The sequence below is a fragment of the Mustela erminea genome, chromosome 7 (genome assembly GCF_009829155.1).
Source record: "Mustela erminea isolate mMusErm1 chromosome 7, mMusErm1.Pri, whole genome shotgun sequence".
NCBI lineage: Eukaryota > Metazoa > Chordata > Mammalia > Carnivora > Mustelidae > Mustela > Mustela erminea.
In genome coordinates, this window is record NC_045620.1 from 117,643,349 (window position 1) to 117,714,309 (window position 70,961).

The window sequence follows — 70,961 nt, forward strand, 5'->3', positions numbered from 1 at the left end:
ATCCTGGGCCCTAGGCACTGTGTTTGGTGACAAAGCTGCCCATGGCAAAGGGTTGTGTTGCTTGGGACTGAGTTCTTTTGAATTCTGCACCTTAGATGGCTTATTTGCCTCCCCCTAGTCACAACCCCAGACACAAGAGTATTTACCATCCCGAAGTTAAAACCTCTTTCAAGTGATTTTATCTCCTTCCCTTCTCTGAGCTTCAGTACCCTCATGTCTCAAACAGTTATAATCAAGTAAGAGATGTTCATTGCAATATAAATAGGAGAATCTACTAAAATCACCACGTGACCCAGCAATTCCGCTCCTATGTAACACCCACAAGAACTGAAAGCAGCCACCCAGATACTCCTTCACCTATGTTCACAGTGTCCCTTGGGGAAACAGAGAGAGACACAAAATTCGATGTACACACACTGTGGAATATTATTCATCCAGAAAATGGAGGGAAGTGCTGACACAGGCTGCAGGGATGAATCTGAAAACATCTGGCTAAGCGAAATAAACCAGACACAAAAGGACAAATGCTGGAGGATCCCACTCATATGAAATTATCTAGAACAGGCAGATCCATAGAGACTGAAAATGGTACGGAATTTCTGTTTGTGATGATGAAGTAGTTCTGGAAACAGATAGTAGGGATGGTTGCTCAGTACAACGAAAGTACTTAGAGCCATTGACTGAGACATTTAAAAATGATTAAGATGGCACATTTTATGTCTATTTTACCACAATAAAAGAATATATACCGAAGTGCTTCACACAGGGTAAAAAGTGTCACACAAAAGTAAGACATCGTTATATTATTGTTATTGATAATTACTACAGCGCCGTGGTTGAGGAGCGTTCCAAAGTTCACAGACAGACAGGCAGACATAAAACTGCTTTGTAAACACAACCTTCTCCAGCCCAGACCTGTTGCTCACCGCTCACTGTAGCCACAGATTTAATGCCCAAGTCAAAGAATGCATGGATGGTAGCCAAGATTCTAGAAGCCTTGGGTATGGCAGAGTGTACACTTTCACTCTTGAGACTTGCCATTCCCTGCCTTCCAATAGCATTTCCTTGGGGGGTGGGGGACATGGGCTTGGCTAAGAGTTCGAAGACAGTCTTGGTGTTGGCGGTGTGAGGAGTGACCCATGAGAGGTCAGGTTGCCCACAGGGCCCAGATGGTGTGTGCTTTGTGCTGAGCTTGGCCTGACCCTGTCTCCTCATTTGGAAAGAAGGTCTTGGTATCTGAGCTGAAAAAAGAGCTCTGGGGACATTCCAGAACTTCTCCAGAACCTGGGAGGGGGGCCCATGGGCCTCCGTGTGGGAGCTACTTCTCCTTCCATGAGCAAACCCTATTTGCCAAGATGAATCTTCCAAAACACACGAAAGGGGGTGAGGTGGGATGAGGGAGTTCAAGGACAGAAGAACACTTTGCAAAGAGATTCCCCACACAGTTTCTTCAGATAACAAGTCTATCCAGGGGCAGCTGGGTGGCTCAGTTGGTTTAGCATCTGCCTTCATTCAGCTCAGGTCATGATCCCAGGGTCCTGGGATCAAGCCCTGCATGGGGCTCCCTGCTCAGTAGGAAGCTGGCTTCTCCCTCTCCCTCTCCTATTTCCCCTGCTTGTGTTCTCTCTCTCTCTCTCTCCCTCCCACATAAATAAATAAAATCTTAAAACAAACAAATAAAACCCCACAAAAACCTAAGTCTATCCTATCCTGTACAATTTTGGTTCCCAGGATACCCTGCCTCTTAGGGAAGCCTGTGAATTCCCTGGAATTGGCAAGCAGTATGCTGATGTTTGTGGGGGAAAAGCTTAGAGGTCCCATCAGATTTCCAAAGAAGTGCATGAGCCCCCCAAAATGCTTTTAAAACCACTGTTCCTGTGAATCTAAGGACCAGTATTTGACCTACACCCAGTTTCCAGCAAACATACAGATGGCTTCCAACTGTGTGTTGGGCTGCATGCATCTGGCAGTAGAGAGACGATACTTTGGGAAGGGACACTGTACAATCCTCCTACCTTCTCAAGTGAAGCAATTGGTTTTCTAAACATGCAAGCTTTACATCTGGACATGAAGCCTGGCACCAGGTGACAGCACATCAACCTGTGGACTGTGGTCCCTCCTCCTTCCTTTCAGCTTCAATGAGACGCCCAAGTCACCAGTGAGCCCAGAGCACTGAGCCCATAGAAGAATGACCCCCACAAGCCTGACTGATCCCAGTCTGCTTTAAGCCCCACACAGAGCCCTAGACAATCTGCAGGGACTTCAGGCCAGCTGGCCTGGCCCCGTGCTTCCCTGCACGGAAGACAGCAAGAAGAAGGGTCATAACGCATGGGTAATTTAAAGGCTCTGAAGAGTGACTCAGACATTCCAATGGGGCTTTTCTTTTTCCTTTTTGTTGATGTGTGAAATGTAATTGTAGTCATTTTTTCCGATGAGTTGATAAATGGTGATTGTCCGTGTCAGCTTGCAAGTTAGGGCCATCGGGAACAACTCCAGATGCCAACGCTTTTCTCTCTCTCACCCCCAACACCTAAGATAAACTCCCCAAGGCCAAGGGCAGAGGCTTCTTGGTCCCAGAAATCGCATCAAAGGAACAGGTGCAAATGGTCCCAGGAGGTTGTCCGGGAAGGGGATCCCACGGAGGGGTGGGAAGCCTGTGAGGTCAGGCCGACCACGGCCCGTCCCACCCCCAACTCCTCTGTTCCCTGGCATGAAGGAAGAGCAGAGAAATGGCTCATTGCACCTCAGAGAGGTGCTCATCGAGAACGGGAAAGACCCATCATATGGGGTGAGCACCGTCTCGGGGCCAGGAGCCGAGGTAACTGCGCCCTTCTTTCCATGGGTAACATTTCATGTCGCCCTCATAACAGTAAGGACTATTTGAGCCTGAATGTGTACTTAGTGTCAGCGACGACACATACCCCATCTTTAGGGCAATTGCTCTGGTTCGTTATGGTCTTCTTCCAGTTCACCGAGGAGAAAACCTAAGCTCGACTTCAGTCCCATGGTCAGCTATGGTGTGGTGGGAGGATAGGGGTATTGAACCCGGTGTGACTTTGAAATTCCATCTGTCACCGCTACACAAGGCTGCCTCCCATCAGAGAGCTGTCCGTGCAGGACCCCACTGGGGCCACGGAGTAGAGCTTTCCATGGATTTCACAGGCTCACCAGCCATAGAGATCCAAGCTCCCGAAGAGAACTGCTCTGCGCATCAGCTCGTTCCTCACTAACAGACACGCCAGGGAAGGACAGTGGACAAGAAGAGCTGGGGCCGTGGGTCCTGCTGGGTATCATTGCTGTCCGCTGTAAAATCTGCCTTCCTCCAGGCAAGGGGACAGGAGGACAGACCCTTCGATCGGCATTGCGCTATAGCATAGCCCTCACCTCTGTGGGGAGACTCTCTTTGTTGGCAGGACTGTTGGGGGACCTCCCCACAACCTGCCACCCAGGACCCCAGAGCCTAAACCTAGCTAGTAGTATTGGGTAAAGGACAGAGAAACAGGGCAGGACTGGGTGGTTCTTTTGTGCACTGCTTAAGGACATTCTAGCCGGGCTGCACCTCTCACATTTGGGGAGAAGCCCCCCCATAGTGCGGGGCCATGGCGGTGGGGTCGGGCCAGGGTGGAGTAGTGACAGAGGTGAGAGAGCGAAGGGGTGTTTGGGAAGGAAGTTCTGGTGAAGGTCTGACTGGGCAGGGCAGAATCTGAGGACTCAGATGTGAACAAGAGATAGGAAGTGAGATTTTCAAAATGGACCTTTCTCTAGTTCAGTTTGTACTAGACACTGGGTAAGGTTTGCAACCCCTAAGATCAGTTTTCTTCAGACCCAAAAGTTTGGTAGTCACAATTTTAAAAGGAAGTGGTGAGAAAGGGATGGATGCCTTACCCCAAAGAGCCTTGGTGTCTCGGAATTAAAACAGCCACTAAGAGTATGGGACTCGGAGCTACTCTCTCCTTAAGGTGGGGGCTACCCCTCTTCGGAGTTGGTTTTGTTTTGAGTACGGGGAGGGAGTTTGGAGACACTTTAATATTAAATTCCTTGAAGTTAATCATCTTTTTCTTTCTGGCTGCTTTTAGGATTTCCTTCTTGTCTCAGTTGTTCTAGATGTTAATTTGTTGCATTTAGCTGTGTATCTCCATCTTTTGAGGGGGGCATTTCTGTGGCCTTCTCAAATCCATGGGATGTTGTAGCTAATCTCTTATGACAAATTCTCATCCATTTCTTTGTTAACTATTGTACCCATCTCATTTTTTTCCCATCTGCTTCCGAAGCCCCAACTGGATGTGTACTAGATATTCATCTCTGCTCTGTCTCTACTGGGTGTTTTCATATTTTTCACCTGTGTATCCCCAAAGTTCTTAAGGAAGATGTTTGGCACGTGAGAAATCATTGCAGCCTTTTCTGGTAAAGGTAGGAAACATAGTTATATGGCAGGGGGATAGGGGAGTAAGTCTTCTATTTAAAAGACAAACTGAAAAACGCATTGCTACAAAATAGATTTATATGCAGAAGAGCTAAGATGCAGAATGGCCCTCTGTCTTTGCTACTCAAGGCCTTTTTTCTGGACTGGTAGCCCTGGTCCTACTCAGCAGCTTGTTAGAAATGAAGAGGCTGGGGCACCTGGGTGGCTCAGTGGGTTAAAGCCTCTGCCTTCAGCTCGGGTCATGATCTCAGGATCCTGGGATTGAGCCCCACATCAGGCTCTCTGCTCGGCAGTGAGCCTGCTTCCCTTGCTCTCTCTCTGCTTGCCTCTTTGCCTACTTGTGATCTCTGTCTGTCAAATAAATACTAAATAAAATCTTAAAAAAAAAAAAAGAAGAAGAAGAAGAAGAAGAAGAAGAAGAAATGCAGAGGCTTAGAGCACTCCAGCCCTCTTGAATTAGAATCTGCCTTTTAACAAGAGCTCCAGAAAGTTCATACACACTGTAAAGTCTGAGAAGAGCTTCTTCCTCACAAACCTGCCTGAGAATATTAGCATTGCCTGAGGAATTTCTAAAAATACTGGCACCTGGGTGTTCATTCCCAGCGACACTGAGTTCATGGGTCTGGGGTGAGGCCTGGGCATCCAAAGGGTTTTGTGGGTTTTTTTTAAGCTCCCCTGGAGATTCTAACGTGCAGCGAGCACAGAGGCAGTCAGGTGGGACGGGTGTCTGGGCAGGGGGAGAAACGGAAGAAACAGAGGAGGCAGGCTCAGCCAGTGGGAGCCAGTCCTGGCTTTTTCCCAAAGGCGGCCATCGGGCTTACAGGAAGAAAGTTACCCTCAGATCCTGGGTCCTTACCCTCAGATCCTGGGTCCTTACCCTCGTTCTGCCTCCCCTCCACGGGCTGTGATCCTGAACCCAGTCACTGCCCATCAAATGAAGGGCTAAGTGAACCATCCCTCTTCGATTCCTGGTGTCCTTCCTGGAAAACAAGGTTACTTATTCCCTCTAGCCATAAGGCCTGGTATTTTCCCTACATGCTCTCTACCGCCCCACCCCTTGCTTCGTGGTCCTTCTGAAAGGGGGGCTCTCCCAACACTGGTCCCCTGAGCAGTTTCAATAGGGCAGGTGTGTCCCTAATGGGTACAGAGTGCAAGATTCCCTTGATGTGAAAGTGGCAGTGGTCAGAACAACAGTTACCCTTTGGAGTAAGGCACAGCAAAGGGACACTCAGAAGCCTTCTGGGGCATGCTAGCACTCTAGATCTAGACCTGGCGGCTGGTTTTGTGGGTGCATACCTCACTGAGCTATTCACCTGGGAATTGAGCACTTTATGTAAATTATACCCCAATTAAAAACAAAGAGCCAGTGGTGCTCGCAGCAGGCCCCAGGGGAATGAGACGTTCAAATCACTCGAGCAGCAGGAGCTGGGGGAGCACGGAGGGTGCTAAAGGAAAAATGGGGTGGAGGGGGAGAGAAGGGGAGCCAGAAACCCAGATAGACACACGCAGATTAAGGTGGTCAGAGAAGGTGTTTACAGGAAGAAGTCGACCCGAATTCCAGGCAGTTGAATTAGTCCTAGGAGGAAAGGGTGGGGTTTGGCTTCCAAGTAGGGTAACCAGTTTGCCCAGGACTCTTGCTTTGGGCACCAAAGGTTCTGTATTCTGGGAAACGTCTCAGGCCAAGGCAGTGGGACAGCTCAGCTTTCTGCTCCCAAGGCCTGGCGCTGGGCAGGGGTGGGGAGGAATGGAGTGGACCCAGGAAGTAATAGCCACCACCTTTGAGACCCTCCTGTTTCTCCAACAGCCTTCTGTCCAGTCTCCACCTTCACCGCGCCCATCAGGTTAGTGCACAGTTGTTGATTTGCTTATTGGTATTTTCTTGGCTCTGAGCCCCTGGGGGTATGGGCGAAGCTTCCTTGCCTTTGCACACTATTCTAGCTCTGCTCCGTGCCCCTGCACCAGTGCTGGGGGGTGGGCGCAGGTTTCTTGAACTTTTTGTGCCACAGAGCCTCCCGGCAGCCTGAAGACACCTCAGAAGAATGCTTTCCATGCACAGGATCGGATGGGGAGGGTCACACAGAACATCTATGACGCGGAGAGACTGCTGGCAAAAGATTTTTGTATGGGCATTTGCAATCAAATCACAAACGTCCTCCTCCACGAATGCTTTACCTACTGGAACCCAGCAGCGTGTGGGGTGCCAGAGTGCTCAGGACGATGAATGGCCGTTCGTGACCACGCAGCGACCGCACCGCGGAAGGGGGACTGCCTGCGATGTCCGCTGGTGGCTGTCCCAGGTGCCACCTAGCTTGCTGTGGCGGGCGGCCCCCACTCCCACCAGGAGGGAATGCTGAGTTTCACTTAGTAGTTCATGAAAATAGAGGGGTAATTTCTGGCCCATCCAAGTTCACCCATACGCGTGAATTCTACCCATGTACTGCAGGCGAAAAAGCACTGTGTAAGTGTAGGAAAGGCGGGTGCAAACTGTAGAGTGCAGGGCCCTGGGAGTGCTCTGAGCCCTTGAGGGACGTGGGTGCTTCTGGGATGGGCACAGGAGGCTGAGAAGCAGGCTCAAACCGGATTATTAGCCGACAAACCTTGAGGCCAGAAGCAAACAGGGGAGCCCAGTCTCTGTATCTCAGAGCTGGCTGCCGGTTCTCAGTAACAGGCTTCATGCTAATAAAAATAACATTTGGCGTGACCCTGGCCTCCTCCCTCCAATGCTGTGTGGGAGGAAAGATGGCTGGCAGAGTGCAGGCCCAGGGCAGCCGGGCAGCCGGGGCTCTGCAGCCTGGAGAGAGTTCTTTGGGGACCAGGGGGAGAAGCCTTGGGGTCAGCCCACCACCTGGCCAAGGGAGAGGCTTTGAGGGCCGCTTGGCAACCTCATCCCTGAGGCCTCCCTGAAGAGACCCCGTGGAAGACCAGCTTCAGGGAAGCCCCCCTAACAGAGACTCCCCCTGGGAGAGGTGGTACAGTCAGGCCTCCACGTCTTACCAGGAGGTGATTATTTTTTATATATCTCACCCTGTGCACGAGTACAGGAGACCAGAGACCCTGGGGGAGGGAGGGGTTTGCTGGCCCAGCCCAAGCGACCTCCAGCTGGAAAACTGCCTTCTAATTAGCAATCAGGAAATCAAGGCCTAGCACGGCGCCAAGCAGCGTGACCCCAGCCGTAGCCTGGTGACATCTCCACCCTCTAGACAGCATGCCCTGCGCTGCACATCAGGGCTGCAGACCCCACGGGTTATTTTTATCTAATGGTGCTATTGTTGGTCGTTGAGTAGCTGCTGCGGTGGGTTCCAGCAGCCGTGAGCTCGCAGGGACGGTTTCCTGCGTCGCTTCCTCTCGTAAGGTTCCCTCCCTCCACCAGGGCTCACAGGCAGGCCACCCCCAAGGGCTTCTGGAGCCTGGCCCTGGCCTTGGAGGCAGCCAAGGGCCTTCCCTGGCTCGTCCCCCCTCTCCCCACCACGAGAGTACCCCAGCCTCTCTCTCCCTGTGCAGAGAATGGGGGCAAAGCTAGTTCTTTTAGGTGACTCTCACACCAAGCAAGGCTCTAGGAGATAAAAGCACTGCTTTCTAGCAAGCCAGCTAGCTCTCCCACTGTTTAGACTGTGACTGACAGCAAGAAAAAGGTCTTTGTTTTTCCTAACCGGGGACACACATCATACCTCCGTAGGAATGAAAGGTTTCAAGGAAGAACCATCTTCCCGTGTCTGGGGAAAAAAAAACTCTGATTTTTTTTTTTTTTTTACCCCTCTGTTCTATTCTAGTTTTTCCTGTTTGAAGATTCTGGTTGCAACCCAACTAAATCAATTTCACAACCCAGTAAGGATTCATGATTCAGTTTGAAAAATATGGCACAAGATACCTCTTTCTGGAGCTGGTTCTCTTTTCTGAATGAAAGGCGCTGGGGGTTCTGGAGGTCCTCTGAACCAGGCACTGCCCTGGTTTGGAGTTCTGTTCATTTTGCAGAAAAGGAAGCTGAGACTCCCCAAGCCTGAGTGGCTTGCCCATGAATCAGCCCCGGGGGGGACATTGACAGCATGGAAGACGGCAAATGCTGCAAATCAGGGCTTCCCCCCGCCCCCGCCCTTGGAAAACCAGCCCTTAACACACTTACTGTGCACTGGTGCTTCCCACCCTGCTCTTTCTGGTTCCACAGTCAGTATATCTTGAAGCCTTCTGACCTCAGCTTCCTCATCTGTAAATAACATTAAAAAATGCCCACTTCATGGGAAAAATTCTATTCACTGAAGAAAGACAGTCTGGTAAGAGGGACAATGACTGGAAGGAAACAAAAATGCAAATAATTATTTGCCTCTGTGATGGGATTTGAAATGGGGTCCCAAACTCCACTATCTTGTGTTATTTCCATCACTGCTAAATGAAATTTGGGGGTTGGGGGAAACACACAAATACAAAAAACAAAAAACACTTTGCAAAACTATTGAGAATTAGAATAAAGGCAGCCTATAGCCCAGCTATGAGCGGTGTAAACGGAAGAGGGAATTCGTGTTTTTTCTAATTGGAAATAGCAAAGAAAGTATTGCAAATGGATTGCATTTCAAAGCAGGACTGTCTATGCAGACAGAAGAGAGAAAGGAGTATTTTGATAAATATTCTGATTCCTAGACTATACTGACAAATATATCCTACACTAATCACTAATTTTCAAAATTCTAGAATAAGGGCTTTACAGCTTCAAATTTATCCAGTCCCGTGCAATGGTTGCCCCCCTCCCCGTCTGACGGATTCCTCAGCCTGGTGACCCCCCGGAGTAGAGTCTGACTGGAACCTTCTCCCGTTCGTGGCCACCCTGCTCTCTGAGGCCACACAGGAGTCTGTATCCTCATCCTCGCCATATTTATAATAATAATGGCTGTATTCATTTCCATGGTGGCTGTCACAAATTACTACTAATTTTATGACTTACCACAAACTTAGTATTTTCTCGCGTTAGAAGTCAGAAGTCTGGAATGGGTGTTGCTCAGCTAAAATCAAGGTGCTGGCAGGGCTGTGTGCTTTCTGGAAGCTTCAGGGAGAATCTTTTCCTGGTCTTTCCCATTTTCCAGGGGCACCCACATTTCGTGGTTAGTTGACTTTCCTCCATCCTCAAAGCCAGCAGCATTTCACGGAGGAACCTCTCTCCGACTGGGGCACTCACGCTTCTGCTTCCCTGTTTTGTGATAAGGACCATCGCAATTCGATTGGGCTCAATTGGATAATCCAAGCCAGTCAGCTGATTAGCAGCCTTAATTCCACCTGCAACCTTAATTACCACTTTTACCATGAAACACAGCACATTCGCAGGTTCCTGAAATTAGGATGTGGGCATCTTTATTCTGCCTACCACAATGGTTAACATTTTGAGTGCTTCCTATGTACCTGGTAGAGTTCTAAGCATGTTACTTATAAAGATGTGTTTAAATCTCACCACAGCTCTGTGAAGTAGGAATTGATTTCATAGAGGAGGAAAGTGAGGCCCGGAGAGCAAAACCAAATTGCCCAAGGTCACACAGCTAGTAAGAGGCAGGGCTGAGCTACAGATTCAGGAATCCAATCTCCAAGCCCATTCTCTGAAGCCATAATCACATTTTAGTAACTGAAGGATAGATGTACAAATAAAATTCTACTTAGCTTAATCCTCACTTGATGATCTAGAAACCCCTACAGAATGTGACAGTGCCTCAGGTCAATTAATAATGACTGTAATTTGCCACTGATCAGACAACTTTGGATGAGGTGACCAGTGGATTTCCAGGAGCTAGGATGTCCTATAAGTCTGCTTCCTTCCCCAGTGGGCTTCTCACAATGGGCAATAGTGATTCTCCACTCTGCTCTGTGGTATCTGACCTCAGCTACTTCTCTTTCCCTCTATTCCAGCCATGCTAGCTTCACAGACATCCCTCAAAAAATCAAGTTAATTTCTACCACAGGACCTTTGCACTCACTATCACCCCCACCTGGAATCTCTCCCCAGTATACATAAAGCTCAACCATCACTTCAAATAGGTCTCTGACCAAGAATCACCTCTTTAAAAAGGAGCTAGAAAACAGGCCCATCTTAGTGGGTGGTGTCTCCCTCTTCCCTCTCCAATATTTTGGTGGAAAGAAGACAAGACATTAACATTCTCTTCTTTTTCCTGCTTTCTCTCCCTCATGGTGATGAACATGGAGTTGCATTTGCAGGAAAGGAGGGGTCTTCACCTTGAGGTTTTCCTTGACTGTATGTGTACAAATGATCCTGAGCAAATAGCAGGGGACAGAAGGCAGGGACTAGTTTCTTAACTGCCAGATCTTTAAAGGGAAGAGAGAAAAAATCTTGACTTACGGAGCACCTACTGAGTGCTCAAAATTTCCTAGTACTAGGAAAAGAATGCTGTGGTTGCTAGACATTAAGAAATTGGTCCAGATTACATGTGGAGGGACTGAGTAGGCCTTGAATGCAAGTCAGCCTGAATAACACATCAAGGTTACTCATCCTTTACAGAGAGAAGTGAACTGGGATAAAGCAGGGACAGCATTGAAGCAATTGGCCATAGGGGAGGAAAAATTTTTTTTTCTCTAAATGAGTAATTATTCTATTTAGAAACTCACATGGAGACAATGGGAAACAGAAGTGAAGACTTTGTTTCTATCCCCAGGAGATATTTGCATATGATACACAACTGTTTTAGCACCACATGTAGAAAAGACTTCTTTCTCCACTGAGTTGCCTTGGCACTTTTTGTCAAAATCAATGCACTATATTTGTGTCTATTTCTGGACTGTCTGGTCTGTTCCACAGATCAATTTGTCTGTCTTGATGCAAATACCAAACTGTTTTGATTACCGTAGCTTCATAATAGGTTTGACGATGAGATTTGGGTCCTCTAACTTTGTTCTTTTTCAAAGTTGTTGTTTTGGCTATTCTAAGTCTTTTGTGTTTCCATATGAATTTCGGAATCAGATTCTCAATTTCTGCAAAAAAAAAAAAAAAAAAAAGCTAGCTGGATTTTGACTGTTGAATTTATAGATCAATTTGGAGACAACTGCCATCTTAACAACAGCTAATCTTCAGATTCATGAACATGGTATACCTGTTTATGTAAGTTTAATTTTTCTCAACAGTGTTTTGTAGTTTTCACTGAATAGATTTCGCACATCTTTTGTCAGATTTATCCCTATACCTCATATTTTTTATGCTCATGTAAGTGATAATTTAAATTTCAATTTTTAATTGTCCATTGCTAGTATATAGAAGATAGCTGAGTTCTGTACATTGATCTTAGATCCTACAACCATGCTGAACTCATTTTGTCAGTTCTGGTAGGTTTTTTGGTTTTTTTGTTTGTTTGTCTTGGGGAAGGCTTTTTGGTGGATTTTTGGTGGGGTTTTGGTGGATTTATTTTCCTATATAGATGATGTTATCTGTGAATAAAGACCATTTTATGAAGGGTTATCTCTAAGAATGCTGTGTTCTAATAAACTCCATCCTCAAGCTGTTGGAAGGAAATAGAGGGACAATCCAGGATGAGAATGACACAAGGCTACAAGTTATTCTTAGGGCAGCAGATCTGTAAATCTGATGGTTTTATTTAGGCTAATGTTAAAATGGACTCATATTCTATTAATCCTGGGAGACATCCTCAGCACAGATCACTTGATTATCTATACTCACTAGTTATGAACCCAGATATGGGCTAAGTAAAGGCAAAAATATCCAGCCTTAGGTTGGAAAATGTCAGAAAACCCTTTCCACAAAGCACCATCTCTTTAACTCCCACCTTCATGAGGCCTCCTTCTTGAACTCTGGGCCTTCCATCTTGTCCCCTCCAATCCCATCTCCACAGAGATGGCATAAAAAAATGTAAATGATACCATTCTATGCCCTGCACCTAGAATAAAATCCAAACTCTTCACCCAGGCATTAGCAGCCCTCCTGCCACTCCTTCCCCACCCCCACTAGCTAAGCTCATCCCCAGCCTCTCTGCTATTAGTGTTCTCTCTGTGCACCTCACCCCCTTCTTCGGAGGTCCATCTTGGCCCTTCCAACAGATACTCTCAGGGCATTCTATTTTTCCTGTGTGGCCCTTACCATCCTTGTCATTTACACTAAAGCAACGCAGTGAGGGCTGGGACCACGGTTAATGGCGTTTATCTCAATCTGTGAATGATGCCTGACAAATCATAGGCACTCAGTAAATGTTCTGAGTGGCTACGAGAGCTCTTGTTAGCTGTATACAAGCCCATCCACTCCTCCCCAAGAGTCTTGGTGAATGACCTTTTAAGATATCATGGGTGTTTGTCTTCTCTAAGAAAGGTGACTTAAAACTGTGGCTGGGTGTTGAAAGCTCCCCATGATTCTAAAGAAAAAATAATAATAATTAGTGCTCAGCCCATATCCTAGCCCATTGAAATTCAAGTCTCTGGGGGTAGAATCCAGATAGCTGTACTTCTTAAAAAGCTTTCCTGGTGATTCTGATGTACATCTAGGGTTAAAAAGTGCTGGCACAGAAGGGAAGGCTGCTTTCATTCAGTCAAGTGACTAAAACCCATGGATGGACTCACCCCGGAAGGGCCAACAGGCAAGACACATCCAGAACCTCACCTGGATCTTCTCCTGACTCAGCCTCCCATGAACGAGGCATCTCAGGGCTGTGCTCTGCCACTTCCAGCAGAGGTGGAAGAAAGAAGGGAACTAGACCAGAATGGAAAGCATTTTCAAACTTTATTTACAACTGTCACAGTGACAAAAAGTAGTTTGGAAAAAAAAAAAAAAAATGCTAGTTTCTCCCTGAGCCTCAAAAAAGAACAGATAGAAGTTACAGGAGGTTCATCTTACAACAGGCATTTTTACTGAAATACTATTTTTTTTATATGATCAGTTAGAAATACACACAAGTTACTTAAAAAAAAAAAAAAAGAGGCCAGACAGGAGCTCAGCCACTTGTCCAGGAGTGGCTGGGTCCCACCCACAGGCTCGCTGCTGCAGGTCCTGACTCGAGCTGTCAGCCCCCGGCCTGCTCGGACTCCAAAGGGTCATACGAAGGTGTCTAGCGACCGACAAAATAACAAGTCACCCCCATAAACACACATATACACGAAGTAGATTTGTTATGCAGTTTACAAGCACGTTCCCATCACACGGCAAGACCAGGACAGATGAGAGGGACACAGAAACACAGGATTTTAAAAGGCAAGAGTCCATCCACGAAGGGAGGCAGGTGCAGGAGAAGAAATGCTGCTGTGAGGGCATAGGAAGGAGGGAGGAGTCTGCGCAGCCAGAACAGGACCAGCGGGAGCACGGGAGAGACACCCGGGCGGAGCAGGCTGCAGGCCTCTCCCAGCCCCAAGGAGCTGGAAGAAGTTATTGCCATCGGTGTGTGTAACACAAGCAGACAACACGGGTGGGAAGGGGGCGGGGAGGGGCGAGCGTCAGCTTCCCAGAACCAAATCCTGCCACGATGTCAATCACACACCCTCCTCCTGCCCCAGATCCCCCCAACCACACCAACCTTGAGGTATTAAATACAGCTCTATACACAAGTCCCAAACTGGGGTCAACCCAGACCTACGGGAGAGCTGCCAGCATGCCTCCGTGGGCCCAGTTCAGCCTCCGGGAGGCTCTGGAGCTCAGCTCTCAGCTGCACACTCGTGCTGAAAGCCAGAGAAGGTTCCAAGAGTGCGTCCTGCAACCGGCTGCTCCAGATGGTTTTTAACTATAAGAAGCTGTAAGTCCAAGGCTAGCTTTCTCGTGCAGCTGTGCCCTTGCAGGGGACAAGTAGGGGCGGAGAGGGATGAGGACCAATGCTCAGTGTTCCCTGACCATGCCGTCCATCTACCTACGTCCAGAGCACAAGGAGAAACCAGGGGGATCTCATGACCCCTTGTTTCACACTCAGTCCCCAGGCTGCTGCATGAGAGCCCTGTTACCCCCATCAGATAATTCCCAGATCTAGGACCTCCCTTAAAGCTCAGCTTCCCAACAAGAAACAGAAAGAGTCTCCACTTCTCTCCCCTCAGCTCCCACCAGAAAAAGGGACCGGGAGCCCATGCGGGGGTGGGCACCACCGCGGGGCAGGCTGGGAGTCGCCTCCGCCTGACTGCTCGGCCCAGGGGCTACAGAGATGGTGCTAAGGAGAAGGAGGGCCGGCCTGGTAGAGCCAGGGCTCTGTGCCTCTGCTCGGAACAGAGCAAGCCTGGGGGGGCAAGGGGGAGGGGTCTTCATGTCAGCGTCCACCTCGGTGTCCCCACCAGAGTGGGAAATGCTCCCGCTCCTCCTAAAGGGCTGGGGGAGGGCAAAAGAATAAATCAGGAGAGAGAAGCTCAAGAGTGCTGCCTCTTAAGAAACCTCCAGAACCTGCCACAGCTGGAGCAGAGGCTGGAGGAGGAGCAGGGAGTCCTCCTTTCCCACGCTTGCCTCCGGCCGGCTTTGCAGACGCCGGTTTCTGCGGCTCTTCTTTCCCAGCCTCCCGTGAACAGACCAACATAGCTGACATAAAAGCAAAGGCTGGTGGTGGGCAGAGCTGGAGAGAGTGAGGAACGCGTTGTTTTCGGATACCCCAGCAGCCGCTGGCGGGCAACTTCCCAGAGGCCCCCCTCTGCTCAAGGCTTCCTTTCAAACGGGTATTTTATCTTCCGTCTCCTGTCTCCCATGGGTTCTCTTAACCTGAATGTTTCTTACGGGCGATGCACAACTCCCTACCCCCCTCCCCAGCCCCCCAGGGCCCCCTGGAATCCCGCGCTGCCTCTAGCCTGCGCCGGTTCAGATACCCATCTCGAAGACGCACCACCTCCCACCCCGCACCCCCCCACCCCTGCTCTAAGCGGCTTCCTTTCTCAGAAGGCCTTGCAAATGGTCGCAGAGGGCTCCACTGCCCAGCACGTTTCAAAAGAAGAAAAGAAAAGAAAAGAAAACCAACTCGGTGATTTGCAGGTGCAAAACGGAAGCCATCATTTGACATTTTCAGAACGACTGTGGCTCACTCCCTTCTTCCATCACAATGGGAAAGAACACAGTTCAGGGACAGATGCCGTCTGGTGTGGCCCCCGAGGGAGTCGACAGGGACTCTATTGCTCCTTGTTGTCTTTCTCTGTCTCTTCACAGTTGTCCGGCTCATCCTCCTGGACCAAAAACTCCTCGGGGGGCCACCGGAGCTCCCCGCTCTCCACCTCGCCCTCCGTGGGCTCCACCACGATGGACGGCAGACGGTCCTTGAGCTTGCAGCAGCGGTCAAAGTCCGACGGGTCGGGGAAGATCTAAAAGAAAAGCAGAGCGAGTCCCCATCACCTACAGTCCCCGAAAAGAGAAATCCCGTTCCTCTGTTGCACACACGGGGAGGACTGAGCGGGAGCCAGGGAACACACACATTCTGGGGCCCAGGAAACCGTCCCCCAGCAGACTTTAATCCTGAAGCTGCAAGTTTCCAGGGCAGTGCCCCCAAATCTGTGGGGTGGCTCTGTTCGTAGCTTTTCTTGTCTTTTACTTGCAGATAAAAGAACTTAAAATCACGTCAACCGTAGTACGCCGCACCTGCCTGCAGCCAGCACGTGACCCTGGCAGCCAAAAGCATGGCCACAAGCACCTTAGCACTGGCGCCCCCCACCCCTCAGGGTGACCATCAGTGACTAGGAGGAGCCAGTTTCCAGGTGTTCTACATACATCGTTGTGAACCAGTACAGTCGTGCTGAAAACACCTGTTGCTAATACTCTCTTAAAGACTCTCGGGTTTGAAGAAGGAGGTGGCCCAAACCATACAGCCTGGAAATGAGTGGTAGAGGAATGGATTCAAACCCAGGTCTGTCGGAGCCCCGTGCACATGGCCCACTAACACCCCGCCCCTCACACAGATGGGTCCTGATCTCGCTGCAACTCTTAAGTCAAGGCCAAATCAGGGTTGATCAGGGACATGTGCTCGCATGGCCGCAGTCACAGCGAAGCCATGAACAGAATTCTTCAGCTGTGAACAGCTCTTGGCTCCTTGGCGGTTCTACCCCTGGAAGTCTTTTCAGTCCCGTCAGCGAGACTGTTTTTTTTTTTTAACGCCTACTGTGTGTCCTGCCCAGCGCTGGGAGAAACCCCGCACCAGGCCATAAAATCAAGGGCCATGAGGGGCTCTGCGGATTCCCTGCATACACACTGCCCTGTGACTGCAGCTGACCCAATTCTTGGCCCAGCAGCTTAAATACTTAATCCGATGGGCTGCTGGTCCCTTGCCATCCACAGCCTTAAGTGACAGACCCAAGAGCGGGAGAGAGGAGCCTCTGTCTGGGACACTGAGGCTCACAGGACACAGACATTGAGAGCCACGTGGTGCCTTCAAGGCCATCTCTTCCAATGTCTCCATTTGGTAGATGAGGAAACCAATGGCCAGAGGGGACAGGAGGTTTGCTCAAGGTCACACAGCCTGTTAATGGCAAGAGAAAGGAAAGCAAAGTCGGGAGTGGGGGGAGACAACATTTGCAAGTGAGCCTGGGCATTGCCTGAACAAGGCAACGATCAAGACAGGCCCCCAGCAATGGGCAAGTGTCCTGTATTCTCAGGAGGGAGAAGAAATGTCTCCTACAAACTCAGGCCTTCACAGCTCCTGCGGTGCCCGATCTCCCTGCACCCCAGCCCCGAGCAGTGCTGGCTCAGCCACAGACCACGTCACAGGCCATGTCACAGGCCACATGGGGCTTTCGGGAGTCACGGGCCTCAACAAACCTCCCCAATCCCTGTGGACAAGTGATTATTAACCATTTATCCAATAAAGCCCTATTGCTGGGATTAAGCCTTAAGCCAGCTGCACAACCCAGCATCATTAAAGACTTAACAGGCTCATAAAAAGTATGGTAATGGCAGCCGGGAGGAAAATGAACCAGAGGAGGGGCTAGACGAGTTGGGGCAAAAGTAGACCCCCACTCCAACCTTTCTCTTCCTGATGCAGCCGACCTCGTGGTTCTGCCCTGGATCTATGCTGGGCACACATATCTGATGCGCTGAGCAGGGAGAGGGTCAAGTCGTCTATTTGGCCTGTCCTCACTGCTCCTCACTGGACCTGGAGCCCCTCCATGGGGGTGAAACACAGGTACCCTCCACGCACGAGCTTTGGGAGTGAGGAAGGGGAAACCCAGCAAGGGGAAAGCACACTACAGTTTGCAAAGCTCTTTCAGACCTCACCTCACATAGGCCTGACCACACCTGAGAAGCAGTGAGATCCTGGGCTCTGAGGGACACATGGAAGGGCCAGGATTCAAACCTAGATCTGCTGTTTTCAGGGCCTCGGCCTTTTGAAAAGTGAATGGATGCCCATTTTACAGATTGAAAACTGACCAGGGAGAGTGGGCAAGACTTGGTGTCAACTGCCGTCCAGCTCAGGTGCCAGGATGACCTCTGGGCAGCTCAGCCTAAAAGATGTGCTTCCTGGTCTAGAAGATAAGATTCCTGGTCTAGAGAGTTGTTCTAAATCTTCCAGACCTGCAAAAGAGCTATGAAATGTCAAAAGGAGTTGGGACACCTGGCTCAGCGCAGACCTTGGCCCCTGCCTCTACCCTCTGACCTACCTGCCTCTACCCTCTGACCCACCTGTGACGTCCCAACAACCGGATTCTATGATCGCCCGAGCCAAGGAAGAGCGAAAGGGACAAGACACAGGGAGACCAGCTGTAGGAAGATGAGAAGCATGGTGGGAGTGGAGAGCGTGTAATTTTGTTTCAGGCTGGGAATAGGTCTTTAACTAAAATTAGGGGGTTAGAATGTTAAAAAGATGATGGTGCTGACGGAAGAGAAGCCAGGCACATTTGTTGGGCAGAAGCTCAACCTTCACAATAATCCTATTAAGTATTTAGTAGTGTGAGCCCTATTCTACAGAAGGGAAAACTGAAGCACAGAGAAAGCAAGCAACTTATTCAAGGCCACACAGCTAGGAAGTGGCTGAATGGGGACCTGCCCTCAGACCTGCAGGACTTCAGATGAGGTGCTCATTGGATAACACACTGCGTAGAGCCACAGACCCCAGGTCCTCACTGTGTCCTTGACATCACTTCCATAACCCCAGTCAGGTCCTCTCAACCGCCCGTGACTCAGTTTCTCCTTTTGAAAAGCAAAGCGACCTTCGTGTCTCACCAGATGGGTACAAATTCTTGGCAGACACAAAGATGAGAAAATGCTTTGAGGACATATGCTGAATTAAAATCGGAATGTCCTCTTTGGAGCTGTATCAACAAGATGACAGTAAGTATGCATTCAGTAAGCAAGAGGTGGCAATTCTCACATGGTAATTAAAATAACTCCAAACAATGCCTTCCCTACCAGGAGCTGCACAATTAAGTCTCCTAAGTCCTTGGGGGGAAGGCTGGGCATTGAATTTCTGATACTGCTCAGTTGCTAGAGAACTTTGCTCCCTGAATTGCTCAAAGCAGGTGCCGTTAAACAAACAAACAAACAAACAAATAACTCTTTTTTTCTTGACAAAGTCTGCTCCCTGAATTTTAAAAAAAGCACTCTAATATTCTCACCTTTCCATCAAAGATTTTAATTTTGTATCCAATAATACCAATTGATGCCTCTGAAAACTGGAGCTCTCTCCCAAGACAAACAACATGCACCCGGAACCGATCAGCTTCTCATTTCCTCCCGTGCAGACAGAAAGCCTTGCAAAGTGTGGCTGAGTATTCTGCCGGCACAATCTTATCTCCAACAGCTGCTTAAGAGGCTGACCCTAAGGAGGTTGAGATTTTTCCACTAAGTCATGCTTTTTAATCATCTAGGCAGAAAAATGAGAGGTTGCAACTGCAGTGTGACGGGGTAGGGAGGCAGTGGAAAAAAGGACTCAAGTCAGACTTGCCAAGCACATGACAGGTAGGGCTGGGGCGCCAGGCCAGCCTGGCGTGCTTTCTGCCTGCAGGAGCTGGCAGGGAGTAACGAACTGCCCCCGGTCCAAAGAGAAACTGCTTCTGGTTAAACCTCTTACTCCAATGTGCCCCTTCTCTCTGCAGTGGGGAAGGGCAAGCAAAAAAATAAATAAATAAAAGAAGAAGAAGGAAAAAAAAAGAATCCTTTTCTCTTCCCTCTGCAGCCAAGACTCCCCTCCAAGAGGTCCAGAAAGGAAGTGGAGAGGCTCTGAGAAGCATTTTCCACCCTAACCCCCACCGAGGGCAGGGCAGGTCTGGAAGCATCCATCCCCAGCTGTGGTTTTCTCAGGCCTACCCTGCCCTCCTTCTGCCAACACTGGATTCCACATCCAGCCACCCAGCTGTCCTATGCGGCTGCCAGGGCTGAGGGCTTGGATGAAACTCATGGATGCCCAGTTCCTTCCTTTACAAAGGGAGTGAAGTCTCAAAGATCCTACACACCGTTCTGGCTGGGTCCTGCATGACCCACTGCGTGGGGACGGCAGGCACGCAAACATGGCGCTCATGAATCTTATAGAGGACATGTCTTCTGAGGCATCCTTGGCCAGGGGGGGCCTCTAACCCCAACAGGCCCTGACATTTTGGGAACTCACATGGGTTCATTTGAAAGGTCAAGGGAGCTTTAGAACCTTCCATGAGAGAGAGATGGTCCATGAGATGGAACTGCGGCTGCCAATATACTGGCATTTCTGGCTGTGTGGATTAGAGCTGTCCACTAGAACTTTCTATGACAGTGGAAATGTTCTTTAGCTGCACAAGCAGTAGCCAGTGGCCACAGATGGCTACTGAGCACTTGAAACAACAAGATAAACTGTTAATTTTTTTCTCTAACTTGTATTAATATAAATTTATCTGATATATGTAAATACAAAATAAATTTAAGTGTAAATAGTTGCGTGTGGCTAGTGGCCGCTGCATTGGGCGGTGCAAACACAAACAGTTAAATATGAGGACCATGAAAAGAGGGTTGTCCAGAAAAACCGTCAGGAGGTTTGGCCAATGGGCCCTCATGGGCAGAGCCTCATGGCAGAAAAAAGTCGAGCTGGGGTGGGGGGGTGAGGAATTAGTCAGAAACCTTTTTGCTTAAGTGTAAGAGCTGCTGGTCAGTCAGCTCCTATTTCACCCGTGGAGGGGGAATTGAAAGGTAATAGCAGATCTTCAAAGGCCTGAAATTTGGGGGCCTAGCTATCAACTGTCTGCCTCTAAGCCAGGTGACCTAACCCTCACTGCTTCTGCGGCGGGGAAAGAAGAGAGATGTCTGGCACCTGGGATGGAAAATGTGAGCAATTCTGGTTGAAGCGGCCCTCCCCTGAGTGCACATATCCCTCAGCCATCATCCCTGACAAACAACTCGAGCTGGCCACAAACTGGGCGGAGGGCTCAGCAAAGAGCTGAGAGATGCTAATAGGGAAAGCGGACACCAGCGGGAGCAGGAGATGAAAGGTGGCAAACTGGACACACAAAGGGCTCATTACCAGCTCTGCAAGCTGAGACCTCCGGAGCGTGGGCAGCTCGCTCCTCTTTGCCGGGCTCCCACAGAGGGATGAGGTGTGTTGGCGTAGGGTAGAGAGGGGAGACGGGGCAGAGGGCCTGAGGTGGATAACCAGGCAGTCCCCAAGGCACTGAGAGGGACCTGCCTCTGCACACAAAACCATGCAGTGAGCCTCTCCCCTCTCTGATCCCAGAGGGGGAATAATCAACCTCAAGCCTGTGATGGAAACTTGCCACGCCCACTGGTGGTAGACCAGGAGTCTGAAAGATTGGGCTTTAACTTTGCCCCCATGTCTTCTTCATTATCTCTGTGACCTTGGTCCAGTTACTGTAACTTCTCTGAGCTTCAGTAGCCTCCTGAGTGAAACAAGGAAGGGATTCCTACTTTATAGGATTGATTACACGTTCCTGCATGTTGAGTCCCAGCAGAGGACCCAAAGGCTCGAAGCTGCGGTGGCCCATTTCCCTCCTGTCTTCATCTACAGGTTGGGATTAATGTTAATTCCCAACTCATAGGGCTTCGGATAGGATCCAACATAGGTATGTGTGAACATGTTCTGTAAACTTTAAATTCTTAATGATGGCTCTCATTAAGTAACACTGGGGTCCCCAAGGAGAGTTAGAGTGAGGTCCCAATGGCTTGGACCAGGAGCAAGTAAGCAGCACTCCTGGGCTTGGGGTCAACAATTCTAGACCAGGTCCTTTGGAGGAATGTATTTGACTTCATCACTTCTCTCCTGGTGTTTCTGTTTTTGCAGGGCATGGGTTAGGCCAAGCGGAACAAAAAGCATTGTCTTGTCCAGATCCTGGTCTTCCATAGAAGCCCCTGCGGCTAGCAATCTTTCCCTTATGCACCTCCACAACCTCCCCCTCTCCCAGCCCACTCCAGCAGTCGACTGCCCGGGCCATCCGACCCCTCCTGCCGCTCAGCTTCCCAAAGTCTGGGTTTCTTATTTTTCCTGCAGAACAACAATGGATTGGCCATGTGTGTTTATTCCTTCCTAGGAGTGGCTGGTTTCTAACAATGGGCAGATCTCCACCAGCATCCTGCTCTGCCAAGGGAGCAGTGAATCCAAACTAAAGCCACCCTGCTGTTTGTCCCCTAACAACATGTGAAGGCAAGGAATATATGTATGTTCTTCGAAATACTTGCCTCCTGCTATTTTACCATCATCACCACCATCATCACTATTTGCATTTTACTGACTTTTCAAAGTGCAACGTGGTTAGTAAGAACAGAAAGAACCAGAGCAAACAGCAGAGGGGCTCCTAACTGGATTCAGGGAGGAAGAACAGTCTCATCTCCAGTCGGATGCAAGTCGCCTCATTTCCCATCCCTGACGCTCTCGCTCTGCTCAAATCCCTCTGGTCTGGGGCTTTGGAACATCCACCCTACTCTCTCCTACCCTTCTCTGGTGTCTCTAATCCTATGAGGAGACTTGAGGAGAGATTTCAGGCTTTGTAACAACTGTGGGTTCTCCTTCCTTTGGATTAGAGATGCTTAAACCTCCAGCCCTGAAACTTAAAAGAAAAGGAAATCCTCCAGATAAACACCATCCTTCATAAACATCTCTCAAACACACACCCATCCTGCAGGTCAAGAGTTCCAAATTCCAATTAATTAGCACTAATTGCTACTGATAACTCTGGGCCCAGTGAGCTGATGGGGATTTTGGAAGGTTAAAGAACATTTCTCAAAGCTCTCCAGAGCAGTAAGAGAAAGAGCGCCATTATCCGGCATAGATGATTTCAAATACCCACATCCTATTGACTATATTATCATTGCCCTTTAGAAAGAAGACATGCCTCCCAATCACCTCTGGGCCCCTAGGGATGACAGATCCCTTTCTCCATCCTCCTCCATTAATACTGGCCAAATGTCCCAAAGCATACCTCCTCTCATTCAGAAAGCCCAAAATGGCACAGCTACCATTTCCAACCATTCTCTCATTCTTGGTTTTGGAGACAAAAATCTTGAATGTTTGGCCTAGTTCCACAGACCTCCCGTCATTGTCTGGATTCCCCTTCCTGACCCCTAACCACTTGACTTCCAAACACGTCCCTGCATGGAAACAGCCCCTTCAAGTCTCTGAGGACTTCCTTACAGTCCTGCCCCATGGCCTTTGCCTGGCTTTCACTCAACACCACCTCTGCAGCACCCCACCAGGCCATTCAGCCTGCTTCAGGCTTCACAGTCTCTCCTGATTCATATGCCCCTGCCCTGGCTCATCTACCTTCATCTTCCCTAGACAGATGCCCTCCCTAGACTAGGTGTCATCCTAGGCTTCTCTTCAGACTCTGCTTCCTGGCTTCACCTGTCCATCACAGGCAGAGGATTTCCCAATCTACAGCTGCACTTCCCTCCTCCCACCTTCCATGAAACATCTCCACTTAGATAACATCCATCATCTCCAACTCACTTGTCCCAAAGTGGGGTCATCAGCTAATGGACCCATCTTCCTTTAAGTTAAAAACTTTTTTTTTTCTTCCCAAACAGGAAGCCTTGCTTGATAGTAGGCGCTATAAGAGAGGTCTGGAGATTTTACTTGGTCAGAACTGCAGTACTGATGCTACAACACTGAAACGAACAAGGCTGTACTCCTAGAAGCTGTCTATACTAGCAAGGAGGCAATGGCCCTGTTGTCCTCTGATCAGACCTATTCTTTCTGTTCAGTCTAGAGCAGTGGTTCTCAAAGCTCAGATCCCAAGCTCCTTTCCTGGAAGGAGTGTCCACAGAGTTAAAATACTTTCTTTTTTTTTTTTTTTTTTTTAGATTTTATTTATTTGATAGAGATCACAAGTAGGCAGAAAGGCAGGGAGAAAGGAGGAAGCAGGCTCGCCGCTGAGCAGAGAGCCTAATGCGGGGCTCGATCCCAGGACCCTGAGATCATGACCTGAGCTGAAGGCAGAGGCTTTAACCCACTGAGCCACCCAGGCGCCCCTAAAATACTTTCTTAATAGTACAAAGATGTCATTTGCCTTTCTCCCTGTGTTGACCCTGGCACTAATGGCATACAAAACACTGGGGGGTGAAATTGCTGACACCTTGGCAGAATTAATGAATGCAGCAGCAGCAAACTGTACCCGTAGTCATTATAGTCTTTACCACCTCCAACTCACAATAAAAAAAAAAAGAAAAAAAGAAAAGAGAAAAGGAAAAAAGAAAAGAAAAAAAGACCTAATATCCTTGATAAAGCAGTCAAAATGAATTTTTATTAAATAATGCTTCTTAAGTACATGTTGTTTTAGTACTGTATGTGATAAAATGGAAAGCCAGCAGCAGACAGCACTCTGCTGCATCCCAAAGTACAACGGTCATCTCAAGAAAAAGCACTCATGTGATGCAGTTACCAGCTCAACTAGCCACTTCCCCCATGGAACACTGTGTCTACTTGAAAACATGACTGCCCAATAAACCATGGTTGTTTTGACTTGGGTATTCGGGGGACATGTCCTCAAAAGTGAGCAAAATAAGCACATCACTTTGTGGAAAATGACTAACAATATTTGGTCCCAATGATAAAAAATCACGCTTTCAAGCATAAATCGTATCAGCCACTGTAAACATGTCTGTTCCCTAATACTTGAAGGTTTTCTGATGAGACCGGTAAAGACATGCATAAATGTGACTTTCTGATGTTTTAGGATGCAATGTGTCCATATTTGGAAGCTCTGTCTTACTCATCGAACAGGTATTTTCCAAATGATCAACACATCACATTACAAAACCAAAAGTGGGGAAAGGACCCATTCAAAGTGTCAGACAGACTGCTGCTGGATTTGAATGGAAGAGCACAAAAACCTCACTGATAAGGTTTCAGATTCCATGTTGCTGCTAGCCTTTCAGAAACCACCACTTGTTGAATTTTCATGAAACAGCAAAGAAAAAATACCTGAATAAGGCTATGAAGATATTTCTTCCTTTTCTTAACTTTTCTAACAGATCTTGCATGGCCCAGATTGTCTTCATTTACTTCAACCAACATGTATGGCAACAAATTGAATGCAGAAGCAGGTATGAGAGTCTAGCCATTTTCTATTAAGCCAGATATTAAACAGATTTGCCAAAAAAAAAAAATGCGAAACAATGCCTTTCTTCTCACTAAACTTTGGTCTGGGTTTGGTTTTTAAAAACATATTTATCTTTATTAAAAACCGTTATTTATATTAACATGTAATGGTTTTACTGCTATTTTAAAGGGATTAAAACATGAAAATTTTAAACATTCTGTTTTAATATCAAAAGACAGAGCCCACATAAACAAAGAACTCTGGGGGTCCTAAATAATTTTTAAGAATGTGAAAGGGGCTGAGATCAAAACATTTGAGAACTGCTGGCCTAGAGAAAAAAACACCCTCCAGAGGATGACCACATTAAGTCAAGGTTGAAGGAAGGTATGTTTTAAAACTGGAGAAGACTGGAGAGGAACACAAAGTTGCCTTCAAACAGCTAGAAGGCTGACATGAAGAAAAGAGCAGATTTCTTTCTAACTCCAGTGGGTGGAGCTAGGATCAGGACGGAGGATTTCACCTCATTACACGACCTTCTAACAAAGGTGAGAGAATCCACTCTGTCCCGTAGAGTTGGGGAAATCAAGGCCAAAAGAAGTGATGTGAGTTTCCTCCTGAGATGACAGAGTTCTGTAGGAGCAAAGCCAAGATTAGAAACCAGTTATCCAGATTTGTAGCCCATCATCCCCTGTGCTGAGATGTTCTGAAATGCCATCGCTGGTTATGTCCAAAGAACACCTAAGTGACCCAAGACCACACTGCAGTCACGTGTACTCCCGCGTCTGAGCGGCTCTAGTGCCAGTTTGAGTCCACCTGCTTATCTACTCTCTGAAAGAATTTGGAAAAACTCTGTGTCCTTCCACATGTTCTTAAACTGACATCTAAAACTCCTGATATATTACAAACATGAACATTTTCTTTTCTTTTTTTCTTTTAGGATTTTATTTATTTATTTGACAGAGAGAGATCACAAGTAGGCAGAGAGGCAAGCAGAGAGAAAGAGGGAAGCAGGCTCCCTGCTGAGCAGAGAGCCCGATGCGGGGCTCCATCCCAGGACCCTGAGATCATGACCCGAGCCGAAGGCAGAGGCTTTAACCCACTGAGCCACCCAGGCGCCCACAAACATTAACATTTGAAAATGGAATTTTTATACCACTCTTTTAAATGTACCCAATGTCTCATAAATTCCAAAGTAACTTGGTATCAACTATCACCCATGAAAAAACTCATGAACAGGACACCTGGGTGGCTCAGTCGCTTAAGCATCTGCCATCACTTCAGGTCATGATCCCAGGGTCCTGGGATGGAGCCCCATGTCTGGCTCCCTGTTCCACAGGGAGTCTGCTTTTGCCTCTGCCCTTCCCTCCCCAACCCCCCTAACTCGTGCACTCTCTCTCAAATAAATAAAATATTTAAATATTTAAATAAAATATTTAAAAAGATAAAAAACAAACTCATAAACAAGCTCTAAAATCTTATTCTTTTCTCTGCTTGAAACTGTATCTCCATCCTACTGTTCATTGGAATTTTAATATAAGTTTTTAGTCATTAGCTTTTTTCATACTTCTCTACAATAGACAGTCACATATACAAATGGACAGTTAATATTTTTATGTCAAATGACCCTAAGGCCTGTTAGCAACAACAAATCTGGACTGGCTCATGGCAGCTATGTAACTGATCAATAAACATACCGCAAGTAATTGTTCCACACAAAGGTAATCTTTTTTATTGGTTTCTTCATGTGATAGATCGGCGGGATTTTATGGAACTTCCTAGGCAGTAGCATTTTGAATGGCCCATTTGTCTGATGACCTTCTGGTTTCTACACCCTAGGGAAAGTCACCTTAAAAGACTCAGGAGCAAGAAGCAGTTCCTTCTCTTATAAGTGGGGGGGGGGGGGGGGGCGCAGAAGGGCACGCTTGACAAGAAAGTAGGCAAAGAACCTGGGGAAGCCCGGGTTCAGGAAACGGGATTTTCGAACAGCAACACAGGGAGGCTGAAGATGTGGGACTAGGTTTCGCGAAAATACTCTCTGCTGTCACATCCCTTCGAAAATTTCCGTGAACCCCAGGGGCAGCTGTCCTCTGGTTTTAACACTTTGTTAAAACATCAAGTAGTATATACACGGAGCATTATTAACAAGTAATTTGGCCTGAGAACCTCTGATCTCAGGCTGCCGAGGAAAACAGCCAGAAAAGATACTAAGGCTTCAACTGCCACATGTGAGGGGCAAATGACCAAAGAATTACAGGAATCATGATTGAGTGTTAGCTAATCTTTAAGAATGCTTTCATCTAGAGGATACAAGAGTCGGAGAGAAGAAATTCCTTCATGATAACAATAGTGATGCCAGTCTCCGGAAGTTGGACACCATGGTAATTAACGCCTACTTGTCCACATACACAGGATGGCTCAATTATCTTACTTACTTGTTTAAAACACATAAAAATAAAACTCTATCACTACATAGATGGAAAACTAGTATTACTTGTCATAAGCAGTAACCATAAAAATATACTGCCATTTCTAAAGTTTGCGTTAACACCTGAACGCACTTTGTAAACCACCAGGAATCTGCGGACCCTACTGGAACACTGGCTTGGGCTGCTTACTTGTTGCAAAGAAACTGAGGTTTGCACAGTTGTTAGGTAAAAGGCACCTGAGTTCTGGGCCCAAAACTTCTATAATGCTCAGATCTGCTTCTAAGAGCCCAGTCCATCCTGGATTCCAGAGAAGCCATATTTCTAAACCATGACCATTCCATGAGCCACACGTGGCACCCCAAGAGAGCATGATGGCTTAGGGGACCATATTTGCATCTGTCCAAACGTCATGGGTCTCCAGGCAGAGATGATATCACTGGTCTTCCTCAAGGTCACTTGGTGTTCCATTGTCATTAACAGAATAAAGGAGACAAGTAGGACAGTTGCCGACCCACATGCATCTATAATCCAGAGTGTGTCATTATACCCAGGAAGGGACAAAAACATGATCACCAGCTATTTTGCAAGGCTGGCTAAGTGCTGCCTAAACATCATTTGTTGTTATCGTCTCTGCTCAAAATACACAAGGAACAAACTACAAGATGTACAACATCGCCTAAACACTCTGAAATAAACCAAACACCTTTCTGACTTTTGCCACAGAGCGCTTTCATGATCTCATCTCTATAGCTTTTATACCCCTGAAGTTCTAGGCGCTAGAGCTTTCCAGGCGAGAAGATTCTCTTCTGATAAACCCTTCTATTTGTTTTCTGTCTTTAAAGTAATATATAATCAAGAAGCTTAATGATGTTGAATCTCTTTGAATTAGTACTTCCAAGAATTTATTCCAAGGAAAGAAATCAAGTCTATGCAGAGATTCATGTAAAATAATGTTCAGAGCAGTGTTCTTTGCAGGAACAAAATGTGCCATACCCTAAAAAGATTTGGCAGTAAGAAGTAGCATGTAACAAAACGAAAGGCCTTTTTCCAAAGAAAAACAAATGGACAGAGTCACAAAATTATAGTAAGTGAAAAAAAATTTACTAGAGCATACACATATTTATCCCAATTTTATTTTTTTAAACATAAATGTATACAAAAATACTAGAAGTAAACATACCAAAATATTTCAGTGACAGAAATATGGGTGGGTTTTTGTATTTTAAATTCTTCTAAATTTCTAGAAGAAATCAGTATTATCTTTATAGTTATAACACACACCACTCACACACACAACTTTTGACTTAGAAACTGTCCTAAGACTCTACTCTGAGAAAAATGTATCAACTATGGACAGACTGATATATAAAGCTATATATAAATCATCACATAATTTGTAAGAGGAAAAACAGATAATCTAAAAGTTTTCAACAACTGGAGAATGGGAAAAAGAATCATGTTTTAGGCGCGCCTGGGTGGCTCAGTGGATTAAGCCACTGCCTTTGGCTCAGGTCATGATCTCAGGGTCCTGGGATTGAGTCCCGCATCAGGCTCTCTGCTCAGCGGGGAGCCTGCTTCTCTCTCTGCCTGCCTCTCTACCTACTTGTGATCTCTCTCTGTCAAATAAATAAATAAAAATCTTAAAAAAAAAAAAAAGAATCGTGTTTTAACTTTAGGATCTAATACTGTACACTTATTAAAAATTCTGGCTTTGAAGCATTTTTAAGATAAGTTGAAATGATGAGATGCTGACAACTTCCACAATGGTAAGTAAAAAAAAAAAAGCAGAACGCAGCTCTGCAATTTTGGCTATGTGAAAATATTAAGGGTGTTGGAAAAGATGCTAAAATGTGAACAGCTGTGATTTGGGCAAGGTGAGATCACGGTGATTTAGAAAACAAAAAGGTTAAAGAAAATTAAAATTCCATCCTGGGCAGAGGTTATGAAGACATGGCCAGTGTCTTCACAGTTTGGGAAGTAACTTTGAGAAGTAAGCAAGAGGACAATAAAATACATACTCTTCAATGAAAATATGAAATTACTGGGAAAAGGAAGAGAAAATTTTCCTATCATCTCAGCACTCCAGTCTAAAACAATCCCTATTAACATTCCACCAGCGGCCCTTTGGTCATAAGTGAGTGGTGTGTATACATGTGTGCACGTGTGTGCATGCGTGGGTGTTCGTGTGAGTGTCTACAAGTGTGTGTGTATGAGTCTGAGTCTTCAGCAGGCACCTGGGGCTCTGTCCACAGACATCAGTGGCTGAGCTCAGTGCTGCCCACACACTTTGGGCTAATAGTGACCTACTAAATCAGAGCTTGTATGCAGGTGTATGTCTGGAAAAAAACATTCGGGAATTTGGAAAGTCAAGGATGCTTCTGAAATCCACAGGGTGGACCAGTGTTCTACAAAGTAAAGGCAGGACCCAAGTTCAAGGTATATTATTAATTCCGTCTGAGAACCACCTTCAGATTCAAGTTAGGTTAAGGTCAGACCTAGAAGCCAGCCACCTCTGAACTTAGATTTGTGAATGCCCTTCAGGTTCAGGCCAATTCTACTTCGGGTGAGAGATCCAGAACCTTCCTTCCTGTTGGCTCCAATAATATCTGTGGCTGAGAAGCAAGCAGTCAATGCTGCTTCAGCTAAATGCTTGGGTGCCTCTTCTCTATAGTTTGCCTAAAAAAGGAGTTTCTGACAGCGCAGGCACCTAATGCTAGCAGTCAGGGGGCCAAAGGAGCTCCCAAACTTCCTTTAAATATAAAATGCTAGCTGAACAGTAGTCTGGAGAAACTTCTGGCAAATTAATTTTCTTCTAAGAAGATCTGTGCAATAAGGGACCTCCCCCAGCCAAGGAATGAAGCAGCAGACACGAGATCTGATTTGCTGATCAAGAATCCCCCTGGGGTGGGCACAGGGACAAGGGAAGTGTGGGGAGGCCATAGGTGGCAGAGTCAGTCCAGCGTCTCTGAACTGGAAAGGAGTGAAGGCTTGACAACCCTGAGCCCCATGTGAATGAGGGCCTGTCTTCATATGCTCCCAAGATTATTTCAGGACTTGGACCTGAAAGATCATTTCAGGACATTCACTAGACACCCAGGAATAGCTCTTGGCTCCGGTCACAAGATTCGCCACCCAAACTCATCCCTTTCCCCAATGGTACAATCCTCCTTTCTATTCAACTTCGAAGTCTGGGCCGATGTCAAGAAGATGCTGATGCTTTAAAAATCTCTGCCGTGGGATGGCTGTGGGATGGCCTCGGTAGAGGGATAGCTCTGCGTGCAGGAAACGGACAGGGGAAGGGTCCAGTGGACCCCTGCGAGCTCAGGACACAGGGGCGCAGGAACAGAGCAGTCTCAGACACAGCCCCTGGCTCCGGGCAGTGAGGATCGTGCCACCACTAGACAGGCGTCAGGCCTAACACAGGCTCTTTGAGAGAAGGCTGGGCTGCTCGGTTCTAGCGTGCAACACGTTGGCCGGGGAAGTGAAGAAAGCTTGTTCTCTCCCTGGCCACGAGACAGACTGCTGTGACCACAGCGTGTGAGCTGTTGGGGGGGCTGCAGGCCCCCCAGGGGGGCTGATTCCAGCCTCCTGCAGGCCCTCACCCCCTGGGGCACTCTAAAACAGTGAACAAGATGTTTGTGTCAAGGCTTTGGGCCTAAGAAGGAAGGCACTGGGTCCCTCAAAGGAGAGCTGATCTGAACGAGGTAGGCACGGACTTAGAGGCCACGTGTGTAGACACATGCCCACTCAGAAACGAGGCGCTCCTTGGGCTTTGGCCCCAGGTGACCCGAACTGCCTGTTTTGCCTCACCTCGTTATGAGCTGTACCAGGGAGGGAGCGGAGCGGAGGGGGTGGGGAGAGGAGAAACAAAACTTGCTGCGATTCCAGTAACACGTCGTGGCCACAGCTGGACGTGTCCTGCCAAGTGCTCGGCAATTTTAGCTTTATTTCCCTCCAGGGACAACAGAGGCTTTTCAAGTCTGATGTTGTAGAAGATGATTTCCTAGTGACCGTGGGACTTCCGTGAGGCCACGCAGCAGGGCCTCCCAAACTCTTGAGAACATGTGGGGTACCACCCCTGGGCCTCACCAGGCGGTGGATGGGTCCCCCCCGGGAATGGCCTCCTGAGCAGGGCTTGTCGGGGAGGGAAGCGGGGACGATGAGGAGCTCAAACCTCTCTGAGCGCTGAACCCTGGCTGGAAGCTCGACCTGTCATGTATTTCAGCACGTGCATTTGCACCGATGGGAGCACCCAGGAGGAGCCAGACTCGGGGGTCTTCCTAAAGAAAGGCTCCACACAGAGGGGGTTTCCAAACCGAGGCCTAACTTTAGAGATTAACCCGAGCCTGTTCGCTGAGACAGGACTTGCGCTTCTGATAAAGGGAGGCAGCAAGAGGGGGACGGGGGATCCCACTGCTGTCGGGCCTTGCAGAGAGAGGAGACTGAGAGATCCCATCGGGGTGGGGGCCAGCTCTCAGCCGGCCTAGTGCTCTACCCCCGTCCTGAACGCCCAGCTCCGACTCGGGCTCTCACACTGCAAGAAGCAAAGGACAGAACTGTGGCAAGAGGTCAGCCACCCCCCCCACTCTCCCTCCTCCCTCTGGTGCAAAAGCCAGGCTATCCCTCCTCCAGTCTTAGGAAGAAGGGGAGGAGGCAGGGAAGTCCTGAGCTCTGCAGATCAAAGGCAAGGCACAGGACACAGAAGGCTGCGAAGAGCGAGCTCCTTCTCCGGTGCCTCCTCCCTGCCTTCCCCCGAGGAGAGCCCGCTGCCTGTCGGACTGCCGAAGGGATGTCAGGGGGCAGGAGTACGTGACCAAGAACAGCAGAGGGGATAAGGAACAGCCAGAGATGCGCCAGCTGATCAGAGAGGAATTTAAAGAGCCTAGAGAAGGACAGAGCTATCAGATCTCCGTCCAGATGCTAGAGAAGAGACTATTTTAAATGCAAACCTAGAAGCCATACCTCTCTCTAAGGCTTAGTGAGAACGGTAAGACTGCTGAAGGCTCACTGTGCTGTGCCGGGGGCAAGTCAGGGAGCAAGGCCAGACTGCCGAGAGCCCTTGGGTCTGGGCCGTGCCGGCATCTACAGACAAACGCTCAGGATCCTTCCCCACGCAGGACCCAGGCCAGGTCAGCTGCAGCAGGAAAAGAGACCCCATCAGAGAGGCGAGGCACTCCAAAATGCTTCCCTCTTAGAGCCTCCGGAGCCAATGGAGGGCCCCACAAGGCAGCCGCTGACCAGTGCTTCCTTAAGTTGGGGCCAAGGAAGAAGGTGTCAGCAGGAGATGCTTTGGTGCCACGAGTGGGGGTACCATGGGAGGCCCACAGACTCCATGAGGGGAGGGAGCTGCCACCATCCGGGATCTAAATGTCCTCAAGGGGACCCTCCCACTCAGTCCAAGTGACCCGGAGACTCCCCACAGCCCACCCAGAATGTACTCAGACTTTCATGTAACTGTTTACTCACACCCCCAGCAAGGTGCCATAATTCATGCCTAGCGGGTGTGCAGACATGGAGTTCCTATACCGAGCTGACTCTCCAAATAAATGCTAAGATGAAACCAGGCACTGGCTCTGTTGACTTTTATAGATGCTCACAAAACAACACTAACTCCCAAGCACGAAAGGTAGGGCTGACCCAAATTTTCCAGGGGATAAAGATATTTATCCAAAGCCTTGGTAGGCCTGAGCTGGAAAGACCCTTTAAAAACCCTAAAGCAGAGGGGTGCCTGGGTGGCTCAGTGGGTTGGGCCTCTGCCTTCAGCTCAGGTCATGATCTTGGGGTCCTGGGATCAAGTCCTGCATCGGGCTCCCTGCTCAGCGGGGAGCCTGCATCTCCCTCTCTCTCTCTCTGCCTGCCTCTCTGCCTACTTGTGATCTGTCAAACAAATAAATAAACTCTTTTAAAAAAGAAAACGAAACAAAACCCTAAAGCAGAAGCAAAGACGGCCAGCTTTCAGATCATCAAACTCAACCTCACCAAAACAACCACCATTCACTTGGCACCTGTCTGGAAAGGCCTGGAACCAGCAAGTATCTTGGGCTGGGGAGGCTGATGGGCACAAAGAAGGAAAGAAGGCCTCCCCTGCCCTCAGAGCCTTGGGCAGGACCCGCACCCACAAAGGGCAGGGCGGCATTACTTCAGAACACAAATGCCACAGGTGTTGAAAGAAGAAAGAGGTCACATCTGGGGCAGAGAAATGAGGAAAGCTTCCTTCTTGGGTAGATCTGGAAGGTGGGGGAATGACTGACAAAGTCCAGGGTGCCTATCCATTTTACGACCTTGTCTCAAGGTCAAATCACAAGCCTGAGGTTCTTTTTTATCTGCCAAGTTGGGACTGATGTCTCCTCCCCACTTTCAGTGCCTTGGAAAAGCAGGGCCTGGTGAAAGCCATGTACTATTATTACTCTCTCGGGAAGGACGCCAAGAGCAGAGTTCTGAGATGTCCCGCCCCAGATCTGAGCCCAGCCCGAGCATGCACCGGGGACGGGCTTGGGCCCGCGTAGTCCCGGCCAGTCCCCAGAGCTCCGGCGGGAATGTGTTTAATTGCATGACACGAGCTCTGAGTGGGCCCAGAGGATATTGGTCATATAACAATTGCTGGATCAGCCGGCTGCAGAGCCCAGCAGCTGGCATAAACTGGGGCAAGCCAAGGGGTATCTGGGTGTGCAAGAAAATTAGATTAGAGATGGAGTTGCTCTCTCCCGGTCCTAATATTCTCTCAGGGCCCAGCCCCAGTCTGACTGGCCAAGCCTTCTCACGGCCATCCGTACCTGGACTGACCATGGCCTTGCGCCGCTGCCCCAGACTGCCTATGCTCCGGGTATTATGCCCATGCTGCTCTCCCCGGGAGCCCTGGGCCCTCCACCAAGCGCCCACCGCAGCATAGTGCAGACAGCAAGCACCCAGGACAAATGATGCTCTCCCCCCCTTCCTCTTCAGCAGGCAACCAGAAGACCTTCCTGAAATCTGGTGACAAGAGCGCTTTGAAGCTCCAGGTAAGGTATTTTGGAAGTGGACAGTAGCCCTCGCCCGGGCAGCAGGAACGGATTTCCCAAGGGGCCAGACTCTTAGGCCAGCTCCACCTAGGAGAGAGTTAGGGCCCTTTCTCAGGTGGCATCATGACATCTGGGGAGCCCGGAGGCGATCGGATGGTCACTGCTGCGACCCCAAGTCAGCCTCCCCCCACCAACGGCGGTACGTTCCACGCCCTTCACCTGTCCTGGCCCTCACTCTGGCAGGGTGGCCCGAAGGTGGAGACAACGGCGCGGCAGGATGTGGCACCTTGATCCCGGGAAATGTTCAAAAGGAGAACACAGAAAGCACACACAAGCTATAGTGAGACTGTGTTTGGAAGCGTTCTGTGATGGAACGCTAAAACCCAGAACTGAGAGAAAACCTCACCTGTAACCACAAAGAGATTCGGTCTGATTCAGAGGCTTGGAAACTGGTATCCAAAAACACCCTCACTGGTGGGCCAGGAAACTTCTACCCTCTCACAGGCTTTGGGGCCTTCGATGGTCTCTCTCAGACCCACTCTGGGGGCAGAGGGTAGAAAACCAACCAGGAAAGGGTATTCCCCCCCACTTCCCTCATCTCCTCAGGCCACATGAATACTTCTTTCCAGCCAGCCAAAGGGGCTCGGCCAGACCCTGACACCGAACAGAGGGGCCTTCCTGAGCCTCCCCGTCTGAGGTGACCCTGCTGTCAACTACCAAGTTACCTCACACGAACTCAGCTCTCACCTCAGCTCTCTGATCAACCTTCCCTCTTCACACACCCACAGCTCTCTGTTTCTTCCTTTACAAAATAAATGCCCTGGAATGGTTCTACAGAACAACTAGCCAGAGCCAGTCTAGATTCTAAGCAAGAACCAGCTCGAGGTCCGGACCCATGACATACCGGAAGAGCGAGGCTTTGCAGTTTGGGACTACAACAGTGTGAGCCTGTTTCTTCGTCTGTTAAACAGAGCAAGAGCTCCCGCCTCAGAGCTCTGGTCGAGAGTAAATGAGCACCATCTGGAAAGCGCCCTGCTCACGGCAGACATTCAGTTAGTATCTGCTAAATGGGCCCACGAGCCCATTCATCTTCCTTCCCCAAGCCAAGCACCGTTTGCACACAATTTCCCTAGCTCCAAAGTCTTCCCTTAAAAATAGACTCCTTCCCCACCCACATGTAAGAACCTCGGGACTCTCCTTGGAAATATGAGCTGTTCACGTCTCCAGAGACAGTAAGGTGCCGTGTAGCTAGCTGGGGGCAGCAGACGAGCGCACCGCAGGTGAGGAAGAGCACTGTTTCAAGAGTCTGAAGGTCACATTGAGGGCACTTTTTGAGGTCCTCCTGTATTTTGGATCCATCACATAGGACAATGTCTAATCTAGACGCCAGAAATCACACCCCTGAGACAGCTTGCCTCTGGGGAAAGGGCTCCTCAATTCTACGTACTCTGAACATTAACTCTGTGGGCCTCAGTGGGTCAACCATCACCTGAGGAAGAAAGCAGCATTCCACTCCACCAAATCACCTCTCCCCATAAGCTACCCTTCGAGGTGATGTTTCTAGTGCCCAAGGCATGGCTGTGAAGGGAAGCGCTGGTCTGGACTGACTGCTCAAATCATATCTGCCCCCCTTGCTGCTGCCAGTGTGAGAGGCCACAGCAGCCAGGATGACTAATGAGTGACATCGGTTCACGCCTGCCGAACCCTGACTGCGTCCCAGGCACCGTGAATGCCTTCCACACAGCATCTCCTCAGGTTGAATCTTTACCACAGTCCCCTGAGGTAATGACTATTGTTGCCCCATTTTACAGACAAAGAAACTGAGGCTCACTGGCATGAAGGGAGTTTCCCAAGGTCGCACAGCTGTTCCAGGTGGCACTGGGATGCAGAACCACATCTGCCTCCAGCCCCAGCGAAAGTCACCAGGCTCTGAAGTGCCGGAAGGACCTCGGGATAGGAGAGGACTCACCTGATAGGAAAGGCCGTCCTTTCGGGGGCTGAGGCCAATCTCCTCCATGGATGGGGTGTTCATCATCACTTCAGTCATCTCGGCGGATCTCAGATAGTCGGGGCTGCCAAGAAACCCAGACCAAAAGTCAACAAACATGCGCGCTTTCACATTCCTATCCTTGGTGCTTTCTGCTGTTAGATCAGGGGACTGTCTGGAGGCAGGATGAGAGGTGTTCAAAACAGAACTCACAGAAAAACAAGCTCACACCCTGAGGAAGTGCCTGGTAAGCCACGGCATCAGGGCTCTCAGCCTCCCCCAACAAAGCCCTGAAACTGCTTGGAAACCTCTCTGGCAAACCTCTCTTCCCTCCTCTCCTGTGCAAGTCCCCACTGGCACAGAGAGACTCTGGATTTTCTTTTAAGTGACAGAACTAGAAAAAAACGAAACAGTAGGTAGCTGAGTCCATCTGTCTATATTAAAACCAATTCAACCCGTCTCTAGGGGAACTGCATATTATTATTACATAATGATAACAAGTCCATCTCAGGGAAACCAAGTCCAATAATGCTGCCTTCCCAAATTCCTCTCTCTCTCTCTCTCTCTCTCTGGTGTTCGTTTTTGCAAAATGTCCCACTTAAAGCCCCAAGGGGTCAGCTTTCTGCAAGCTTCACATCTGCCATCCAACCCCCTTCTCTAGGCTGGCCACAGCAGCTGCAAGCTCGAAGCCTGAAAAACATCCCCTGGATTAAAAGCCTTAAGGATGCCCAGACTCTGATTGCAAAGGAAATTTCCAGAGGGGCCAAGCTGGCCCACCAATGGCTGACATGTGAAAGTGCTTTGTACTCTGTAAGCAGGATACAAATGTTCCATTATCCTCACACAAACCACGGGCACATACAGGGTCCGGAATGCATAATGCCAAATAGTACATACCAAAGTCAGTGTACTTCCTACACAACACCCAATATTTTCACCATCATGCCTTTACACACAGTTACAAAAAAAGAAGAAAAATGTGGGCAAGGCTTTAGGCAGACTGCATCTAAGGAAACAGGGGTTTCCTTGGATTCTTCATTTCATGCTTACTACAACGAGTAGAAACAGCACTGGATTTGGAAACAGAAGCATTAGGTCTGGTGCAAGCTCTGCCATTCAAGAGCTGTGTGATCTTGAACAAGTAATATAACCTCTCTGAGCCACAGGTGCCCTGTTTCTTACCATAACGCTAATAATGCATATATCAGTTATGCTCAATGGCTAATCTCGGGTGGAAAAACCATGGCAAGCTATTAAGTGCTAACCAACTATAAAATAATTCCCAATTATTTTCTTCCCCTTACTTTCTCAAGGGATAGTAACTCTGATGGGCCCTAACACCCACCTTGGCAAGTCTGGGGTGGCCACCGGCACAAAGCTTCCAGTAGCCTTCCAAGTCTTACCCCACATGGCACCTGGCTGCTCACTCGCCAGGGAGGTGGGAGGGGAGGGGCACCCCCAAGGAGGGGGTACGCAAGCCTCACGGGTAGGGGAATTTTTATTTTGTTCTGAGAGTTCATTTCTCTAAACAGAGCCAAGGTGGGGGAGGAGAGACAGATGCTGGGCTTCCGGCGAGGGTTAGCGTCAGGAAGGAGGGGGGCGGGGGGAAGGGGACTCCAAAGGGATCCCGGGTCATGGAAAGGCTGCCCAACCGACCCGGAAAGAAACGGGCCAGAAGAGCGCCCAGAGGCTCTCGCCCGGTTCTTCGCCTGGTGTAGGGGCGCTCGCTCCTCGCTCCGGGCTGTGGCGCGGGCCCCAAAAGTTGAAGCGAGACGCATGAACTTTCCGGTTCCTGGGCTGAGCAGGACAGCGCGGAGCTGGAACCTGCGGGTCCCGCCCGCCCCGCCAGCACCTGAGGGCGCCCTCCTGCGCCGCCAGTGCTCCCCCCGGCCGCTCCTCCTCTTCCCGGGCGCAGGAAGGAAGCGGCAGCCGGCGCGGCCCCGGGCCTCGCTCCGCAACGAGCGCGGCGCCGGCGGCGCATCCCTCCCGGCCCGGATCCCGGGTCCGCACGAACCTCCTCCGCCCCTGGCCCGGCCCGGGATTCTTCCACCCCGGCCGGCGAGGGCGGCTCCCCGGCCCCAGCCCAGGCCCCCACAAAGGCGCATCGGGTTTTTGAAGAGGAATGTAATCGAGAGGGTGCGGCGTGTGCTTCTGCTGCTGCTTGTGGCTTTAACCGGGTTCCGTGTGGGGAGAGCGTTTTTCCCCACCCCTCGACGCTCTGCAAAAGCCTCCTTTGCACCAGCTCAGCCCCGCTGCCGCCGGCCTCGACGCCGAGACTTGCATGCAAACAAAAAGAAAAAGGGGAGGGGCCGGGGGAGAGCTGGAGCCCCCTGCGCCAGCCGGGGCGCGTGCCTCCCGCAGCCCTCCGCATTGGGGGTTTTATTAGCGGGATTCGGGCTTGATCCCAGGTTCTCCCCCCGCCTCCCCACCTCACCACCAGCACATACACACCCTCCCAGCCGTCACTTAAGTGAGGGCTTCGAGTTCACTCCCTTTGTCTGGATGCTCTCGGCACCACCTCCCCCCACCCCCACCTTTGCAACCTTGACGTTGACTCCTGCACGGGCTGGGGCGGCGGGTGAGTGCCGGCGTCCGCGCCGCCTGCTGCCCTCGCACCGGAGCCCGCAGGAGCGGGCGCCCGGGCCCCGCAGCCATGGCCGCGAGACGGATGCCCGCCGAGGGCGCAGGGTACTCACCAGTGAATGGGGAAATATACAGACATGAAGTCCTAGGGGAGGCTGACCCACGCCCTTGTGATTTAAAAACGGTCACCGCGTCCCGAGTAAGGATGTCAGGGGCGCAGACAGGCGCGGCAGGCGGCGGGGTGCGGGCACTAGGCGTTCGCCGGTCCGCCTTCCGGAGACAACCCCACTGCCAGGGCGTCTGCAGCGCACACGGAGCTCTCGGTTCTCCACCGAGCTCGCGGCCCCACAAAGAGCCCGGGAAGCTGTATTTATAGGGGCGGGGGCGGGGCTCGGCCCCGGGAGGCCCCGCCCCCCTCTCGCCCACTCCTGGAATAACGTCACCAAAATCATGAATGGCTTCAGCGCTCGCAGCTCCTGCAGGCGGCGGCTCGGGGGCGCGCTCGGCTCAGCTCCCCGAAGGCCGTGGTTTGCTTCCAGCCGGGCTCCCTCCCCAAGACTCACACACACAGACACGCGCGTGGATACACGCGAGCGCGCGCACACACACGCACGCACCAGTTCAATGTCAACGCCGCTTCCTGGTGACAAACCCTCCCGCGCCCGCGGCCTCCTCCTTCCACACACCCCCTGGGCACCCGGGGCGGAGGATCGTAGGCTTGAGAAGGGCACGGGACCCGCTCCGGACGTGACCGCTCGGCGGCCGCGCTGCGCGGTAGGAGGGCGCCATCCCTCGACCCTGAATGCCAGACGCCGGCGCCCTCCTTTGCACCCTCTCTCCGTCCCCGACTCATAACTCGGGACCCCTCTTCAGAGTTCATCCCCCAAACCAGGCCCGAGGCGCGTCCCTTCCATCTCCAGCAAGCTGTGTGAGAACGGGAGCATCGCTAAAAAAGAGGCAGTGGGAAGGAGGGAGGAAGCGCGAAGCCGGGGAGACCGAGTACCCGTGGGGATCGCGTTAGCTTGCAAGGGACTGGTCTGCAGCCCGCGGATCCGTGGAGGGTTTTATTTGTGTGTGAAAGGATGTGGAATCGTCGAAGGGTTTTTCCACTGGACACCTACACAACGGCGGCACGGGGCAGGGGGTGCGGGTGGGCACCCCAACCAGCCTTGACTCGGGATCTGAAACAAAGAGCTTGGGCCAAACCCCTCCCACACCGCCCGGGAATTACAACTCCAAGGTCTGTCCTGGTGGTCAGGCTTCGCAGCCCCCAGAGCCAGGCTGGGAGTCTGCCCCTCTGTGGCGGGAGCGCGTTGCTTCACACCTCTGCTTCAAAAACTCCTGTAAAATGGCTTTATAACCCTGATCTATGTGTGTACTGGGGATTGAGGAAGTGTGTGTGTGCAGGAGAGGAAGGGGGAGCTTTCAAAAACTTGGCAAAATTAAATGGGCTTTGAAGTCAATCAGCTCTTTGAAAGGTAGTGAATGTCTTGAATCCATATATAGGCTTAAAAGAGGAAATACCTAAGCGGAACTGGGGTGAGGAGCTATAGAATTCATGGTAATGTCGGTTGAACTGGGGCAGGACCATGAGGAGGCCCTCATAATTTTCATGAGCCCTCCCAAGCTAACCCAAATAAAAATAATGACAAGGATTAAATAAAAACAACCTTGCAATTTTTGGTCATTCATACATGTCCCGCCTGAGTAATAAACAGTGTACTTCCTATGAAAACACAGCTCCAAGACAACCCCTCACTCCCTGATCACCACCCCCAAGTTGATCCTTCCAACTAGAGAAATTCAGGAGCTTCTGCTCACCCCCACCCCACCGCATACCATAAATGAGAAATTGATTCATGCTTCCAAGTGCCACCGCCGTGGTGTTCCTTGGGGAGATGGCGAACTGATGGGGGCACCAGAGCTCCTGTGGACCCATGCAAAGGGGATTACTTAGCAGTACGGGATTACTGCTAACAGGGTTGTTTGTGCCTTTTGCAAGGGGGGAGAAGTTCTCAAAAGGTTGGTTGGGACATGTAGTCATCTAGGGAGTCAAAGGAGATGCCCGTGCTCGGAGAGCTGGTTTACACACTGCGGCTTTCCAGGGACTAACGCCGGCCCTGGGAGAGCAGGGCTCGTGTCTTCTGCCATTTCTCCCCAGTAGCAATCCCTGGCAAGGCCTGGGATGAAAGACTGACTCACCATTTTCATATACCAATACCCCCCCCAGTTACATATTGATGATTACTACTTGCAAAACTTTCTAGACTCAGAAAGCTATCCCTACTCCTGCAACACACACACCCTTAAAATGGCCTCATTTTGAAGAGGGTGGGATGTAAGGTCTCCACCAGCAGATGTCTGGGCTCCTGAAAAATCCCCTGCGTTGGAGAACCTTGGGGTAACTCCCTGATGCCTGCTTTTTTTTTTTTTTTTTTAAGATTTTATATATTTACTTGACAGAGAGAGACAGCAAGAGAGGGAATACAAGCAGGGAGACTGGGAGAGGCAGAAGCAGGCTGTCTGCTGAGCAGGCAGCCCGATGCGGGACTCCATCCATGGACCCTGAGGTCATGACCTGAGCTAAAAGCAGACACTTAACAACTGAATCACCCAGGTGCCCCCAGATGCCTGCTCTTGAGGAAACTTTATATTAATGCCCATTTTAACTGAAATTTACTTCTTGTCAATAAGTTGGAGTGGAAAGCAAGCCTTAGGTTAGAACCCCAAATGTACACTTTGTTTTCTGAAACCATGGCGACACATTCATTCATATGAAAATAGGGGAGGCACGGGGCTACACTTTGATGTCACTATAACAACTATGCCATTTCACAATCATAATACTTGATGTAGTGCCTTGCCGTTTTCAAAGCATTTTCATGATCTCAGCTTTCCTAAGAATGTAATAAGAGTCCCATAGCACAATATGTGGTCCCTGGCCCAGAGTGTGCAAACAGAGTCTGAAATAAATTAGGGCACTTGCCGGAGATCACTCAGCTACTCTGCTACATGGCTGTGATCATACCTGTAAAGACACAGGGTATTTAAACATGCAGACTGACCACGGCTTCCCAAATATCCTATGAGATAGGTTTCTATCCCTATTGCTTTCAAATAAAGAAACAGAAACACCACTGAGTGAAGTGAACATAGAGCCCCAGAACCTTAGAGCTGAAAGAGACTTTCCAAATCACCGAATCCAGTCTCCTCATTTTACAGGTGAGAAGACACCTAAGAGATTAAATGGCACATCCAAGGTCACCAGGCTATTAAATGGTGTAGATGGAACCTGAACGCAGGCCTTCAGACCACTGGTCAAATGTTCTTTCCACTACAGTGCTATGCCTCTGCCAAGAAGTCAGCAGCGAAAGTCAAACTCGTGATCTGGACTCTCCAAACCCTATCAGCCCACCACTGGGATTTCCTGAGCACCTACTGTGTACCGCTCAGGGATCGAAACAGCCCTCTGCACCTCTCCCTCTGCCGCCTTTGCTTCAGGGACTCAAGAGTCGAATTGCGATTCTGCTTCAACAAAAATCCAAGTGTAATCAGAACCGCCTTGCTTTCCAACATCGCCTAAATCCAGTTTCCCAGCTCCTTTTCTCTTGCACATAAAATAAGAATTAAAAAAATAATAAAAGGTACTCAGTTACCCGTGGCATCCCTGTGCAGGTATGCAGGCCGTGTAGCTAATTATTCATTGAGTAAAAAAGTCTCCATCTAAATTCCTTTGCAGTGTATTTCCATGCTTTATCTCCCTCCAGCCTTGCAAAAAGACAGCATTCCTTTTAACCTGCCTAGCAGTGGTGACGTCAGTGCTGTGTTCAGCTCCAAGGGACTTCACAAAGTAGCTGTTGCCTAAGGTGTACTTGCATCTGCTAGCATGTTTACCCCTCATGATGACTTTAAGACATAAGCACTATTGTCCCATTTGTCAGATGGAGAGAGAGAGGTTCTGAGAGGTTGAGTAACTGGGCCAGGGCCACATAGTTCTCAAATGGCTGAACCAGAATTTGACTCTGGGTCTTTGTTCTAAAGCCTCTGTTTTCCCCACAGTCCTAGGCTTATCCTAGCCCTTGTGCCTTTATTTGTTTTAACAGATCAACTACAACCTGAATATAAAATGTTAGCTCCAGGGACAGCTGGGTGGCTCTGTGTCAGCTAAGCATCCAACTCTTGATTTGGCTCAGGTCATGATCTCAGGATTGTGAGATCGAGCCCCTTCCCATCCCCCCATGCCATCATCACTGTCGCTGTCGGCATTGTCATCGTCACTATCATCATCATCATCATCATCATCATCATCATCATCGTGGGGCGGTGTCCGTGCTCAGCAGGGAGCCTGCTTCTCTCCCTCTCCCTGCTCACTCTCTCTCTTTCAAACAAATAAGTGTTTTGTTTTCTAATGTTAGTTCCAACAGCAAAGACCAGAACTACTGGACACCACCCAGTCGGCTAGGGCTGGCAGAATAAATAAATTTCCCACCCTGGGAATCTGGGAGCTTCTTAAAGACATCAGTCAAAGTCTTGGGGTTTAAAAAAAAATGAGTAGAAGAAGAGGAGTTTCTAGCCAATTTTTTTCAAGGAAACTCATTTGAGTACATAAGAAATCTGAAAGGCAAGAATGTGTGTGGGTTGATGTGAGGATGAAATGAGAGAGTGTTATGAAAACACTTGGTAAGCTGGAAAGCACTGAGCAGACGCGGGGCTTGTTTTTAAGGTGTTTTGGGGGAAAAGATGGGGTTCAGCAGAGCTGATTGTATCTGCTTTGGTTTTTCACTCAGTTCAGCCACAGACCGCCCCATTTTCCCCTGGAGTCCCTTGACTGAAGTTTCCAGCGCTGGGTGGGGGAGGGGGAGTGCCAGACATGAGAGGCAAGTAGCAGAGCTCTGCCCAGTGGGTGCTCCCAGTGTCCCCACATCACCCCTCACCCTCTACGAGTTCGTCTTTGGTGCCTCACAGCAAGTGTCCACCTGGGTTCTGGACACATGGCCAATGCCTGTTTGTGGGCTGCTTTCCCACGTAAGCCATCAGGTGACTAGTCCTCACACAAAACCACCAAACCTACCAGACAAAATCCTCTAGCCTTTGACTTACTTTGCTGTGAGTTCTCAGGCCTGTGGCATGGCTTCTCTGTGCTGCAGACTCCTAAAGCAATAAAGGAGGCAAGAGGAGTCTTTTGAGTTCTCAGAACACTCAGAAGGCTAAGAGAAATTTCTTCTATCAATGCTCGAGGGGAGAGTGCTTTGCATCCTCCCATCCAGGCTCTGAGGCCCGACAGAAAGCCTGTGGGCACTCTTGCCCTGTACCGTCTTAGGAGGGGTCTCCTTTCCACCCAGAACCTCCTCACCCCGCAAAGAAGCCTGCGATCTGGAATCTTGCCTTCCCAAATATCAAAGAGATTCAGCCCTGGCTTTTTCTTTATTTCTATCAAGGGGCCCTTGAACCAAAGGGATTTTGTGAGAAAGAAAACTCTACGGAATCTTTGGGGTCCAGGCTCTTGAAAGAAAACACCCAAACTGGAACCAGTTCAAGGCTCTCGTGTCCAATTAAGGAAATACTCACATTCCTATCCTAGCTCCGGCTCCGGCATGCTCTCTCTCTTTCCACATCTACACAGGAATGCACGTTAACAGCCAGAAGAGAGGTTCCTATCACCAGGACCCTATCATATAGCACGGGGCTCCTCGGGGTGGGCTCCAGCTGGCTGACACCTTCCCTGAGTTAGACAAAGAACACGCACCATGGAACAATCCAAATTCCCTTCATACCTCTATGGCTCCCCTCCCCCCACCAGCACCCCCCTCCCCCGCCCCTCAGCCTGGGACCAGAGGAACTCTGTCATACCTGTGGGTTATGAAAAAAGAGGAAAACACAATAGTTTCTTGTGAAGAAAGGCACTTTCAGTTTTCTTTTCAAGTATACAGGATGTCGCCCTGCTTCCTCCAGGGGCAGCTGCGTCCCTCCTGGCTTCATCCCCAGGGCTCCGAGGAGGAGGAGTGAGCCGGGGAGCAGCTCCTTCAGAGGGCCTCTGCCAATGGTAACCCGAGCTCACACCAGCTCGCTGGAGTCCCAAGTGTGCTTCACACCCACACAGTGCCCGGCCCTGGGATCAGATGGCTGGGTCCATGTTACACTTCCCTGCCCGTTCAGCAACAGTCCCACCGGGTCCTGGGCAGCTACAATGGGCCTGACTGGGGTGGCTCCCAAGAAATCACCTGAGGGGAACTTGAGCTCTCCTAAATCCATCACCCCCAATCCATCCCAAATAAACACACCCCGAGGGATATAACCCTGTGTCTACCGGGATAACACGGCTTTAGGATAAATTCCCCAAACTGCTTTAGTGATCCCTTATGCAATACTAAGGCCGAGTAAAAATAGCACACGTGCTGTGCGTACAAGTTTTGCATATGAGTTTGCATGTAAGATCTCTCACCTCTGGGCGCCTGGGTGGTTCAGTCTTTAAGCATCTGCCTTTGGCTCAGGTTATGATCCCACGGTCCTGGGATCCAGCCTGGCATCAGTCTCTCTGCTCCGTGGGAGGCCAACTTCTCCCTCTCCCACTCCCCCTGCTTGTGTTCTCTGTGTGTGTGTCTCTCTCTGTCAAATAAATAAAATCTTAAAAAAAAAAAAAAAAAGACCGCTTGCCTCTAGGATGCCTGGGTGGCTAGGTGGGTTAAGTCTTTGACTCAGATAATGATCCCGGGATCCTGGGATAGAGCCCCTCACTGGGCTCCTTGCTCAGTGGGGACCCTGCTTCTCCTTCTGCTTGCTGCTCCCCCTGATTTTGCTCTCTGTCTCTCTTTCTCTCTGACAAATAAATAAATAAAATCTTAAAAAAAAAAAAAAAGAAAAAACAAAACAAAACAAAAAAAAACCCTTACCTCTCCCTTTCCTACCAGATGTGCTCTCCTTAATTCCTTGTATAATGAAATCAAGGGGTGCCTGGGTGGCTCAGTGGGTTAAGCCTCTGCCTTCAGTTCAGGTCATGATTCCTAGGATCCAGCCCCATTGGCTCTCTGCTTAGCAGGGGGCCTGCTTCCCCCTTCCCCTCTGTCTGCCTCTCTGCTTACTTGTGATCTCTCTCTGTCAAATAAATAAATAAAATCTTTAAAAAAAAAATAAAGAAATCAAGGGCTGCTTCCGGTGCTTGGCATGGGGTACATCACAGAGGAGACTGGGAGGACCAGATGCCAGCCCCTTCTAAGACCATAGGATAACTACTGCAGTTCGGACATGTGACCTTGGGGGGTGGCGTGATTATTTTTGTCTTGGGAAGAAGGGTGCTGACTACCAGAATACAAGCTCCATAAGGGTAAGGGCTGAGTCTGTCTGTTTTGTTTACTGCTGGACTTCATCAGCTGGAAGACTGCCTCGTACTTAGTGGGCACTCGAGAAACATTTGCTGAAGGACTGAATGAATGAATGAATGGATGGTATCAAGAAAAGCTAAAGAGAAAAGATACCATCGAGCGGGCCTCAAAGGATGGGTAGAAGCCAGAGAAAGCCAGTCCTTAGGACAAGAACAGCAAAAGCAAAGGCGCAGGGGTGAGAAAGTGCCAGGGGTGTGCTGGGAATGACGAGTGAGCAGAAGAATCTTGATCCTGGGAGGGAGCGCGGGAGGCCCCCACCCCCTGGCAAGTCCAAGTTCGCATGCTGAACAGAATGCCTGTTTGTTAGCAAAGGTCCTTGAACTCTGCAGAACGGATTGTGCACAGAATTTCTAAGCAGAAAAAAAAAAAAAAAGTCGGTCAGTTCTGTCCGCCAAAGCCATCCAGTCACCCTCACCTCTTCATTATTTGAGTGAATATCAGCATTTCTTTTCCAGTTAGGTGGCGCCCAAGCAGAAATGTGAAGTAGGTCAGATGGAGTTGATGTGAACTGCGTCTTCTGAGACTTCCCCTTTCCACTCCTCCCGTTTCACACCTCTCTCTGGCCTGCCCGCTGATCTGAAGAAACCCGGGCTCCCTTCATCACAGTCTTGCAAGCTCCAAAGCCACGCTTTGCTTTCCCATGCGAGAGTCCATGCTTCCTCTTCCCAATCCCACGCAGCTGCTAGACAAGCACACTTGATCTGATGCATAAATTCACACTATGGTGAGAGAGACACGCTTGTGATACACCCGTGGCCTCCGTCGAACGATGGCATTTCAGGCCAGGTAAGTGGGTGAGAAGAACGAGCTCTGTGGTCACAGGGGTGATGATGGTTGGTGGCGGAAATCTGAGGGGAAACCAGGTCATGGTAAGACAGAGCAAGAAGTGAACCCCCCGGAAGGGCTGGGGTAGCTGCAACCAGTGGGCCTGCCTTCTGGAGGGATCTGATTGGAATCCTTGCCCCCAACTGCAATCTGGCCACAGCCCTCGAGTGGATTAAGTCCACTGATCAGTGGTGGGGGAGAGTCTCAGCAGACCCTTTTCACTAAGAACGTACAGAGTTTTAGGGGTGCCTGCTTGGCTCAGTGGGTTAAAGCCTCTGCCTTCGGCTCAGGTCGTGATCCCAGGGTGCTGGGATCGAGCCCTGCATTGGGCTCTCTGCTCAGTGGGAAGCCTGCTTCCTCCTCTCTCTCCCTCTGCCTGCTTCTCTGCCTCCTTGCGCTCTCTCTCAGTCAAATAAGTAAATAAACTCTAAAAAAACCCAAAAAACAAAAAATAAAGAAACAAACAAAAAGAAGGTATAGAGTTTCAGACTGAAGGGGACTCCTCTGAGTGGGCCCAGGGCCTGGGTGCACCTGTCCAGTCCCAGGCCAGGCCCAGCAGCCCAGGTGCACCCCGGGAGAGAGGTCTTGCCCCCGCCTGAGCCTTGGACAAGCCCTGACAGTGAGAAAGACCATATGCCTTTTCACAGGCTTAATGAGGCCCTCAGGGCACAGAGGCTCCCACCCAGGGCTTCTAAGGCTCATGAGCAGATGGAGTGGTACAATCTAGCTTCAGGCAGGAGCGTGGCCAGCTCCTGGGGGCAGTGGGGTGGCTGGAGCCTGCAGCACCGCAGAACCTTGCCCTGTCCTCCCCACCTGCCCTCTGAGTGGGCCCCTGTCTCCTACCTTTTCATCCAGGCCTCCTCTTACAAACAAAACCCAGACCAGTGGAAGGAGTTTCACCTGAGGCTGCCGTCTAGCTTTATGCTTTAGTGTCTCTGATGCTACTGATGAGAAAAGCTAGCATCCTGTGCGCTTGAGTCTTTCTGGAGGTTGGGGGCGTTCCTTGCTCTGGCCACCTGCTCATCGGAATTTCGGAATTTCAGAGTGGTTGGGGAGGGTGCCGATGGGAACTTCGGCTCACTTTCCTTCCAGTTCCACCCTAGGGAGGGTCCCCTTCACACATACTCCCCAGGGTCATTCTCATTTTTATTCCCTTCATCTGCAGGACATAATCTTCCACAATGCGTATCCATTTCTCGATTTGTAAAGAAGAAAATATAGGGGTGCCTGGGTGGCTCTGCTGGTTAAGAAGAAGAAAATATAAAGATTAACGAATTACACCCCAGATTATGATTTTGTCTGACATCCTTAACAAGAGAATGAACAGGTCTCTTGGCCTCACTCTACTCATCTGTAAAATGGGCCTGATGTTCCTTGGCCTTAGCTCACGGCACAGTAAGGATGCAAGAGGGGAAAGCACTCAGCTTCCTTGGCAGACAAGGGCGGTATTAAATTATCCTCCACGGGATCTGCTTGAAAATGAATAGCTCAAAGAAGGGAAAGTGAAACTCACAGCAATTACTTTGTTTTGTTGCTTGTTAACAGGAAAATACAGCAAGAGTAGCAAGCCTCTCTTGGTTTCTGAGAAAGCCAGGCCAAGCCAGTTCTCTTAGAAGAGAAGAATGACATCCCATCTCTCGCTTTTTCCAGCACTTTCTCGCAGTATCTGCACTGACTCTCGCACCTGCCGACACCCTAGCTAGAAGCACACGGGTGTGCAGCTACGGCTTAGCGGCAGCAGCCCAGGGAGGTTATACCAGACTTCTCCGGGCAGGTCTAGGTCTCCCACATGCACAGCTGCCCGTCTACACATGGGGGCGCGGGCATTTTAAAGCTATTTGTATTACAGAGTATTTCTCAATCCCTTGGTGTCGAGTGCCAGCAAATCGCCCAGCGCTTCTGTTCTTGGGACTCTACACGCCCGCACAGGCAGGCGCAGGTGCTTAGCAGCAAGCGACGTCTCCGCCGCTGAATGAACGCTCAGTCTTCGGAGTCCAAGGTAAGGAAATAACGCGGAATCCATATGGAAGCAGAAACTTCTCATCCGATTCACCTTGTTTTACCACGTTTGTTTTTATTGGGGCATTTGTCTCAAGCAGCAACAAACACCCCCCACCCAGTGCCGGGGGGCGGGGGGAGCAGGTGTAGGGGACTGGGGTGATTCCTGCACGTCCAGCATTCCCTTCCTCCTTCAGAGCAATGAGGGGGAGCAGAGGGGGGCATCCCAGGGGTAGGAGCCTGCACAGGGATAGCCATCTGACAATCAGAAAGGAGGGGCGAAGCGGAGAGGGAGGTCTGCAGGGGGCTGCGGCCGTGGCCCAAGCGGGAGGCCACGCTGAGCCCAGAGGCAGGTGGTGACAGGAGGCGGGGCAGAGGCAGAGCCTCCGAACCCAGTACTTGCTTGGCTGTGGGAGCAGAGGAGAAAGGCAACTGGAGAAGCCTTGGATGTCTTGAGCCAGGACTGCAAAACTGGCACCACCTACTGGAAAAGCCAAGTGCAGAGGAGCTGGTCTGAGGGGAAGGGAGTCCTGCCTTTTAGGGAGCGGGGCTCCCACAGGAGGACAACCCCGAGTTGTAGCTTTGGCCACACGTGCTGTCCTAGCCACCACGCCGGTTGTTTCTCTCACTCTTGGGTCCGTGGTGGCCAGGGTTTCAGATCTGAAGGTGAGGTGCCTGGCCACTCTGGGGGTGCCTGGATGCTGTGGCGGATGGGTTCTTCAGAGGCAGATGTGGCAACAGGGTTTGGGACCAATACCCAGGAATGGCAGGAGAAGCGGGAGTGGGCCCAGAAGGAAGTCTCATGGAGAGGCGGGCTCCACCAATCTTGGCCAGTCCTACGGGGAGCTGGGGAGCAAATCCTACCTGTTGGAGTGGACAAAATTCCAGGGCCTTCCTTTCCTGGCTCTGCTAGGCCCACAGTGTGAGCTGTCCTGGGGTAGGACACGGTCTTGGAAGAGGTGGCTCTCTTTGGCTTGTGCCAACCCGAAAGGAGTTGATGGCTAGAGGCCATCTTCCGACCCTACTACCACAGCTGGGCAGTGGGTCCTCCTGTGACAGAGGATCCAGGTGGCGCATTTCTCTCTCTACAACAGACCCAAAGTTTGCAACTCTGCGTTATGGCCTCTCTTCACGTTGTCATGCACAGCAGAGGGCGGCAGCTTGGGGAATCCTCAGGGAGGGATGCATGGAACACTAACCCATGCCCCCCATTTTGCAGGCAACAGAACTGAGGCGCTGAGAGAGGAATTGCCTTTCCTCAGCTCTGACAGTCCGTGAGTAAACTCAGGACGAGCACTTGGTCTGGTCCTCCAGTCCCTTGACTTGTGCTTGTCCCAAGAAAGGAGACCGCTCTGTGCCCAGAGGCTCAGGGCAGGAAGACCATTGCTCCCAGTCTGTGGATGGTCTGCACGTTGTGACCCCAGTTTGCCCATCCGTGTCCGCAGGTTGGCTGGGAGCACAAGGGGCTCACTCCCCAAAGCCCTGAGTGAGGACGGCACCAGGCCCGGGGGAAGGAATGAATTCAGATTTCCAGAGAGGCAGGGCCCAGAGGGCCTATGAAGACCGCCCTTCAGGGTCCCAAAGCAGTGCCCATAGCGTAGCGTGGGGGACGAGCTTTAGGACTTCCCCCTTAAGGTATCAGAGGACTTCTGATTCTCCCCTATGGGGAGCCTCAGTACCAGGAATGGACTGGATATGCACATGTCCCTGAAGCTTCTGCTTCTTTCTTGTACCTCGTGGGTGCAGGGAGCGCCGGGTGGATTTAAGTTAGGGAGTCACAGCTTGATTTGAAGACACCTTAGCCCAAGTATATGGGACCAAGTATATGGGAAAGTGTTACCCCCATTAGATCCTCTTTTCTCTTAATCTTCCTCCCCCTCGTATTCTCTCATATTTTTTTTTTAACTTTGCTCTATTTTATGTAGTGTCTGTAAACTCCCTCAGATGCCTCCTAGAATGATCTTACAGGTAAACAACTGGGATGTATAAGCCGGGATGGCTCCCCGGGAGGGTCTGAACCTGGCCCTCCCCACTCCTCAGTGCACATCGCGGTCCCATCTCTGAACCGCTCTGGGTGAGGTTCAAATGCTGATGGTGTCCCCACCTGTTGCGGGACCACCCCCCCCCCGACTCCAGTCTCCCACAGGTCCGCAGGGGGGCGTCTCTCGTTCCCCAGGCCGCGCCCCGGTGTGGGGTGGCTGCTGCGCTCGGTGAGATCCGGACATGATGCAAGTTCATGGCTGGAGGCAGTCTGGGTGTTGCAAGAGCACATCACAGTTCTTCGAGGCATTTAAAGATCTCCGGGTCAGTCGGTCCAGTTATAATTGCCTTCGCTTTGGTGTTCCCACAAGCTGGGGCGGTTTTGTCTTCCGAATGGCCCTAAGAGGCATTCTTTCCGAGCTGACGCATCAAAGCATCTGCTCTAGGTATGAAGAGTTTCAGATGGCATGTCCTGTGGGCGAAGATGTCAGCGCCAGAGGGATGGAAAATGGGGCTTGTCCACCTTTCTGAAGAGCTGCCTCGTTCGAGGCCAGGAATTACGGGGCCCCAGGTTGATTCTAGGGTTCCTGAATTCCTATGCTTGGCCCTGATGATTCCATACAAAAGACATTGCTCATTCTCGGGGATCAAGAGGGCAAATGGGCAGGGGCACAGTCACCACCCCCGCCCCGACTGCAGGCTGCTTATCATCCGTTGGCCTTCGTTTATTTCAGATCAAGGAAGATCAGGAAGGTAGCAATGAAATCTCTTGGCAATGATACGTACATCACATGAATTAACCTCTCCTAGCCTCTAGTTCCTTGCCCATCAAGGAGAGGGCAGGCGTAATAACCCCCACCTTGCAGAGCTGGTATATTGAGTAAGAGCTAGATGGCAGAAAACACCTGTACAGCACCTGACAGAGTCAAGACACAGCTCCTCAAATGGCTACTATTTCGACTGTGTAGCAGGCCCACAGTCATCTGAACATGGAGCCTGTTCACTCAGCGTGGTTGGTGGGCCAGCACCGACAGGCAGCACCCCTTGCCCCTCAAGCTTGTTAGAAATGCAATTTCTAATGAGACCCCCCAGGTGACCATATATGCATTACAGTTGGAGAATCATGGAATTCAGGGACATCAATGCTACCTTTGAATCTGGTGGCTTTGATGGCATTTCTCTTGGCAACTGCCGGACTCAGTAATGAGTCCGTCAATCAAATCGAGGCAATAATTACCTACTGTGGTCTGCACCCCCACCCCAACTCACCCCTGCCCCCCACCCCAGGCCAGTCTGGCTCTGGGGCTTTGGCCAGGCCACTGCTCTGCTCACCCATTCACCTGCCTCCTGCGGTCACCTGTGCGGTGGCCAAGGCTCCGGGGAGATGAGGGCTCCTTGTTTACCGGGCAAGCTCAGATAAGGTTTCTCACAGCCCCACCTGAGCGCCGGTGCCAAGGTAAACTTGCTCTCCACAACTGCTCCCTGACTGGAAAATGTGTCAGTCTATTTACTTCTCACTCCCACTGGAAAAAAGGTTGGGGGGGGGGGGCAGGGAGTGGTTGGCCATGATATCATTCTTTCCACGGAACTTCTCAAAGGCATCGCCTTTCACGGTGACTTCCAGGCCGCGCTTGCCTTTCTCTGCGCCTCGAGGAACAGAGCTGGCCAGGGGCACAAGCTTCTCTTCCTTCTCCACTGCCCTCTGCCCTCTCTCCTCCCCCACCTCTCTCTGGGGTCTTGCAGGCAGCCCTGGGAAGGAACCTGGAAGCCAGCAGGTGGGGGAGAGAGTTTTCCTAGCATTTCTTGCAGAGGTGACCAGCCTCTGGGGACAGGGTGGAGGGCTGCTTGGGATGGAGGGCAGGTGCTGACTCGAAGGGGCCAGGAAAGGGACTTCCTGGGGGCAAGGCTGGTGTTTTCCGACACATCAGAGAACTGGAAACGAAGAGCAAAACCAGTTTTCTCAAAGCCCTACAAAGAGTCAGCAACAGTTGGGGGCCACTGCGTAAATCACAGTTCTTGTTTCCGCTTCTCTGGAGAAGAGCTAAGACTTTCTGACTGGGTTTCAGGTGCCCCCCAGCCGCTGAGAGACACTGCAGGCTAGCGTACAGCAGCTGGACTCAGGCAGGGAGGGCAAGCCCATCACTCACTCCTCTTAGCAAGATCTCCTGCAGGTCAACATTGCTTCCATCTTGGGTCTGAGGTACTTATAAGAAAATAAGAATTAGGGGCACCTGGGTAGCTCAGTGGGTTAAAGCCTCTGCCTTCGGCTCAGATCATGATCCCAGGGTCCTGGGATGGAGCCCCGCATCGGGTTCTCTGCTCAGCAGGGAGCACCCCTCCCCCCGCCTGCCTCTCTGCCTACTTGTGAATCTCTGTCTGTCAAATAAATAAATAAAATCTTTTTAAAAAAATTAATAAAACGAGAGTAGGGCCTTGCACAGACCAGTACGGATAAGGTGCTATGGACTGAGGAATAGGATTAACCCAGTCAAAATGAAGAACACACAGATAAGATCAGAGACTAATAATACAGGGAACCCCTGTGGACTAACTTTCCAGCTGTATCCATCAGGAAAGACTCGGCTGTGCTGTGCTAACGAACATCCCCAAATCTCTATGACTGAGAGCAACAAAGTTCATGTGTTACCCATCCACCTGCCCCCCACGGGCTGCCTGGAGACATTGTGTCTGCTCAGGGACTAGGGAAGAGAGAAGGTTTGACTCGGCACGGCCATGTTGGCCAACGCTTTGGTCAGAACCAGAAGTTACTTCCACTCCAGTCCACTGGCCAGAGCAAGTCTCTAGGCCACCCCTAACTGCAGAGTGGAAAATACAAGTCTCTAGGCCATCCCTAACTGCAGAGTGGGAAATGCAATCCTACCATGGGCCTGGGAGGCAGAGAGCCAGACACATTCGGTGGGCAGCGCTAATGATGGCCGCATCAGCTTCAGCAAATATTAGCATATTGTCTTATTTGCTTCAGGTCTTTCTACTTCAAAGAAAGTAAATATTAGAGATACAATGGATTTCCCCTCTGTACTCCTCTCCAGCCCATCTCCTCCCTCACTTCCCAGAGCTAAGCACTGTGTTGAATTCAGTGTTAGTCCTCTTCATGCATGTTTTTATATTTTTTATGATTTTTATTGCATTTTTGTGTATCCATAGCATTATAACGTATTACTTATTACTCTCTGCCAGCTTTTAAGCTACATATGTGTCTATATACAGTATCAAAATCTTCTGCTGTGTTCATTTCTCCCTTAGCATTATAATTATGAGATTTTTATCTATGTCAATACATGCTGTACTATACTCCTTTGTAGAACTATACTACAACTCAGCTATCCATTTTCTTGTTGACGGACATTTAGGTGGTTTCCAAGCTACAGCAAACATCTTGGTACACGTCTCCTTGTGCCCACATACAAGACTAGATGCCTAGGAGCAGAACTTCTGGACATGACCACCTACGACTTTACTAGCTATTGCCAAATTGCTCTCCAAAGTACTTGTACCAATTTACAATCCCACTAGGAGGGAGTGTGTTTCCATGATTTAACAGCTCTGCCAACACTTGGCATTGGCTGGCTTAAATTTTTGCTGATTTAATAGGTGTGAATGATATTTTACTGTTGCTTTGTTTGTATTTCTTTGCTTAATAGTGGAAGCAAACATCTTTTTGTATTTCTATTGACCTTCTGGGGTTCCTCTTCTACAAATTATCTACAAATTGATAGTTGATATTCTTTGCCCATTTCTTCCCAAGTGCTGTTTATCTTTTTCTAATTAATTTGAGGGATTTCTTTACGTGTTACACTCATTGCATGTATCTTCTCTCAGGCTATCGCTTGTTTTTCACTTTGTCATTATGGCCTTTGGTTATGGAGAAGTTAATTTTTAGGAAGTCAAAATTATCGATTTTTTTATGTTCTCTTTTTTGTTGGTTTGCTTTCTTTTTTTTTTTTTTTTTTTTTATTTGACAGACAGAGATTACAAGTAGGCAGAGAGGCAGGCAGAGAGAGAGGAAGGGAAGCAGGCTCCCTGCTGAGCAGAGAGCCCGATGCGGGCCTCGATCCCAGGACCCTGAGATCATGACCTGAGCCGAAGGCAGCGGCTTAGCCCACTGAGCCACCCAGGCGCCCGGTTTGCTTTCTTAAAGAGAAATTATTCTTTATGTTAAGATCACAAAGAATTTTTCTGGGGGCTCCTGGGTGGCTCAGTCATTGGGTGTCTGCCTTCGGCTTGGGTCATGATCCCAGGGTCTTGGAATCGAGCCCCGCATCAGACTCTCTGCTCCGAGGAAAGCCTGCTTCTCCCTCTCCCACTCCCCCTGCTTGTGTTCCCTCTCTTGCTGTCTCTCTCTCTCTCTGTCAAATAAATAAATGAAATCTTTAAAGAAAAGAAAAAAAATTTTCTGTATTTTCACTCTGTGCTTTAAAGTTTTGCTTTTTATTTTTAGTTCTTCAATCTACGAAAAGTTGAACTAAGGGAGAAGTCTAATTCTGTATTTTCCATATGGATAGTCATTTCTAGGATTCATTTATTAAATAGATTACCCTCTCCCCACGCATTGTAATATCATCTCTGCTTGGTATTGTTTCCAAACATGGGTGGGCCCGTGGCTAGGCTTTCCATTCTGTTCCAAGGTTTATCCTTTTGCCCAAACTCTGTTGTCTTCATTACGAAATATTTTGATAATAAATCTTGATATCTGGTAGGGCAAGTTCTTCCACGTTCTCCTTTTTCAAAATTGTTTCTCAGTTATTCTTGGCCCTTTGCTCTTCCAAATCCATTTTGAGAAATCAATTTCTTCCAAATCAGATTGTCTAGTTCCAAACAAAACAAAACAAAACACCCTGTTAGGCTTCAAATAAAATTCTGTTGATGAATTTGACAACTTTATGATTTGGAGTGTTCCTCTTCATATTCTTTTATATGGCATGTGCTTATGATTTCGCAGCCCTCAGTAGACCCTCATTTCTTCCTCTGTTCCCCTCTCCAACCCTTCTGACCTTGACCTTCAAACTTTGCTTACTTCCTCTTTCTTATTGTGGCTTCAGTATCTTTACTTCCAATACTCGCCTCTTTCAAAGGTCTCCTAATTCTTCTTTTCCGTGTGCAACAGGTAACACCCAGACACACAGTACAATGATAAGGCGGTAGAGGAGAGGTTCTCATAGTCTCCTGGGATGAGATGTGACAGCATAATTACCTATGAAGGGGTGCACGGTAATCTTTTCTGAGCTTCAGGAGGTAGCATGCATAGTCGTTAAGAGGCCAGACTGCTAAGTTTGAATCCTAGCTCTATCATTTACTGACTCTGATCTTGGGCAAATTGCTTAGTATCTCTGTGCCTCAGTTGTCCCTTCTGTCATGTAGGAGTAAAAGTATTAATTATGTCATAATATCATTATGGGAAATAAGTTAATGTATTTAAAGAGCTTGGGACAATATTGTATACTGTGTGTCATCTATTACTGTCATTACTAAGATAGGATTTCCCAAACACATTGGAAAAATATGATTAGATGGAATGTTCAAACTAGATGATGTAGTAATTCATTAATCTTAACACGGAAGGAAGAAGTTGCTGGTTAGCATTGTATCTTCTCAGTAAGCTGAGAAACCTTAACTGAAGGTTTAATCATTAGTGATCCTCAGTAGTGCTAGTTCAGTGTTAACTACATTATAAATTTCATGGAATTAAATGAGTTGAGGGTTGGATGGTGTCCAAGATAATCCAATCCAATTTCCCACCTCATACCTGAAGCTGCTTCAAATAAAGCTATACAAAAGGAAGACTTTTATGAAAGATCAGAAAAGCGGGAATATTGAAAGGACATCAACCCTACTTAAAAAGTAAAAAAGAGGAGATGGTAGAAAATCTCATGAATCGATAAAGGTTCAAAGGTTGATCAGAGTGGTGGCCATTAAGAGAAGCCAAAAGTGAAATGGTACTGTCTAAGAGCTGATAGCCTAGGTAGAGGAGAGCCAATCTTATCCAGAAAAATGTCTGTGCCTTGGAAACCAATGGGGCCTTTTTCTATATTACTGCCTATGTGAGCTATTTGAGGGGTTTGGAAGATGTCCTTCCCCTGCCCTGACACCAGGGTCCAGGGGACCTGACATTTCCCACCACTGGTACACATTTTGGGTTAAGACTTTGGGTACTCTATTGAAAGTATATATTTCTTCTAATGTGTATAGAGAGAGCACTCATGAGAAGTAAACTCTTATCAGCTAGGAGACCCTTAGACTGAATTCCTTAGCATAGGCCTAGCTGAGAACAGGGTCATAAGGTTCAAATGCAGTGAAGGAAGTTCTGCTGGGCAGAGAGGAAGGGAAAAGCTCAGAGTGTGGGGCCCTCTTACAAGCAGGGGAGACCAGAATGGGAACTCAATGAAACCAAAGAAGGGGAGGGTGAAGGGGGAGGAGTGGGGAAATACAGTACAAAGTTGTGGTTGAGCATGTGGGAGGGGAGAGCAAGGAATTACCAGCCTAGAACTGCTGCTCCATCTGGAAGCTGGCTCTGGCTCCTGGAAGTCTCTTCCCAATGATCTGGAGAGACACAGACCTGTGGGGAGTCATGGCCATCTCTAAGGAAGCAGGATTTAAATCTAGGACTCCACATTACCATGGGGTAACCTCCCTTCAGAACTCAGACCCAAGGGCTAGAGGTTCTTAGGTACACTGTGATGTGTCCCTGATGAGAGTGGCACCCTGTTACATTTGACCCTTCACATGTACAAAGCACTTAAACATCTCTTTTGCTGCTCTATACACCCTTACAAGCTGGACAAGGCAATGTCATCATCCCCACGTTATAAAAGAGAAAACCGAGGGTCAAAGAGCAGGACAACTTGCCATACATCTCATAGCTGGACAGAAAAATGTCAGGCCAGCTTCACCTTGGGATCCCCACCACTGCCAGAACAGAGCTTGAAGCCAGAACCTGTTGTGGATATGGCAGTCACTATCTCAGAGCATGGCTGGGCCAGGCTGGCTGTCCCAGGTGCTTATTCCCACAGGGTTGGATCTGCTAAAGGGGCTGCTTCCCTCCATAGAGGTCATGCATCTCAGTGTGGGCACACAGTATTTTCATGAAGCTTGGTTGCTGCCCTGACCCAATAGCACAGCATGCTCTGAATGTATGGTCTCTCCACTCCTCCATTCTCTTCATTCATTCATTCATTCATTTGCCACACAGTGTGCACTGATGCACTAGGAATACAAAAATTGGACTCTGTCATTGCCTTTCACAGTATGGGGGAGGGAGGCAGAACCTGAATAGACAAGGGCAACAGAATATTGACTCTTTTCAGAGAGGGAGGGTACTGTAGTGATTAGGATCACAGACTTTGGAGCCAGAATGGGAAAATAAATTATGGAGAGTGGATATACTTGAAGACATAATGACAGAGACTTTCTTAGAAATAAAGAAAATATAAAACTTCGGACTGAAATGATATAGTGTTAAACAAGATAAATGAAAAACGAACTCATGCCTGGATATGTTGTAGTGAAATTTAAGAACATTAAATTTCAGAAAGAAATTCTCAAAATTTCTCTGACAGAAAATTATCAAAACATCTATAAAGAAAAAAAGTAGATCAGCTAAAAAGGAAAAAGAATTGGATTACCTGGATGATTCAGGTGGTTGAGCATCTGACTCTTGCCTATGGCTCAGGTTACAATCTCAGGGTGGTGGGATCGAGCCCCAAGTGAGGCTCTCTGCTCAGTGCGGAGTCTGCTTGGGACTCTCTCTCCCTCTCCCTCTGCCCCCCCCCAAAGTGAACAAATAAATCTGTAAAATAATAATAATATTAATATTAATAATAAATAAAAAGGAAAAAGAATCAGCATGACATGAAACCCCAATAACAGAACTGGACACAAGACAATGAAGTAATATTTTAAAGTGCTGATGGAAAAAGATTTCAAATCTAGAATTTTATAGCCAGCTAAAATACCACTTAAATGTAAGTAGAATAAAAATAGTATTAGTTACATAAGCCCTTTTTATTAGTTATATAAACCCCCTTTTCAAAAATTCTTGGAGCTAATTTTTTAGTGCAGGAAGGGAGCTAGAAAAAAGCTCCAGAATAAACCTGAAGAAGGAGAAGGAGAGAAGAAGTAGAGGAGGAGGAGAGGAAGAAGAACAAGAAAAAGAAGAAGATGGAGGAGGAAGAGGAGAATAGGAAGGAAGAGAGAAGGAAGAAAGAGAGAAGGGGAGGGAGGGCGGGAAGCAATCATATAGGTAAGGTCAAAAATCAAAGAAAAGGACTGCAGCAACAAGAAGACAATAAACCAGCTAGTGTTTTGAAAAGATTATAAAATACACAAATACATGAAAAAATTAATGAGGGAAAGAAAGAGAAAATGTAAACATGAGTGGGGCACCTGGGTGGCTCAGTGGGTTAATGCCTCTGCCTTCAGCTCGGTTCATGATCCCAGGGTCCTGGGATCGAGCCCCACATCTGGCTCTATGCTTAGCAGGGAGCCTGCTTCCTCCTCACTCTCTCTCTGCCTGCCTCTCTGCCTTGTGATCTCTGTCTGTCAAATAAATAAATAAATAAAATCTTTAAAAAAAGCATTGCTTTAAAAAAAAGAATTGCTTTTAAAAAAATGTAAACACGGAATAAACACTGAAAAAACCACAAACACAACAGAAAACTTTAGACTAACAATATTACGAGAAATTGTAATTAGGAGACAATAAAATTGATGTAATTTTGGCAAAATGTGATTTCTAAAATTAGAATAAGAATAAATAGCACACAGAGTTGAAAGGACTCAGTTAAGAATTACAACACAAAGACCTCCCTCTTCCTGAAAAGCCCTAGGCACAGATGGTTTTACAGAGATGTTCCACCCACTTCGAAGGAAGAGATAATCACATGAGATATATAAATTGTTCTAGAAACTAGAAATTGGTTTCTCCTTTGTTATAAGACTGGTGTAGCCTTTATTACAAAGTCAGGTAAGGATTATAAAAACACAAAAAAAAAACTACCAGACTATTTCATACTTGAATATAGATATGAAAACTATAAATAAAATATTAGTTAACTGTATCGCACAATGTATTTAAAGAGTTATGACCAATTAAGTTTTATTCGAGAATCCAGGAGACTTTAATATGAGGAAAAAACTATTAAGGTAGTCTTTATCATTAATGAACTAAAGAAGAAAAATTTCATGCATTTTATGCATTTAAAGTATTTGATGAACACCCCTGAATTAAAAAAAAAACTCACAGAGCTAGAGTAAATGTATATTTTCTCAACTTGACGAAGGCTCTTTACTGAGTATCTATAGCAAAGGAAGTTTAGATGGAAAAAGTTTAGATGCACCTCTGCCAGACCAGGTGCCTGCTCTCACTGGTATGGATCAGCCCAGTACTAGAGGCTTAGCCACAGCCACATAATCAGAACAAAGAAGAACCAGAGGAAGGAAAGGGAATGATGACCACACTGAAAACAGAATATAATCAACAAATTATTAGTACTAATACAAAAGCTCAGCCTTTGGCTGAATAGTTTGCTGAATAAAGACAATATTATAAAGATGAATATCTTCCCTCTACATCAGCAATGGAAAGTAAGTTAAAGTAGAAAATATTTTTAAAGTGTACAATTTTGGGGCATGTGGATAAAGAAGATGTCACACACACACACACACTGGAATATTACTCAGCTATGAGAAGGAAGGACATTCTGCCATTTGTGACAACATGGATGGAACTTGGGCTCATTATGCTAAGAGAAACAAGTCAGAGAGGGAAGGACAAACACTGTATGATACCACTTATATGCGAAATCTACCAAAGCTGACTCATGGAAATAGACTAATAGTGTTTACCAGGGGCTGGAGGGTGGGAGGAAATGGGTAAATGCTGGTCAAAGAGTATAAACTTCCAGTTACAAGATGAGTAAGCCCTGGCGGATCTGCAGTATGGTGATTATAGTTAGTAATACTGTATCGTACATTCGAAAATTGCTGAGAGTAAAACTTAAATGTTTTCCCCACCAAAAAAAAGAGATGGCCATTATGCGGTATGAAGTAGCTTTTAGCTATCACTATGGTGATAATCGTTGGCAATGTACAAGTGTATCCAATCAATACTCCTGTACCCCTTAAACTTATACAATGTTATTATCTGATTTACTGTTAGCCTTATGAGAAATTAACTTGGACTTTTAGGTGATGACTGAGGACTGATCTAAAGTGACTGATTCTGAACATCACCGTTACTGCGTTGGACGCAGGAGTCGAAAGCATGTACAGGGATGCCTGGGTGGCTCAGTGGGTTAAAGCCTCTGCCTTCAGCTCAGGTCATGATCCCAGGGTCCTGGGATCAAGCCCCACATCAGGCTCTCTGCTCATCAGGGAGCCTGCTTCCCTCTCTCTCTGCCTGCCTCTCTGCCTACTTGTGATCTCTGTCTGTCAAATAAATAAATTAAATCTTTTTTTTAAAAAATGAGCCCGGAAACACCTTCAAGGTGTTTTAGAATTAAAGTCCAGAGTAATATATAACATATCAGAGCCAATAAGAATATAAAGCAAATGAAATAGGTACAAGCCACAAGTTATATATTTCAGGATGGCTGGAGTAGGGAATGAGGAAAGCTTATAAGACACTAGGAGTATAGCAGAAGAAGCACCAGAGATTAGGGTGCATGAGTTGAAAACAACAATACCAAAAACTTTGCATATGACTTTGCATCTGAGGCTTTTATAGTATGATATCATAATAACACTCGTTGAACACACACACTTGTTGAAAGCATCACAAACAGAGTCATGGCCAGAAACGTATCTGGCTCCAGCTTGCAAATGAATGAATGAGTGAACTAATCACCTGATCAACCAACTTGGAAGGAGCACCGATTTGGGGGCTGAGAAGGAAGTGTGGAGGAGTGGGAGTACAAACTGGGGTGATGGGAAGACAAAATGGAAGAAATTGAACAGGCCAGAGAAGGTCTTCGCACAGCTTGGTAACGGTGATGCGTCATAGGTTGAGAACGATGACCCGACGTTTCCACGCCAGAAATTTAAAAAGAGATTAAGGTCAGATGGAGAGGGATGGGAGATCTCTGTCAGTGGAAACATTAGGGCAGGGTGGTGTCTTTAGGGTCCCAAGACCAGATTCTGAGCTTGTTTTTAACCACCATCAGACTTTAAGCAAATCAGTTAAACTGGCAACATTTCTTCATCTTAGAAAATGGGGTGAAAGGCAAATCTGTCCTCCCGGCCTCTCAGGGTCATCAGCTGATGAATAAAACCATGAATGTGACCTGAAGTCATCTCCTGGGCAGAAGAAGGAAGGACTGTTCCTGGGTTTGGAGCGACATGGCCTGGAAGGGACTCTGCCCTTGGTCCCTGGGGCAGAGGGAACTGGCTCACATCTCCGACTCTCATACTTCTTAGCTGTTGCCCAGAGAGGTTGAGGGCGTTCCTCTGAGGACAAAAGACCCCAAGGGAACAGAGAGTGCGTTAGAGGCACACCACACTGGGCACACATCCTAAGCTCAGGATGACCTCTACCAAAGACTGGGGGCAGTGGCATCCCTTTCTCCCTCTGCTTATCCCCTCAAGGCCAGCTAGAGCCCCCTCCCCCAGCACAAGCGTCATAAGGTCACCTTGTCACCAGCTCACATGCTAATGGGAACGATGTCAGGGGAGTAGCCCATGAACGGACCTCCACTAACCTGTGTGCAACGTGTCAGTACACGTTACGGTTTGCAAAGTGCTTTTGCCAGATAGTTCCGACAGTCCTGTGACGGGGCTGTTACGGTCTTCGTTTCCTCGCTGTGGGAGCCGGCAGACAGGAGAGATGACACCGGAAAGATGACAAGGCAGACAGATGGCCCAAGTTCTAGATCATTTGTATTCAAATCCTGTGCCACTAAAGGTCCTCTGGGGGCATCCTCCTACTTTCTGGGGGCAGCCACAGAGGGGAGAGTTTTTCCTTCCATGCCTCTGGCTCTGATGCACACTGCCTGAAACCGGCTTTTCTAGCAGTCCACGTGGGCATTCCTGCGTTTTCACTGGGTTCTCTCTCTATGAAAAGGTCTTACTCTGCTTAACTCCTGGGGCCAACGGGGCTTCTCAAGGATGGAAGCACCGAGAATGGCAGGCTTCTGCCGCCTCCTGGTGACCCATGAGCATTGCCCTGGCAGCAAACCCAGTGCTGAATTCCACCAAATCCACTTCTTTGAGATCATTTTCTTTCTGGAAGATAAATACTCTGGGGAGCTTTTCCGTTTTTTGCTGTGTCTGAACAGATTACAAATCATGATATCATACTATAAAGACTCAGATGCAAAGTCAGGAAACCTGGACTCAAACCACTTGTCTTTTGTGGGATATTGGGCAAATCTTTGAGCCTCAGTTTTTCTTGTTTGTAAAGTGGGAGTGCTGTCTCCACGCTGGAGGGCTTGTGAGGGTTGAGCCCTGGGACACATCTGAGGGTCCTAGAGCGGGGGTTGAGGAAAGTCCCAGTCTCCCTGGCTCATTGTCATTGCTCTGCGGGACCGTGGCCGCCCTCACATGCACACTGAACTCAATTCAGTATTTCAGAGACCTATGGAATTGGAAGGCAGCGAAAGGCAGGCCACAGCATGGTTTTCAGAGGATCCTATAAGGCTCATTAGAAGTAGCCAACACCCCAAGCATTGCCCAAATACTCCTGTTCCAAAACCTCACCTCACATCCACTGGGAAAATGTTTCCAGTGTAAAGCTCGCCTCCCACGAAGCAGACCGTTTCCTCTCTGAGCAGCTCGGCTTGGGAGCAGGTGCGTTCTCCCTGCTGGGTAAGGACCCCACTTGACCACTTGCTGAGACCCAGAAGTGAGGTCAAAGCGCAGTCTTGGGGCCTATGCTGTATTCTGCCAAAAATCCCTTTGCTTTATTCTTTGGTGGCTTAAATTGGGGGCTACCTGGCTTTGCCTTTATTAAAATGACTCATTCACGAATTTCCCTTCTGGGGAATGGCTTTTGGAGTAATAGACTCCTGCCTTATGAAGCCGGAGTTCTTGAACGGGTCTCTCAGCCGTTTCTAGCTCAGTGTGGAGTCCAGACCTTGGGGCCCACCATTGCTGAGAGGTAAACTAGGGACAGGCAAGCCCAGGTGTGAGGGATGGAAAGCAGTGAGGGGACCAGTTGAAGCCATCTGGGAAGAAGAGCACCCAAAGCCAGAGGTTGGAGAAGCATCCAGAAAAGAAGTAAGAGGACATGGAGAAGGCGGCAGCAGTTGCTTGACCATTTGGCAGAGGAGATGCTGAAAATCATCTCAGAGTCAGCCTTGGCCACTTACAGAAACCATAAGAAGTCACCCAGTCCGGAAAGCTACATAGTTCCTCGAGTTAATATTGAGTCTGAGTTCACACCTTCTGGGAGGAAGGGAAAGGGACAGGAAGGACCATGGAGGGCCCCGTCCCCCATTCCTGCCTCTCCTTTTATTGGTGCAGCACAGCACCGTTTCCCTGTTTCACGACTTGTGGGGCGCCTGGATGAAATTAATTCTGCGTGTTTTATCTCCTCTGCTGGATAGTGGATGCCTTCAGGGTGGGACCTGGGGCTGATTCCCTCACGTCTTGGGAGCCTCATAGAGTGCCTGGCATACAGCAGGTGCACAAAAATGTCTGCTGCATTTAAATGTCCGACAAGTCGTGGGAGTCATTTAAAGTTGAAAACCCGGCATCATTCAGTCTGGTAGTCCCCCTGCCCACCTCCTCGCACGTGCATTAGAATTATCTTGGGAACTTTAAAACAAAATACCATTGCCCTGGTCCCTCCTCGGAACAATTAAATCGCAATCTTGACAGCAAGACTCTCATAGTTTAAATGCCCAACAAGAGCTCATTACCTGAAGGCAGGATGCAGCGAATCCTTTTATAAAGCTGAGACTCACTTTCTAATGCATGGTAAGAATCCACTATATTATGTTTGAGTTATCTCGTAACGCATTTTCTTAAAGTTGAGCCCGTGTACACAAAATCTATAGAACTTGAAATTTTTTAAAAGGAACTAGGAAATAGAAAAGGGAAAAAGGTCATTTTCACGGGGTATTCAGGAACTTACCCATTCATGGAATGGCAAAAGATTCAGTATAATATAATGCTTGAGCTGAATATTTTTTTTAAAGGGGGACAAATAAGGCTAGGGATGGAATGGAGTGAGAGAAAGAAGACCCCCACCTTCCAGTAAGAGTCTCTGTGTGACCAGTTGGGGCAGATCCTGGTCCGCAGACACCTTCCTTGGAAATCTGTGTGTATCTGAATGTCCTTATGTTTGCATGGGGTAGAAGTAATATAGACCTAAGTGAGGGTTTTAGTTATATTGAAGTATCTGCTAAGAGAAGCTCGTGAGACCCGCATCTTGTCTGCATAGACCTGGCTGCATGAAGCTGGCAGAGAGATCTGCTGATCATGGCATTTCAGGACTAGAGCAAAGAGCGACAGGAAGCCCCTTGACAACTGTTTCTCTAAGTGTGGTCCTGAACCATTAGTGTGGACCTCATCTGCTCGTCCCTAGAACTACTGATCTCAGTCTCCATCATAAAGAAATTCCTGGGTGATTCACAAACACGTGAAAGGTGGGGAAACACTGCCTTGAAGGGTGCCCCCTCCCCATCTTCTAAAGACAGCCCGGCCTCACATGGAAAGGCTTGATCTTTTCTTACTCGCCCCAGTAGCCAGTATGTAACTCTTCCAATATTTGAACCCCCTTTCTGAGCCCTCCTGGTTTTTTCTGTCTGTAGGGAACAGAAAAAAGAAGGGAAATAGCTGTCCTCACGGATCTGAGGCCCAGAGGGAGAGAGGGAGAGATCAAAAGTCAACATCTGTGATTCTGCAAATAGAAAACGAGATGTTTCCCAGGCGGGCCGGGAGGAGCTCTCAGGTGTGCGGCTGGTCCTCTGTGGTCCCATCTGAGGTGGCTGGGCTCTACCCAGAACCTTTAGAGGGAACCCCAGGGCTGCCCGTGCTGGGGCAGTGGGAATGCTCAGCTAAGCTGCTGGGGAAACTTGGGGCAGACTTGCCAAGGCCTGGGTCCCAGCAGGGCAGGTCCCTGGCAGCTCCCCTGCTCACTGGAGACCTTCGAGAAGGAGTAGGATGACAGAGCCCCTGGATATAGGACACTCTGTACAGGTAACAGGCTGCTTACCTCCTCCTTGCCCACAGCTCTGAGCCAGTGCCTGTCCTTCCTCTGTCTGGGGACCAGATCTATCTAGAAAGTGATGGAGAGTCCCAAGCTTCTTTCTGGTGTTCTTGTCAGGCTATTTCTCTTAGAGAAAAGCCAGAGGGTTCCAGAGTAGCAGAGCAGCTGGCATGCCTAGTTGGAGTCAGACACAGGAGTTTGGAGGAGTGAGGGGATTAGCTTCTCTCCCAGAAACCCCTGAGCCGTATCTGGAAAGGGTCCCCATGAGGGCTCCCCCACACTCTCCCAGTGTGCCCCCCCCTTTTCCTTTGACACTCAGGGTAATTGGTTCTATAGGATGAGATGCCCGTGAACCTTTGTTCTCCTTCCCCACCATACTTGGCTCCCGGCTGTGCCTGCCCTTCCTTCCCATAGCCGGGGACCCCCCTCCAGACAGGCTCACCTGGGCACCGAGCGGTTTCCCTTTCCTTGTTCTGGATTCTGGCCAAGAGCGAGCCTCGGATGCATGGGCCTTGGGAACATCGATTCCCTCTGGAGGGCTCCTACGGGGAGGCAATTGGGGAGCCAGGGTTAGAACAGTGGCTGTGCTCCGCCATGAGTGGTCCCCACCCCCACCCCTAGCCCCAGCATCTCCCCTCCACAGAGGTAGAGGAGGCTGAGAGCAATTCAGTGCCGAGACCCCCTGAGTGGGATGCTCATCACTGCCTGGGTTCGTGTCTTAATTACTTAAGAAGCAGAGCTGGGTATTACGGAGCAACTATGCGTTTCTGACCCAGTACCAGCCAAACTAGCAAAATTGGATGCATTCCTGGCTTGCAGGTTCCGAGTGGAAAAGAAATACTCCCTTTCTCTGGATCTATTTTTTCTAGATGTTCAAGTCATGGTTTGTTTGGGGATAAAACTTGACATGTCGGTGCTCTTTAACCAGGAACTCCGTCCTCCTGAGGACACAAGCACGGGGCCACACAGACGTCCCCGACATTGCCCCTTAAGACTGCGTAATTTTCAACAAAGTAGCATAAATGTTTCGTGGAAGTAGCACAAATGCTCAACAGCAAGGACACGGTTAAATAAATTCTGATACAGCTTTATGGGGGATGATGACATCCAATGAAAGTAATGCTGTCCAAGAATTTTAATGACTGGGAATATACAAGAATCATGTGAACAGAAAAAAATGGGATTCGGAACCGTATAAGGAATTAACTGCAACTGTGAAACTAGATATAACGTGAGTGTGTGTGTGTGTGTGTGTGTGTGTGTGTGTGATTATATAAGAGAAAAAAGACCAAACCCTAACCATGAGTAGTACCTATCTGTGGATTATTTCATTATGGTTTTATTTGTCTACAAATTCGTTTACAAATAGGAGCCAACGTGAGCTCCATTTTTCTCTCCGAGGGTCCCCACCTGTCTTTGTGAGTCCTGGTTTGTCCTTCTCCCCCGCTCCCGGTCTATCTTCCCTCCCCACCTGCCAGCCCGAGGGACTTCAGGCCCAACACTTGATGTAGGAATAACCCCTTCTTATAGACGACTCAACCGGCATCCACAACTGCACGGGATCTAATCCCCCCAGATACCTCTATTGGACACCACTCATAAAGGTTTGGCCTCACTGATCAGACCCATGGGATAGAGTGAGGGGCCCAAAGACACACAGACGAATCCCAGGTCCCGGTGTTGATACCTAGACACGCTACAAAGGCCAAACTTCTTCTGTAACACATTTATATGACTATAGCAGCGTGTCCCCCCTCTTTCAGTCTCCCAATACCCCGGGTAATTTGTTCTATGGGACAATCAGCCCAGCAGCTGCAGCAAGTCAATAACATGGAGAAAACACAGGAGTGAAGAAAAGGGGCGAGTGGATCGCCAGGTTACAAGAAAATGAAGCATCAGAGTATCCCAGGCAAGGTGGGGAGACATCTTGATTAAAATAAACTGCCTTCAAAGAGACACCTTTTAGCTAAATGGGGCAATCTGGTTAGACCTAGATATTAGATCATCAGGGAATCACAGCTCATTCAGACAAATGTGACAGTGACATTGGAGTTCTCTACGAAAATTTCTCATTTTTCAGATACATTCCAAAATAACACAGTGCTGGGGATTTCTGTTAAAATATTTTAGCAAAGAGGGAAAAAAAAAAACAGGAAAAGGGATAAATGAAGCAGGGTAGAACATTTTGGTGGTGGAACATATCCATTGGGTGATGGATAATGGAGGGTTTTGGGGGTTTTGTTTAACCTTTCGCTCTCTTTTTTGGGTATGTTTAAATTAGCCCTTTCGGGCACCTGGGTGGCTCAGCCGGTTAAGCATCTGCCTTTGGCTCAGGTCATGATCCCAGGGTCCTGGGATCCAACCCCACATCGGGCTCCCTGCTCAGCGGGTAGTCTGCTTCTCCCTCTGGCCCTCCCCCTTCTTATGTTTTCTCTTTCTCTCTCTCAAATAAATTAAAAAGTAGTTTTTAAAAACTGTATCAGTCTTGTGTTTTCGGGCACACAGTGGGGTTTGGGCCTCCAGCCGACTTCCTGCCTGAGAACCGAGTGGGGAACCACGCTAGACTCTTGAGGCTCAGGATGGCGCTCCCCCAGTAGCACAGTGCTCCATGTGTCCTTTCCCAAAGCTCCCGGGTCAGAGGAGTGCAGTTACAGTGTGTCCCTTGTCCTGCGGCCTCAATGGCTGTTGAATGTGCTGCTCCTCGCCAAGCTGGACGGGACGAGCGTCCAGAACTTTTCTGTGGTCCACAGACAGCTGCTGACTCCTTTTCTCCATCCAGGCTTGACATACAAATCCAGCTTTGCTAGGGTTTACGTGGGTAAAGACCCAGGTTTGTGCAAACCAGGAGTCTACCTACGAAGTCTCTTCCTGTTGCGGCGAGGGCCAGTGCAAGCCGGCGGGTGCCCTGTACCAGGATGAGGAGGGGGCTCTTATGCCACATCTCATGGCAATAAATGAAAGGTTCCATTCCACCCCTGGCCAGCCTCCCCGCACCTCACCAAGTAACAAACATGTATTCGGTGCAAGACCTGGAAGTGAACTTGGGAAATGGCAACACTCCACCTTGAAGTCATAACACACGAAGGCCCAGAGAAGTGTGCTGAGCAGCCCCAAGCCGCTGGGGTGGGAATTTGTCCTTCTGGCCAGCAGCCACCTGAACACTTTCCTCTGGGGGCATTTCCCGAGATAGCCAGGAGGCAGGGCCCCCCACCCCGCACCTCGGAGACTGGAGGCTGAGGGAGGTCAGGCTCTCCACAGTTACCATAAACGCTGTGACTTCAAACAGCCTAGACTGACAATCTCACAACTCTGGAGGTCCGAAATCTGAAACAAGTCAAAGAGGGACACGCTCGGTGCTGGCTGGACCGGTTCCTTCTGGAGACTCTGGGGAGAATCCATTTCCCGTCGTTCCCAGCGGCCGAACAGGGCCTTCTCCTGCAGTCCTTGACTCATGGCCCCTTCATCTGTCTTTAAAGCCCACGGCAGAGCACCTTCCAATCTCTTTCTGACCTCTCCTACCAAGGTCACATCTCTTCCTCTGACTCTGACCTGCTTCCCTCCTCGAAGGACCCAGAATAATCTCCCCATCACAAGATCCTTGATTTAATCATATCTGCAAAGCCCATTTTTCCCTGCAAGGTGATACATTCACAGGCTGCAGGAAACAGGACCTGGCCATCTTCCAAGTACCATTATGCAGCTGACCATGACCTCCAATAAATCCTCATCCTGTTTCAGAAAACCAAGAACTGTTCCAATTACCCTTGACCCTGGAATAACATGGGGTTGGGGTGCTAACTTCCTGCGCTGCTGAAAATCCACAGATAACCTTTGATTCCTTAAAAACTGAACTATGGAGAGCCCACTGATGACCAGAAGCCTTACCAGGAACAGTCGATTCACACTGTTGTATTACTTACTGTATGCTGTATTCTTGTGTATTATATACTATATTCTTACAGTAAAGTAAGCTAGAGAAAAGGAAATGCTATTAAGAAAATCATAAGGAGGGGCGCCTGGGTGGCTTGTGGGTTAAAGACTCTGCTTTCGACTCAGGTCATGATCCCAGGGTCCTGGAAGTGTGCCCTGCATTGGGCTCTCTGCTCAACGGGGGACCTGCTTCCACCTCCCCCTCTGCCTGCTTCTCTGCCTACTTGTGATCGATCTCTCTCTGTGTCAAATAAATAAATAAAATCTTATTTAAAAAAAGAAAGAAAGAAGATCATAAGGAAATGAAAATACATTTGCGGTAGCATACTGTATTTACCGAAAAAATCCACATGTCAGCGGACCTGCGCTGTTCAAGCCCACGTTGCTCAGGGGTCAGCTGCGTTGGCAACTGCACGCCCAACTAGCATTGCTACAACACTTGGAATTGTTAGAGCTCCCGCTGGGCTCTGCTTTCTTTGAAGAAAACAGAGCCCCCCAGAGCTGGACCCTAAAGAGAGGCATCCCCAGTACCTCGAGCACCTGCTTGACTCCCCATCCCCTGCAGTCTCGTGAGCCGGGAAGAGCCTTCCCCGGCCCGGTGCCTTGCCCCAGAGCAGGCACTCCACTGGGGGTGCGGGATAGTAGGCAGGCAACGTGCAAGAAAGCCTGAAACAAGGCCACACCCTCAGACTCAGTAATTCCCTTTCCAGAGAGCTACCTGAGGAAAGGCGGACAGAGAATGCAGCAACGCAGTGGGCCCGGCTGCCGGTGGAGGCACCAGGGCCCGCAGCCTGAGGAGCGCAGGTGCTCTCCGGCACCACTGCCTGCTGTCGGGGAGTGCTTGCCCTGTGTGCTACAGGCCTCTGCTGGCAAAACAGAGTCACCCCAGG

The 70,961-nt window shown here is 49.0% G+C and overlaps 1 protein-coding gene and 1 long non-coding RNA gene across 3 annotated transcripts; one reads left to right on the forward strand and one right to left on the reverse strand.

The window, feature by feature from the left end:
• The first annotated feature begins 5,817 nt into the window (after window positions 1–5,817).
• LOC116596065 lies at window positions 5,818–9,579 on the forward strand. The gene is made up of 3 exons (XR_004287989.1): window positions 5,818–6,264; window positions 8,194–8,248; window positions 9,496–9,579. It is a non-coding gene; the product is annotated as an uncharacterized LOC116596065 (long non-coding RNA).
• Window positions 9,580–13,778: 4,199 nt separating this feature from the next.
• LBH (LBH regulator of WNT signaling pathway) lies at window positions 13,779–44,767 on the reverse strand. Of its 2 annotated transcripts, XM_032353061.1 has the most exons (5): window positions 44,647–44,767; window positions 44,365–44,518; window positions 43,897–43,947; window positions 36,196–36,298; window positions 13,779–15,664 (listed from the first exon to the last, which is right to left on the reverse strand). In XM_032353061.1, exons 4-5 carry the CDS (start codon window positions 36,271–36,273, stop codon window positions 15,476–15,478), a joined length of 267 nt encoding a protein of 88 aa, XP_032208952.1. In that variant the 5' UTR covers window positions 36,274–36,298; window positions 43,897–43,947; window positions 44,365–44,518; window positions 44,647–44,767; the 3' UTR covers window positions 13,779–15,475. The 2 variants fall into 2 exon arrangements, with proteins under 2 accessions (XP_032208952.1, XP_032208951.1); XM_032353060.1 differs by lacking the exons at window positions 43,897–43,947; window positions 44,365–44,518; window positions 44,647–44,767 and adding an exon at window positions 38,910–39,146.
• Between the last annotated feature and the right edge of the window lie 26,194 nt (window positions 44,768–70,961).

Coding starts and splice junctions, on each gene's coding strand:
- LBH (XM_032353060.1), bottom strand. CDS start 38,935: ATGTCTGTATATTTCCCCATTCACTG. Junction 36,299..38,909: donor GTATATTTCCCCATTCACTG/GTGAGTACCCTG, acceptor GTTTCTTGGCAG/CCCCGACTATCTGAGATCCG. Junction 15,665..36,195: donor AGGACGGCCTTTCCTATCAG/GTGAGTCCTCTC, acceptor CTTTTCTTTTAG/ATCTTCCCCGACCCGTCGGA.